Source organism: Adiantum capillus-veneris, chromosome 4, assembly GCF_014529385.1.
Source record: "Adiantum capillus-veneris isolate H3 chromosome 4, ASM1452938v2, whole genome shotgun sequence".
Lineage (NCBI taxonomy): Eukaryota > Viridiplantae > Streptophyta > Polypodiopsida > Polypodiales > Pteridaceae > Adiantum > Adiantum capillus-veneris.
In genome coordinates, this window is record NC_140934.1 from 60,552,839 (window position 1) to 60,624,927 (window position 72,089).

Genomic DNA, 72,089 nt, shown 5'->3' on the forward strand with positions numbered 1-72,089 from the left:
AGCTGAGGAAAATGAGTAAGCTAGGGGTGGAGTCTTTGCCCAGGAGGTCTGAGTTTCAGCCTATGGATTCTTTACAAGGTCGCATGCCAGCGGTTCATCATGAACCATTGGTTTCTGTTACCCCTCAAGTTATGCCAACAGTGGTCACTACAGCAGTGCAAGATGATGGGCTAAGGCAAGACATGAGACAAGTGGTAGATTTAATGAAGAATCTCAGCCTCAACCTACTAGGTAATGTGGAAAATAATCAAGGTCAAGGGAGGTTTTCAAATCAGCCAGGAGGTGAAGAAAGGCCCAAGAATGGTGTTGAACAAAGCAATGGTAGGTTCTGGAGGCAGACGCCCACATGTTATAATTGCGGAGGGTTGGGCCACATCAGCTCGCAATGTGATAAGCCACCAAGGATGGGGGGAGACATGTATCCATTGCCAAGATAGGTGCTAACTAGGTCAAATGATTATGGCATTTAAATTAAGGGAGAAGAAGGAACCAATGGATTAACCCAAGAGGCAAAGGGAAAGACAAAGTGAGAAGTGTAGTCACCTTAGAGAAGGCATCAAAGCTAGAGGATACATTAGTGATGCCTATTGGGAAGAGGACCACAGAGGACAAGGAAGGAAGAAGTGCCTCAGGTCCTAGTAAGAAGAAGGGAAAGAGCCATGAAGGCGAGGATGTCAAGGCCCAATGGAAAAGGAGCACTCGTCGCAAGTTTCATGTTTCAGATTTTCCACTAGGGGATGGGCAATTAAGCTATGACTTGAAGGATGATCTGATGAGCAAGAAAGCCGATGTTGCTTTTGGACAGCATATAGAGATGGTGCCTAAGCTAAAGCAATAGTGAAAGAGGATGGTTAACCCAATGGAGAAAGAGCCAGAGAGAGGTTTAGTATAGGTGTTGACAATGGACGAGCTACCGGACATTTGTCCAATAGTAGATGTGTGGCACAAAAGAAAAAATATGGGACAAGGTTATGTTGATGGTAGAGCCCAAATATGTGTCATAACACACTCATGTGTTGAGAAGATGGGTCTAACAGTGACAGGGGTGTCAGGCTTTCGGATCAGATTGGCAAACCATCAAAAAGTAAAATGTTTGGGTGTTGTAAAGAGCTTAGAAGTGGAGGCGTATGATGCAAAGGCAGTGGTTGATTTTCATGTGATGCTAGCGAGGTTGGGAGCATATCCTATTATACTAGGTACACCATGGTTACGTGCAGTGTGAGTTGTTCAAGATTGGAGACGTGGTAGGATTAGCCTCTATGGAAAGACAGGTGCCAAGAAGCTATATAATATGGACACAAGGAAAGTATTTGAAGAGCTTTATGAAGATGAGAATGAGTCTAGTGGTGAAGACTATTCCACAGTGACCGATGAGGACAGTGATAGTACTACCGGTAGTGATGAGGATGTTGATGTTGCATTTCTTTTGATGGACAAAGAAATCCAAGAGTCTCATTTAGTTGCATTTGCAAATGAGATTGAAGGTGAAAGTGAAGGGCCTTATGAAGTGATTGAAGGGCTGCTGCAAACCAAGGTTGAATTGTCAAAGAAGCAAAAATTGATGACACAAATGATCAGTGGAGACCTCTTGGCTATAGAGAAGGAGATATATATGCATATGATGGCAAGTTTTCCTGATTTGATCATTACTTCATATGAAGAGATTAGAGGGTTCAAAGGAGAAGAGATGCATATAGAGCTGAAAGAAGGTGTTAAGTCAGTGCGACAAAGGCTAAGAAGGATGGGTCAAGAGCATATGGAAGCCTTGCGGGAAGAGGTGGACAAGTTATTGAAGACAGGGTTCATAGTCTCAGTGGAAACCATAGAATGGGTGAGTCCAGTAGTAGTCAGTCCAAAGAAGGATGGAAAGTGGAGGATTTGTGTAGATTTTAAACCCTTAAATGCAGCCACTAAGAAGAACCCATATCCTCTTCCATTCACTGATCAAATCTTGGATCAGTGGTGGCTGGCTATGAGAGGTACAATGTGTGTGATGGTTTTTCAGGCTATTTTCAATTGAAGATTGCTCTTAAAGACCGAACAAAGACAACTTTCATTACGCCATGGGGTTGTTATTGCTACACGGTATTTCCATTTGGGTTGTCAAATGGATGATCTTTCTATCAAGAGAGAGAAAATTGGGGAATTGGAACCATTCATTGGTAGTTATGTTAAAGCTTTTATGGACGACTTCTGTGTCTGCAGCAGTAGGGCTGAACACCATGAGAAGTTGCAGATGGTATTGGCTCAATATGATGAATGTTGAGGACAACTAAATCCAAAGAAATGTCATCTAGCACAGCCAAGGGTGAAGTTATTGGGCCATATGGTGTTAGAAAATGGCATGGAGGGTGATCCATACAAGGTTAAGTCTATTATTCTTCTTCCATCACCTACGAGTACGAAGCAATTGGCAACCACTATACACAAAGTGAAGTACATGGCGCGGTTTATTCCATTGTCTTCACAACTCCTTTATCCATTATAACAAATGGCAAAGCATGATCCATTGCAATGGGATGACAAGTGTAAAGAAGTGTTTCAAGAGGTGAAAGAAGTGTTAGGGGGCCTGTCAGCCATGCAGGCTCCTGATTGGGAGCAAGTGTTTTATGTAAATCCATCAGTAGGTGATGATTCCATTGGAGCCATGCTATTGCAAAAGGGGAAGGGCAGCCATTATATGAGGCCAATGTATTGTTCAAGCCTAGTGAAGTTGGTAGCAGAGAGAAAATTCTCGGAAGTAGAGCTAGTGATGGCCAGTGTAATATTCGCTTGTCGACGATTTCGTCATTACTTGCTACCACGACCTTTTGTTTTCTTGATGAGTTATGCCTTTTTGCCACAGCTAATTAATGGCACTGACATGTCAAATGTGGTCAAGAAATGGGTAATTGAGCTGCAAGAGTTTGAGTTCTCTTTTCTAGTGGAAGATAGTACAAGAGCTACCCTAGCCGATTTGTTGACCTACAAGGAGAATCCCCTTATTATTAAGGAAGAGGCGGCGAGAAAGGTAGTTGAAGAAGTTCCACAGATCAGAAATGCACATGTTTTGTTCTTTGATGGCTCATACAGGAAGAGCCATGATGCGGCTTCAGGGGGTATAGCACTTTCTGATCCAGAGGGGAAGCTAGTATGCAAGAGAGGGTTCAAATTGGATGCTCATAGTAACAATGAGGCTAAATATGCTACTTTGGAAGTGGGATTACACATTTGTTTGAAGCATGGGATTAGAAGATTGAGCATAAAAGGTGATTCCTTGTTAGTTGTGAAGCAAGTGTTGGGTGTATGGAAGAGATAGAACACCTCATTGAAGTAAATGTGTTTCAAAATTAAAGGCCTGTTTAAAAAGTTTGAAGCATGGAGCATTAGACACATTGAACGTGCTCTAGATGGAGAGGCACATGAAGCAGTTCAAAGCATGATTGGGGAGCTATTTGTGTTGAGGACCAATTTACCTCTTTATCATGGTCGGGAATGTTTGGCTCAAGAAGAGGAGTTTTTGCTAACAGGAATCATTCCGAAGGACATTCAGAAGTCTAAGAAGTATGGTTTTGTGTGTAGAGCATCCAGGTGCAAATTGATTGGTGATGTCTTGTACATGAAAGGGGCTGATCTCGTGTTGAGACGTGTACCTTGGCGGGAGGAGCTTTATAGAGTGTTGGAAGAGAATCATGAAGGTGCATGTGGCGGATATTTTGCTCTAAAGGTCACCTTGCATAAGATCTTGCAAGAGGGGCATGTATGGCGGAGTTTGCACAAGGATGTTCACCATTGGTGTAGGTCTTGCAATAGGTGTCAAGCATTTGGGAAGAGAGTGTTGAAGCTAGAGCTACGAAAAACCATTATGACATTTGATGTGTTTGAAAAGTGGGGGATTGATGCAATAGGCCCGTTACCTATCACAAGTAGGGGCAAAAGCTATATTTTGACTGCAGTGGACTATATCTCTAGGGGGCAGAGGCTATAGCAATAAAACAAATCACTGGAAAGGATGTGGCCAAATTTGTGTATGATGAAATATGTTGCAAGTTTGGGGTGCCATTGGAGCTACTTTCGGATAAGGGGCCACGATTTAGAGCTAAACTGCTAGACTTTTTATGCTCAAAGATGAACCAGCATACCACTCCTTATTACCCACATTGTCATGGCTTGAATGAAAGATTTAATGGTGATTTGGTACAAATTCTTTCGAAAGTGACAGAGCACCAAGGAAAGAATTTGTTAAGTATGGAGCCCGATTTACCCCTTGTAATTTTTTGTGGTAAAAGCGCACATTTGTAAGGCCCCCATTATGAGGAGAAGCCATCGTGCGTGAAGGGAAATCACTCGCCGGAAACCAAAATTTTCACGGCAAAAAATCAGGGGAAACTTTAGGGGAATATTCCTCGTCGGAATATTCCTTTTCGTCGAAATATTATGGGCGGACGGCGGTCGAAAAGTGGTCGGAAAACAATCGATCGGTTGGCCGATGGCCGGTAGTCAATGGCCGGTGGCCGAATTCAAAAGCGGACTTGTCTTCTCAAGGGCGGCCACATATGGGTGGATTGAAGGGTCCGATTTGGACTTATTCACACAAGGGCGGCTACACATGGCTGCCTCTCATAAGAGAGGGCAACCCTTTTGGCCTATAAAAGGAGGCCATTTCTACACACATTTCATAGTGTGAAGTTGATACAACAAGGTGAGTGTGAGGTGGTGAGAGTGAAGCAAGGCGGGAGCTCCATTAAGGGTATAATCCCTTTGTAAACTACTTCTTTTTTTGAAGTACTAAAGCCATTGAGTGGCTGCTTTCCCGTGGACGTAGCCCACATTGGGTGAACCACGTATATCGTGTGTACTCTCTCTCTCTCTCTCTCTCTCTCTCTCTACTCTATAATCTCATGTATGTAAATCTGTCTCTCTCCATTAAGTAATCTACTCAATTATCTATTTAGCTACGTCTTATTTCCTAACAGAATTCGGATTTGGAATTGCATAGTGCATTATGGGCTTACTGTACTTCGGTGAAGACAGGCACAGGGATTACTCCATTTCATTTGGTATATGGAAAGGAAGCACTATTGCCTCTGGAAGTAGAGTTGTCTGCGGTCAAGATGTTAGAAAAGTTTCTTGGACATTCCGGTGATGCATTCAAAGAGAGGCTCTTACAATTACAAGAGGTTCAGCTGGATAGGATGAGCGCATTGGAACATTATGGGCAGATGCAGGATAAGGCTTTGGCAAAGATAAATGAAAAGGTCAAAAGTAAGGGTATCAAGAAACATGACTTGGTTTTGGGCTACAACAGTAAGCTGGACAAGACATTCCAAAAGAAGTTTCAAATTAAGTGGGAAGGCCCTTTCAAGGTAGTGGAGTGTTTTCCGAATGGTACATATCAGTTGGCTAACCTGGATGGGATTCTACATAAGTCAAGGGTAAATGGATTGCGTCTTAAATTGTATCATGCTAGATTAATGATGGTGGAGCAAGATGAGCTCTCTGTGGAGCAAGTAATGTTGGTGAGGGATGAGAACACTTGTGACGCGGCGAGTCTCGTATCTCTTTTTGCTGCTGCTGATCATGAATGATCTAGTAGGGGATGGGCAAACTATGTTAGGAGTTTTTTGGAGCAAGGGATTGCGCATATGTATATACACATGCATGGTGCATAAAATAAAGAATTGCCCATTTTCTAGAGCCAGATGGTTGCGTGGGACCCACATGTGTACATGTAGAACAACATGTACATAGTGCATCGATTTTACTTGTCACCAGTATCAGTGTGTTTTTTCTATAATAATGAGGAGTTGGTAGCGCATAAAACTTCTCAATGAATCTATCCACAGGTGGACGACATGAGGTAAGCAGGTGCGTCAGATGGCATCTAGTGGCGTCAGGAGGTCGAATGGGGTCAATACTTGCACGTGGATAAGTACGGACACGACGTAGGTGTTTTTTGTGATAATTATGCAATGCTTAAGCTTGCCATCTTCTCCATCTTCATTACTATGCTATTATGTATGCTAGCAAGAAGAGTGATGATAAGTAAGGAACTATTTCTTTCTCCTATGGAATTTTTCTTCTTCCTCTTCTTTACCCTCATTCTCCACTAGCTCTCTCCACCTTCGAAGGTGTTTGAGGCCTTGGGACTGAGGCTTGGGATAGTTAATGCTTTCTACAAAGTTTATGTTATGTTTGTGATGCATGAAGCTTTCCATCTTCATTGCATCACCTAGGTCACAAGGAATACAAATATTGTATTGTACCAAGTCTCTCTTGATGGGAGAAACTATAATACAAATGCCTATTGGAGGGGGGACCGGCTCCGTATGAATCCGGTCCTCAACTATTGTCATGTTCTCTAAACTCTCTCTCTCTCTTTCAAAAGTATTGTTCATGCCAAGTTAACTAAGTACCATTTTTATGTTTCTATCATCAATTAAGTTCACCCGCTATGCGCACAAAAGTGCTTCACCTAATTTTCTAATTCCGCTACTCTCAAAGTTCATAGGCCATTTCCATTACATTGGTATCACAGCATTTGGTTTCTGTTTTCTTGCTTAAGAAGAGAGGTCCTTAAGTAGCCTATTAATGGTTGATTTTGTTAAATATATTAGGGTAAGTGGGACTGGGATGTATGATCGGTTTTGTTGAGCCCACTATGTGGGATAGGGTGCACACCTCGGGAGCTTTGGTCTTAATAATGGAGTCTTTTAGACTTACCTACAGCTTTACCATTATTGAGCCTTAAGAAGTCCGAAAGGAGCTATCCCTTGACAACTTTGCTATGTTAGACTCACTCCACTACTCTCTATAATTAACCAATTTGATCCATGGGTGTAGATACTTAAGGCTTATTTTCAAAGGCTAAGAGGAGTAGCAACTAAGGTTTGAAGTGCCAAAGCATACACTAAGTAAACGCATAAGTTTAATTAACATGGCTGACAATAACCAAGAGAGTAGAATGAACATTGATAACTTTGATTTTGCACATGAAGGTGCTAATGATGATGCCCCCCATCTTTGTTAAGTATCTTGTTACGAAGTTGCAACAAGCTATGGGCAACCTCGCTTTGCAAGCCGAAGTCACTCAACAACTCATTAAGAAGAGCATGGGGTGTAGGAGGGCCTCTTTATTTGCCATGAGCTTATGGAGGTGATTAACATTTTGACAAATAGGTGTCTGCCATGTGTGTAAGAATGGTGGGTGTGTAAGAGATGTGTAAGAGTGGTCAAAGGATGCACTTTCCCCCCCAAAAAGGAGGTATACAATTTTATGATTTTTGGCCTTCAATAAATCCCACATATGATCTCTAATTTGAGGGAAGATCATAGGTCTGCAGTCTACACGTCGAGCTCTTTCCATAGATATGCTACATGATATGGTTTTACCCGCTAGATTTTAAATTCCATTTTGGGGGGAAACTTTGAATTCAAAAGAAACTAGCCGTTTTGCCTGTTTGAATTCGAAATCTGTCATTTGATCACTTTCTTAATGCTTAAGGTTTGACTTCCTCAAACTTCCAAATAAAGAGGCCCTCCTAAACTTCATTCTCTTCCTAACGTCGTGCTTATGGGATTTCCTTTCCTCTCCAAGAGGAGAGAGATCTTAGGAGGCCTCTTTATGAGACCCCAAAAGAAGACTCTCTCCCATATGAGAGGAGGAATCCAAAGATCAAGAAAGTAATGAATCCCTAAATTCCTCCGAAGATGTGGCTCCACGAAGAAGGCGGACAAAACAATCGCCAACTCCTCCCAAAAGGAAATGGTTAACCCATAGTCCTTCTCCTCGTCACTTCAAAAAGGAAGAGAGGAAACAAAGGAAGAAAACGGCAAGAAAGAGGTCACCCTCTTTTCCTTCTTCTTCACCTTCCTCCTCTTCCGACAAAAGCAATAGTTATTCTCCTAGAGGATACAAGAGGGAGGACATCGCAAAGCTTACTCTACATGGCGAAGGTCCCAAAAGATCAAGAAGTTCAAAGAGGGAGGAAAGAGGTATCTCTTTTCTCACCTATGATGGAACCTTTGGTGCTACTGACAAAGTATTGGCCTTCATCCAACAATTTGATGTGGCCTTTGGAGACGAGGGCTTCACGGAGTCCTCCAAGCTATGCCATGTAGCTATGCACTTTCAAAAATCGGCTCGTCAATGGTGGGCTAGCCTTCGTGGAAATGGCGAAGCCCCAAAGACATGGAGAACTCTACGAGTTTCCATAATGAATCAATTCCTTGCAAGTGATGCAAAGGACAAAGTGCTTACCAAATGGTGAAGTTTAAAGCTCCTCTCTCATGAGTCTATCCACAAATATGTGGACAAGTTTTGGGATTTACATCTCAAGGCTACTATCTTTCAAAAGATAGACTTTGCCCACCGAAGTAATCCACCACACCATGGTTGCTTCGCGTATCAATTTCCAACAAGGGGCTAGACAGAATGTCAAGCCCATGGAGAATAAAGACGAAAGTGATGCCAAGAGTAAAACCAATGCCCAAAATTCTTACCAAGGCTATTCCAAGAACAACAACAATCAGTCCAAGGAGAAGGCAGTTTACAAAGGTAAATATAAGCTCTCTCCTAAAGAGCTAGAAGCTTTCTGTAAGGAACACAAATGTTTTAAGTTTGGGGAGCAAGGCCATGGTTATCATCCTTACCCCAAGAGAATTGCCCGCAATGAGACTCCTAGAGCCTCTATGTTTGAAGCCCCAAAAGAGGATGCTCATTGCCAAGGATCTCTCCTTTCCTATGCTTGGGGAAAGATGCAAGAGCATGATGCCTTTATTTTGTTTGACCCTGGTTCAACTCACAACTTCATATCCACGGAGTTGACCACCAAGCAAGGCGTACAAGCTTACGAGATGGGAGATGCCGATGGATCTATCAAGGGACAAGACATCTTAGTTACTCCCTTAATTGGAAAATTGAGGCTTCATGTCCAAATCTATGTGGACAAAAAGGATTTCTTCATCTCCCTCTCAAACATGAGAATATTATCGTTGGGGCACCATGGTTTAACCGCATGGCTTCCAACATGAAGCTCCTTGAAAGGAGAATCTACTTCACCTACATGGAAAAGAGCATGTACATAGATGCTAATGAGTTGGGGAACACCATATCCCTACAATAAAGGGAATCAAGAGGAATTAGAGTTGTCTAATTTCCTAAATGTATTCCAAGATGTTTTCATGATGACATCCCTAGTGATCTACCTCTAAAACGAGGGATGATGACCATGCAATTGAGCTCCTACCAGAAAGCTCACCGCCTAACAAGCCTCCTTATTGAGTTTTACGAGCTCAACAAGAGGAGATCATGAGGTAGGTGCATAAATTGGCGGAAAAAGGGATGGAGAGGTCTAGCACCTCTCCATTTTGTTCACCATTACTTTTAGTGCAAAAGAAATACGACACATATCACATGTGTGTCGACTAAAGAGCACTAAATAAAATCACTATCAACAATAGATTTCTCGTAATGCAGGTACAAGATCTATTTGATAAGTTACAAGTTTTGTCTTGACACATGCTCCATACGCATTCAAACTCATGATGGACAAAAGTCTTTAGGCCATTCAAATTCTCTTGAGGAGTACAAGCGAGGTAATCTTTCAAGTTGTGAGAGAGAATAAGCTTTTCATTAATCATAAGAAAAGTGAATTTTTCCTCCAAGAGATTCAATACTTAGGTCACATTATCTCTAAAGATGGCACCAATATGGATGCAACAAAGTTAGAGGAAAGAAAAATATGACCTAATCCAAGGAACCTACAGGAGGTACAAAGCTTTGTAGGTATGTGTGCCCATTACATGACTTAACAAAAAAGGATGCTAAGTATTCATGGACTTCAAAATAGCAAGAAGCTTTTAAGAAGCTTAAGGAGAATCTTATCTCTCAATGTGTGCTCACACTACTAGATCTCTCAAAGCCATTTGAGGTCCAATGTGATGCTTGTGGTATAAATTGCCTTGGAGCTATTTTGCTTCAAGAAGGGCATGCCATAGCATATGAGAGTCAAAGACCAGAAACGTATTTCTGTGGGCTACCATGAAAAGTAAACATACAAGAGAATGTTTCAAAATGCGTGGTATACCAAAAGTTAAAATATGGTCAAGGGAAGCAACTTGGATTGTTTCATTCGGCAGGTTTAACAAGAAAACACACTCTATGCTTGTCAAAAAGACTATTAAGGCACATCAAATGGCAACCCTCTTTAGATTTCAAATTTTCAAGTATCATGGCTTTCCAACATCCATAGTGTAGGAAAAAGATCCTAGAATGACAAGTAATTTTTAGAAGGGTCTCTTTTGGAATCTAAAAAGTAGATTAAATTTTTCTTTTGGCCTATCATCCCCAAATGAATGACTAAAGTGAAATGGCTAATCTAATGATTCTTGAATCTACCAAAAGCCTATGCCATGGAAGTAGATCAATGTTCTCAATGATAAAAGTATCTACCTCTTTTAGAGTATGCATACAATGACATTGTACATACTTCTCTGGGGAAAGCACCTTTTGAGGTTAAAGAGGGAAGATCTAAAAGTCCTTTACTAGTTAAAGTACATGGGAAGATCTTTGCCTGCTGATGCATATAACCGACACTCACAACAATATTTTCCAAAGATTAAAGAGGTTATATCCATCTCAAAGCAAAGGCAAAAAGGGCTGCTGCTAATGAGCATAGAAGAGCCTTAGCCTTTAAGAAAAATGATTGGGTCTTGCTAAAGTTTCTCAAGGATCATCTAAGGCACACTACATGCAAGAATCCTTCGGGCCACCAAGAGTATTATGCTAAACTAGCAAAAAGATGTCCTTTTTAAATTATTAAGCCAATCAATGACATGGCTTATCAATTAAAGTTGTCCAGCCATTATCTCATGCACCATGTTTTCCATGAGAGCCTATGTAAGCCTTACAAAGGAGCGCGACCAAAAGAAGCAATAGTCACAAACCCTCCAAAAATCGAAGATCAAGAAGTACTTCAATTATCTGACCATATCTTATATATTAAGTTTAAGAATTATTCTTAAGATGCTAGATGGATGCAAAGAACCTATCTTAAGGATAATATGAACCTTGTCAATGCTTACAATGATACCTTAAAATACGAATATGAAAATGCATTTTAAATGAGAAATGTTTTTGTCTTTAAGACTAGTTCTCTTTTCATTATGCACAAATTTAGATTGTACGCATGCTTAGAATCATGTTTGTGGTGACGACGTCTTTGAAACACCAAATAGAACTTGTCACTCTACTTTGGGAGTATGATATGGACTAAAGAGAAGACATGCTTGCGGCAGCTACGTCTCTCAAGAACCAAATGGACTATTCCTCCATCTTGGAATGATGTTGTTGGACGGATACGCCGCGATGGACGTCAGCACAACGAGAACTCTCCTAACAAGATTTGTCAGCTAAGGATGAAGCTCGACCTGCAGGCACGTGGAAGCAAGCATAGGGTGTCAACCTACACTCGATTGACTCCTAACTAATTCCTACAGAGGTCTCTACCCAATGTCTAAGTCACAACCTTCAAGAGTGATGAGAGGAAACTTCCTACAACGCTTTCTAGAGCCGAATACCCATCAAACAATCTCGAAACGCCACAGAACTTGAAGGAGACCCTACTAACACCAATAGGTCGCTCTCCCTAAGGTCTATGAACCAAAACCCCAACCCAAAACACCTGGTACAGAATCACGTAGGATGTCTGGCCGAAATTTTCACGTCATCGTTTCCGAAATCTAAAGTGCCTAATGTGTAGCTCTACGCAATGCGAATGCGTGGATATGTTGCAATGCAAAATCGGACAACGTATGCTCACTGAATCACCAGATGAAGCTCGCAAAACCGGACCGTACGCGCGCAATGTAGGTATTGGCGCATAGCTCTTGTCAGGGGCAACACATTGCACTTCTCCACACTCGATTCTGACCACCGGTGCTCACGTAGCATCAAGATGAATCTCTCACTCTCTCTCATACACAGTACGCTCACTCACAGACTTCAAAACTTTTTAAAATGACAAAAGGTCCTTTATTAAGGTTAAAAAGTGGTAGAAATACCTTACAATTCTCAAACCCTAATGTTCCAATTTAACCATCTACTCAATCTAAATGTCAAAACTGGGATACAATTCGGAAACTTCTGTAAGCCCCAATATTTACAAGGTGAACTATCGGGTTTTTCTCAATAAATGAATAATTACAAAAAATAATAATTTGCCGAGCAGTCATTTTCTGTAGGGTGTGTCCAGCTTCTAACACTCCCCCCTTCCTTGCTCATGTCGTCCCCGACATGGCTGTTGAGCTGCTTCTTCCTCTTAGGGTTTCTCTCATCTTGAGCAGCGACTCATATCTTGCATGTAAAGCCAGTAGTGTTGGGCCGAATATGTTAGAGCTGATTGTGAAGAAGCCGGTGTAGAAAGCTTCTTCAAAGGCCTGGAGGTGATAGGATGGCAAAAACATGATCCTTTGATACAATGCATGTATCACCTCCTTGGAAGGTTGACCAGACAGATCGTATGCACATCTGTATGTATCTTGAAAGAAGAAGATACTGTCTATCGCCTAGCCCGGTTTGAACGTCTCGAAGACTGCCAAAAGGATTTTGCAAATCTTTCTCATCATAATGCAAGAGAGGTCAGGCAAGCCAGTGAACAATTTGATGGTGCCCGTTAGGGTTTTCACCATGTATTGAACACTTATTCTCTCACCTGCCTTCAAGACTGGCAGCTTCGGATAGTTTAGCCAAGTGGGTTGGCTTCTTTGTAGTAGCTCCTAAGCCTTCCACGTCCATATCCTTGGTAGAGGGCAGAAGCTTAGGTTATGTCTGATGACTTTGGGTGCCTCTACCAAATGGATTAGGTACTGTGGATATTTTGTTAGCCATGCCTTTCTCCACTTGGGCTGGGAGTCAACTATCAATTTTACCCCTTCAGGCTTGGAGATATCTACTATGTACAGTGGCACTGTTGTCTCTTCTCTGATTCTTTTGTTGATCGTGGCGGCTTCGTACTTTAGCAAAGGATATGGGAGAGAGGGTTGTAGCCATTCACGCCGAAGGTTGCTGGAGTCTATCTTCTGAATGGTCATGGATTTAAAAACCCTCTACTCCCATTCCAAAGCTTCTTTGGCAATTTCTATGATTTTTGCTTCGATGGCCATTCGCAAATTCTCTTCTTCTTCTTGTGTCAGATCTTGTGGCTCTTGAGAGGGTCCTACAAGGATTTCCTCTTGCATGGATGTGTCCATAGGATCTGCCACATTTTTTAGATCTATGCCTTCCATGGCTGCTGGCCCTATGCTTGCCTGCTCTTCTGTCGGCTGGCCTCTCAGTTCTTCTATCTGCTTTTGGAATGTCTGTTTCTCTGCTTCAGCTTGTTCTCCCATGTTCACGAGGATGTCATTCAAATCTGCATTTATTTTCTCCGCCTCCTCGAGATTTCTCTTTATATTTTCTAGCTCATCTTGCATTGCCTTCTGCTCTTCTTCCATGCAGGATTGCATGACTACTGACCCTTCTGCCATCATCAGCCTTTGCTTCTTCTCTAAAGTCAACTCCTTCTGGATCTCTTTCATTTGTTCTTCATAAATCAGACTTTCTGAAGTGGTGTGAGTCGAGCTAGTAGCTCTGACTCTAGCAGGAGATGCCGGTAGCCGCTGGATGGTTTGATCTTTCACTTTAAGCTGGTCCTTGAGCTCAATGACCTCATCTTGGCTAGCCTCCTGCTCTATTTATGCCTTCTCTTTGGCATTCCGCATGGCCTCCACTTCCTTGGACTCCTCAGCAAGTTGTGGGGTTAGGTTATCCCTTTCCCTCTCTGCATCTGTCAGTGACTTGCTGAGTTTTCTATATTCTTCTTCAGCTCCTTGCAGTCTTTGAGCTGCTACCTGATTCTCTCTTTACATCTCTTGGCATCTTTGCAATGCCTTTGCCAGACTGTCTTGTAGCTCTGCTTCTCTCTCTATCTGCCTTTGGCTTTGTTTTTGTAAAGTGTCGACTTCAAGCTTGATCTGCACTTCAGTGGCTTTGAGATTAGCCATTTCACTCTCTGTGGCCAATGATTGTGCCCTTAGCCCGGTTAATTTGGTCATCACCACATCCCAATCATTGGTGGGTGGGTGGGTGAAGGTCCAGTGTATCAATGGCCATCTCCTTTAGCTCCACTAACCACAGGCTCTGCATTTGCTCTTTGGGCCCTGTTCTTGCCAAGTCAAATGCGACTGTGGCAGCCTCTTCTTTTGAATATCTGGCAGCTAGTAGGTCTAGAAATGTGTGCAACATGCTTTCAAGTACATGGGTAGTCTTTGAACAAGTGTCCTCCTTACCCCTTAGAGAGAGAGAGAGTTTGAAAATATCTAGATATTTGTCTTTAGCCCAACCAATAGCATTCAAGCACCCCATGGGATTAAGCATATGGAGAGTCTGACATGTGTCCCATGTGTCCTTTGAGAAAAGGGGTGCCCTTTGGATGAGAGGAAAGTTAAGTCAAAGATTCCCTTAACTTTGGGACTTTCATGCATAGGAAGCTTCTCAAGCACCTTCCTCATTAAGTTTGCAGGGTCTCTTTTTGACTCAAGCACCTTACCCCCCCATGCATGGGAATTTTCTCAAGCACCTTCCTCATATAGTTTGTAGGGTCTCTTTTTGACTCAAGCACCTTCCTCCCATGCATGGGAAGCTTCTCAAGCACCTTCCTCATTGAGTATGACAAGCACCCCAAGTACCTTAGTCATCAAACATGACAAGCACCTCAAGCACCTTAATCATCAAGCATGCACCTTAGTCATCAAGCACGACAAGCACCTCAACCACCTTACCCCCCCATGCATGGGAAGCTTCTCAAGCACCTTCCTCATTATGTTTGTAGCATCTCTTTTTGACTCAAGAACCTTACCTCCCATGCATGGGAAGCTTCTCAAGCACCTTCCTCATTGAGTATGACAAGCACCCCAAGTACCTTAGTCATCAAGCATGAGAAGCACCTCAAGCACCTTAGTCATCAAGCATGCACCTTAGTCATCAAGCACGACAAGCACCTCAAGAACCTTAGTCATCAGGCACGCACCTTACTCATCAAGCACGACAAGCACCTCAAGCTTTGGTCGGGTTCCCACCTCAAGCTTAACCCTAGTTTGCATTAGGTCAAAGGAATTTTAACACTAACCATTGGAGGTCTTTAATGAAGCTAACCCTAAGGTCTTTTAAGCTCCATTAGATGCACATTGATCTTTGATAGACTACCTCCTTTTGGACCCCTATTGAGATGTAACCGTCTCTTCTCTTGGTCCCCTACTGAGGTAAGTCTAGAAGCGCTTATTGCACACTGTTCTTGGATAGACCATCTCCTTTTGGACCCATATTGAGATGCAACCATCTCTCCTTTTGGTCCTGTGTTGAGAAAGGTCTAAAAGCACATGTCTCTATTCTAACTCTTGTTCCCGTTTATTCTCCCACATTAAATGATCAATTTAATATGAGAACATCATTTGGTAAAGTGAGATATTATATTTTATGACATTACCTCTCTCTTGAAATCATAGTCGTCCTCGACTATGAGGTAGAGAAGATAAAGCCTAGTCATTAGTCCATGTTTCTTAGTGGGTAGAGGATCCCTTTTTACCCTACAACATCTGTTAGAAGCTAGACACACCCTACGGAAAATGACTGCTCAGCAAATTAATTTTTTTTGTAATTATTCATTTATTGAGAAAAACCCCGATAGTTCACCTTGTAAATATTGGGGCTTACATAAGTTTCCGGATTGTATCCCAGTTTTGACATTTAGATTGAGTAGATGGTTAAATTGGAACATTAGGGTTTGAAAATTGTAAGGTATTTATACCACTTTTTAACCTTAATGAAGGACCTTTTGTCATTTTAAAAAGTTTTGAAGTCTTTGAGTGAGCATATTGTGTAAAAGAGAGAGTGAGAGCTTCATCTTGATGCTACACAAGCACTGGTGCTCGGAATTGAGTGCGGAGAAGTGCAGCGTGTTGCCCCTGACGAGAGCTACGTGCCAATACCTACATTGCGCGCGTACGGTTTGGTTTTGTGAGCTCCATCTACGAGCTTCATATGGAGATTCGGTGAGCATACGTTGTCCAATTTTGCATTGCAGCATATCCACATGTTCGCATTGAGTAGAGCTATACATTAGGCACTTTAGATTTTGAAAACGATGACCTCCAAATTTTGGCCAGACATCCTACGTGATTCTGCACCATGTGTTTTGGGTTGGGGTTTTGGTTCATAGGGAGAGCGACCTATTGGTGTTAGTAGGGTCTCCTTCAAGTTCTGTGGCGTTTGGAGATTGTTTGATGGGTATTCGGCTCTAGAAAGCGTTGTAGGAAGTTTCCTCTCATGCACTCTTGAAGGTTGTGACTTAGACATTGGGTAGAGACCTCTGTAGGAATTAGTTAGGAGTCGGTCGAGTGTAGGTTGACACCCTATGCTTGCTTCCACGCGCCTACGGGTCGAGCTTCATCCTTAGCTGACAAATCTTGTTAGGAGAGTTCTCGCTGTGCTGACGTCTGTCGTGGCGTATCCGTCCAACATTGGCGCTGCTGTCGGGGATGAAAACCGTAGGTAGGTGACCGAGACTAGTCCTTGAGGATAGGGATTCTTTGGCTTGCCAAGAGTCTCGTTTTACATTTAGATGGGATCAGAGGGTGGAGGACTCTCTAGGTCTTAGAGGGAGTCTAGGGAGCGTGTGTCTGGCCTAGATCCTTCGACTTAGGTAAATTTACGTAGACTGAGATAGTTTTAGGTATTAGAAGAGTAGGAGTTGGAGTGGTAGAAGCGGTGAGAGGAGAGCTTGAGAGTTCGGAGAGGCCAGAAAGCAACCAAAACACCATTATCACCATTTCACATGAGGAGTAGGAGTAGAGTAAGTAGGACATCATGATTCAGGATCTAGAGCATTTCATGCATATATACTTGCTTGTTAGAGTCATCACAAGGTTGTAAAAGACGGAAAAGTGTGCTTGAAAGCTGAAGTGAAGTCCAAAATTTTCTGTGAGTGTTTCTGATAGAGCTATAGAGCATCAGGAGCATTTTTGTCAGGAAAAAAATTAATTTTAAGCCAGGAGACATCCTACGCATAGGATGTCTACAGGCTAATCTGGTGGGAATTTTGGAATTTTGAGTTGACCAGTGTGTTCAGAAGGTGGGGTTTACCCTATTTTCACCTGGAAAGTGGAAGTTTGACCATATCTTGACATGATAAAGCCAGATAGACTGAAATTGCCAGACATCCTACCCAAATTGGGCCAAGGCATTATTTTAAGATCAAAACCATGGGATGATTGCATGAGCATGATCTGCATGATATATTGAGTGACTGAGAGAGGTTTCATCTCATTTGGGTGAGAAAATTGGGTTCTAAGCAAACTTTAGCACTTTTGACTGAAAAAAGGTAAGAATAGCTAAAATTGGGACTTTTGAAATCCAAACCAAAATCTAAGCATACCGCTGGGTTGCTGACATCAAGGAGAAGCTGTGCGTGAAGTCTGGGGTCAAACAGACCAAAAAGACATCCTACGCGTAGGATGTCATCTGTGTGATTTGGCACTCCAAACTTAATTTTGAGCATACCAAAGTGATCAGCACCTCAAGTAGAGTCTATGATTTTCATTTGAAGCTATTCTGAGCAAAAAAACATGCTACACGTAGGATGTCTAAAGCAAGAAATTGAAGCCAGATACTGACCGTGGGAATAACAAGGTGATGTATAGCCTGAGGCAAGTCTCCTAGTCAATTTTGGTCCAAATTGGGGTTGATTTGACCGATCAAGACCAGCACAGATTTCTGATCCATTGACCAGCTTATAGGTGTCCAAATCAAAAAGTAAAAACAGTTGTGGACTCAGCACATCAAGGGGAATCCATAGTGCAAGAATCCAGGCAAAACAGAGCAGGAGACATCCTACGTGTAGGATGTCTACTGGGGCTTAGTAAGGAGAAAATTTGACTAAGCTTATACAGTGAGGTTCCATTTGGCTTAACGTTTCCAGAACTTCTATCAGAAGTGAATTTGGACCTTGTTTTGATGGAGCAAAGACTGAATTCAGACTTTTCACGTAAATTAACCAACATCCGAGGGAAGTACAGTTCCAGATTAGCAGACCTAATCCAAAACACCAGTAGTGTATAAAATACAGTAGTGGTTGAGGTTAACTCTACAGTTATACCAATCATTACTAAGATAACCTCTAGCGGTTAAATGCTTTGATTCGATTGCCGAAATTAAATGCTTGTGTACAGGTACATTCAGTAGCAAAGCAAGAAGTTGTGCAAAGACTGATCCTTTGCCAGGTGAGTGGTTGGATTTGTGATAAATTGCATTGATAAGTTTGATGAATTTAAGATCAGGAAGATACATTTTTAGAGACCAAAAGTGGCAGGTGACCAAGGTAGCTTAGTGTCCACCGAGGAGAGTGTAACTCAGGCAAGGCTAGATCCACTAGCACCGATTATTGAGGAGGGTAGTGATACTGACACTTCATCAGAAAAATCCTTCTTCATGATGGGTAGTCAACAGCCAAGAGGTTTCACCTATGACGGACAAATGCCAGGAGGAAGCACCTCCCTTAATCCTTTGAATGATTCCAAGTTCACTGTGATCTTCTTAGAAGGAACAAACTCGAGGGGAGCCCTAGTTTATTCTGACTATCGAGGACGTAAGTGTATTTGTATTGAAGAAAGACCGGCTCAGAGACTGGAGATAGTTTGAGTCTATGATGATGGAGATAGATTCTGAGACGAAAAGGGGAACCACTATCTAATAGTTAGTAACCCTGAGGATTACAACAGATATGGAGACAATGTGGCGAAGGGGAAAATCGTTTCAGAAACTCAAGAACCTCCACCAAAGATTGATCGACCTGGAGCAATTTTTATGTATGATAAGAAAACAACCAGGGTTTCAACTTATAATGAGAATGTGGGAATTTACAAGCATGAGAGCAAGGGAATAGTCTCTTACTTTCGCTACAAAGAACCATACCCAAACGAGTTAAGCAAAGACAAGGTTCTTTACTTTTTCTCTCATGAAATTGCAATGGGGAAGGATAAAGTATTTGTTGATAGGTACGGGCGAAAATACCAACGTATTCTCCCGGAGGAGGTAGAATGGGCAACAATTCCAGGAGCATCAACATATGCCCCCGATGAAGTGCCAAGAGACACCTACACCCCTAGCAAGTCGACAAATCCCTTTTCAGAGGAGTATGACGCAACCTGACATTCCACACGACCGCAGACACTCAACAACCAAACCCAACTAGCAACTCAGCCATCATTGCAGGCATGGCTTCAATAGAGTGCAACATTGGAACAGGACCGAAACCGAGATGGTTCTCAAGCCGCACGAGGGCTAAGGAATTTACAAGAACGACCACTCTGTAACATTTAATGGCCTAATAACTTATGTGTAGCGGAAATTAGCATGAACATAGTGGGCATTTCATTAGAATAGATTCCTAATGAGAATTACAAGAGTGCTTGGGTGGAGAGAGCAACAAAAAGCATAACACCTAGTTAGATAGCATCAACAATACTTTCAAAAGAGAGAGAAATTAAGCTATTGACAACAGTTGAGGACCGGATTGGCATGGAGCCAGTCCCCCCTCCAAAAGGCTTTGTATTATGGTTTCTCCCATCAAGAGAGACATTGTACAATACAATTCTTTGTGTTCCTTCAAGACTAGCTAGTTGGAAGCTTCATGCACTAAGCAAAACACTTAATCAAACACAACTTGAATTATCCCTGTTCTCAGACCCAAGACCTCACACACCTTCGAAGATGGTGAGAGCTAGCAGGGTATGAGAGTAGATTGAGAGGAAGAAGGAGTATCTTACGAGAAAGATGTACATCTCCTCACATAATCACTCATATTAGCATAGCTTAGCTTAGTAATTAACTTGGTAGAGAAGATGAGCATGCATTGAAGTTTGGCTCTTGGTTGGATTTGCATCCACATGCCAAGAGAGTGTTGATGTAGGCTTCTATCTCACAAGCTTGGAGTAGGTGATGAGCTCTCCATTAAAGCTTGGGAGGAGATAGAGTATTCTTTCTTCACACATGGTCAAGTGTGAGTGTGTGTGTGTGTGTCAATATCAAGCAAAAATCAGCCCCCCCTCTCTCTTGGGCGAGCCCTTCCTGCTAAATTGGTCTGGCTTTTGCCTCATTGGACCTCCCCAAGTCAAGCCAATGGGTGTTAAGCAGCATAAGTGATAGCCTTCCGACATGTGTCCCCCTTTCCCCTTTTGTGAGAGCTTTAGGTAATTAAATAATTAAACTAAACTCTCATTGGACCCCTTTGCCTCCTAGCCAATAGGAATCAGGCAAGCCATTGGGCTCCTGAATGCTCATTGGTCCCCTTGGGAGACTGCCCAATAGTCTTCTAGGAGACTTAATTCTCATTGGTTTCTTTAATTAAATGTTTTTAAATTAATTAAACTAGATTTACTCTAGCTTAATTCTCATTGGTCCATTTCAAGGGTCTTCCAATAGGAATTGGGCACCCCTTGTGGGCATCTGGCCTAGGGAGCTGACATGTGTCCCTCATTCCCTTTGTGTAAAGGGAGCCTGTGTGTGTGTGTGTGTGTGGCTTTCTCTCTCATCCCCTACTAAATGGGCTCGCCCCCTCCTTTGTAGGCTTTGAAGAAGACTTTTGTACACACACTAAGCATCCAATTTTCCCTAGGGTTGACCTTTTGGACACAACCTTTGAATTTTGGAACCTTAGCATTTTGGAAGTCTTAATGGGCTGAACCTTAGGGTCTTTTTAGCCCATTGTTGCACATGGCTCTTTTGCAGATGGCCCCCCCTTTGGATCCCTATTTTCCCTCCTTTGGATCCCTACTGTGGCCGGTCTGCTAGCTTAACCAATATTCTAGATTTTTCTCCCCTGGCCTTCCCCACATTAAATGATCAGTTTAATATGAGAAAATCATTTAGGAGAATTAGATATTGATTATTATGACATTACCTCTCTCTTGAAATCATAGTCGTCCTCGACTATGGTGTAGAGAAGATAAAGCATGTTCATGAATCCTTTTCTTAGCAGGTAGAGGATCCCTATGTTACCCTACGACATCATTCCATAATGGATGACTAATCCATTTGGCGCTTGAGAGCCTGAGGCTACCGCAAGCATGTCTGCACATCAGTCCTATCAGTCTTGCATAGTAGAGTGACAAGCTCTATTTGGTGTTTGGGAGACGTCGTCTCCACAAACTTGATCTAAGCATGCATACTACTTCATTTTCGTATATGCCTAGAGCTTGCTCAACAAGGTCGAGCCTTCGACTCTCATAGCCTATGGTGTGCCCTTCTTGGAGCAAAACAGCTCCAAGGCAATCACCACAAGCATCACATTGGACCTCAAATGGTTTTGAGAGATCCGATAGTGTAAGCACAGGTTGAGAGATAAGCTTTTCTTTAAGCTTTTCAAAAGCATTGTTCTCCTTAGCAGACCATGTATACCTAACGCTTTTCTTTGTTAGGTCATGTAATGGTCCCGCAATTTGTGAGAAATTTTCTATGAAGCGTCTATAGTATGCGCACATACCTATAAAGCTTCTTAGTTCATGAAGATTCCTTGGTTTAGGCCATCCTTTTATTACCTCTAACTTGGATGGATCCATTTGGATGCCATCTTGAGAGATAATGTGACATAAATACTGAATCTCTTGCAAGAAAAATTCACTTTTCTTTCGATTAACATAAAGTTTATTCTCTCTTAAAACTTGAAATATTACGTGGAGGTGTTGCTTGTGTTCCTCCAATGAATTAGAGTAGATGATAATATCATCAAAGAACACTCCAGTGAAGGTTCGATGAGGCCTGAACAGCTTCTTCATCAAGCGGTTGAATCTGGCTAGTGCATTGGTCAAGCCAAAAGGCATGACAATGTATTCGTAAAGACCAAATGTAGTGCGAAACGTGGTCTTTACAATGTCTTGATCAACTATCCTTATTTGATGATAGCCACTCTTTAGGTCAACCCTACTGAAGTAGGTCGATCCTTGTAGCTTATCAAATAGGTCTTCTACCCGTGGAACGGGAAACCTATTCTTGATAGTGATCCTATTTAGTGCTCTATAGTCGACACACATACGATATGTGCCGTCTTTCTTTTGCACTAATAGCACAGGTGAGCAAAATGGAGATGAGCTAGGCCTAACCATGCCCTTCTCAACTAACTCATGCACTTGCCGCATAATCTCCTCTTGTTGAGCTTGAGAAACTCTATAAGGAGGTTTATTAGGCGGTGAACTTCCTGGACGAAGTTCAATTGCATGGTCATCATTACCTCGTTTAGGAGGTAGCTCACAAGGGATGTCATCAATAAAAACATCTTGAAACCCCTTGAGAAAATTGGATAACTCTAATTCCTTTTGGTTGTTTTTATTTTCATTTGTTAAAGCATTAGGTTCATTTTGAGAATCTTTAACAAAAATCATGTATGTCATAATAATCAATATCTAATTCTCCTAAATGATTTTCTCATATTAAACTGATCATTTAATGTGGGGAAGGCCATGGGAGAAAAAGCTAGAATATTGGTTCAGCTAGCAGACCGGCCACAGTAGGGATCCAAAGGAGGGAAAATAGGGATCCAAAGGGGGCGGGGGGGGGGGGGGGCATCTGCAAAAGAGCCATGTGCAACAATGGGCTAAAAAGACCCTAAGGTTCAGCCCATTAAGACTTCCAAAATGCTAAGGTTCCAAAATTCAAAGGTTGTGTACAAAGGTCAACCCTAGGGAAAATTGGATGCTTTGTGTGTGCCCTAAAAGTCTTTGCACATCCCTACATGGGAGGGGGCGAGCCCTAAAGGTAGGGGATGAGAGAGAAATCCACACACACACACAGGCTCCCTTTACAAAAAGGGAATGCGGGACACATGTCAGCTCCCTAGGCCAGATGCCCACAAGGTGTGTCCAATTCCTATTGGAAGACCCTTGAAGTGGACCAATAAGAATTAAGCTAGAGTAAATCTAGTTTAATTAATTTAAAAACATTTAATAAAAGAAACCAATGAGAATTAAGTCTCCTAGAAGACTATTGGGCAGTCTCCCAAGGGGACCAATGAGCATTCAGGAGCCCAATGGCTTGCCTGATTCCTATTGGCCAGGAGGCAAAGGGGTCAAATGAGAGTTTAGTTTAATTATTTAATTACCTAAAGCTCTCACAAAAGGGGAAAGGGGGACACATGTCAGAAGGCTATCACTTATGCTGCTTAACACCCATTGCCTTGACTTGGGGAGGTCCAATGAGGCAAAAGCCAGACCAATTTAGCAGGAAGGGCTCTCCCAAGAGAGAGAGGGGGCTGATTTTTACTTGGCATTGACACACACACACTCACACTTGAACATGTGTGAAGAAAGATTACTCTATCTCCTCCCAAGCTTTAATGGAGAGCTCATCACCTACTCCAAGCTTGTGAGATAGAAGTCTACATCAACACTCTCTTGGCATGTGGATGCAAATCCAACCAAGAGCCAAGCTTCCATGCATGCTCATCTTCTCTACCAAGCTAATTACTAAGCTAAGCTATGATAATATGAGTGATTATGTGAGGAGATGTACATCTTTCTCGTAAGATACTCCTTCTTCCTCTCAATCTACTCTCATACCCTGCTAGCTCTCACCATCTTCGAAGGTGTGTGAGGTCTTAGGTCTGAGAACGGGGATAATTCAAGTTGTGTTTGATTAAGTGTTTTGCTTAGTGCATGAAGCTTCCATCTTCATTGCACTAGCTAGTCTTGAAGGAACACAAAGAATTGTATTGTACAATGTCTCTCTTGATGGGAGAAACCATAATACAAAGCCTTTTGGAGGGGGGACCGGCTCCATGCAAATCCGGTCCTCAACTGTTGTCAATAGCTTAATTTCTCTCTCTTTTGAAAGTATTGTCGATGCTATCTAACTAGGTGTTATGCTTTTTGTTGCTCTCTCCACCCAAGCACTCTTGTAATTCTCATTAGGAATCTATTCTAATGAAATGCCCACTATGTTCATGCTAATTTCCGCTACACATAAGTTATTAGGCCATTAAATGTTACATTGGTATCAGAGCTCAAGGTTTCTCTTTTCTTGCTCAAGAAGGGAGGTCCTCAAGCTAGCTACAAATGGTTGGTATTATTAATTGCCTGTGAGTAAGTAGAGTAGGGATTTTTCAGCTTTGCAGTGCGCCTGCCTTCGTGCAGTTAACGGGGCATCATCGTCGAGAGCTATGGTCTTAATAGTGGAGTCCTATGGGGCTTGCCTACGGCTTAACCACTATTGAGCTATTAGAAGCTTGACAGGAGCCGGTGCTGTTTTGGTGTCGAAAGACCCTCTCTTCTATTCCTTGCAATTAATGGTATTCGAGCCGCGGGTACAGTAGCTTGAGTGCTTTTTCTAAAGGGGTAAAGAGGAGTAGCAACTAGGGCTTGAAGTGCCAAAGTACACCTAAAAAGTTTACACCTAAAAGTTGTTAGAATGGCTGACAATAGTAAAGAGAGTGAAATTAATGTTGATAAATTTGATTTTGCTCATGAGCAAGCTACTAATGATGCTTCAATGCTTGTTAACTATCTTGTTTCTAGGCTTCAACAAGCCATGGGCAATCCATCTCTCCAAAATGAAGTGCAACGGCAGCCTCGTGCTCACGGGATTCTCCAAGCTCATCATCATGACGAGAGAACACCTAGGAAGCCTCCTTGTGAGACCACCAAAATAGGTCTCTCTCCGATTCGGGAAGAAGAAGAGAATCCATATGAAGGGCTCAAGAATTTACTGCTTGATGATGCATCTCCTTCCCAAAGGAGAACTCAAGAACCTCCACCGAAGGAACGAGAAAGAAGCGAGTCTCCCGCCACCTCGGCGGAGATGGCTCCACGAAGAAGGCGGGCTAAACGCTCTCCATCACCACCAAAGCGGAGAAGACCATCACACTCTTCTCCACGCCATAATTCAAAGAGGGATGATAAAAAGCAAGAGAAGAAAAAGGCGAGAAAGAGGACAACCTCTTCTCCATCTTCTTCATCCTCTTCCTCTTATGAAAACTATGGTGAAGATGACAAAGATCAAGACAAGAAAAAGGCGAGAAAGAGGTCACCCTCTTCTCCACCTTCTTCAAATTCTTCACCCTCTGAAGAAAGTGATGGTGCAACCTTTGAACCATCAAAAAGAAGAGGCCATAGGAAATCCTATGCCGCATGGAAGAGGTCGTCCAAGTTGAAGAAATTCAAAGAGGGATGGAAAAGCATCTCTTTCCTTACCTATGATGGTACCTTTGGTGCTACGGACAAAGTCTTGGCCTTTATCCAGCAATTCGATGCGGCGTTTGGAGATGAGGGCTTCACGGAGTCCTCTAAGCTACTCCATGTAGCTATGCACTTTCAAAAGTCCGCCAGACAATGGTGGTCTAGCCTACGAGCCAATGGTGAAGCTCCACGAACATGGAAGGCTTTAAGAGCTTCCATTATGAAGCAATTTTTGGCCACCGATGCCAAAGACAAAGTACTCACCGAATGGCAAAGCTTAAATCTCTCTCCCAATGAATCCATCCACAAATATGTAGACAAGTTTTGGGACCTACAACTCAAAGCCACTGTCTTCAAAAGGTTGGATTTTGGAGAGCAAAAGCAACAATTTTGTGCGGGCTTAACCGAAGAAATGGCGGAGTATGTCAACTCCCAAAGACCACGTACCATATCGGGGGTAATACACCACACTATGGTCGCCTCTTGAATCAATTTCCAAACGGGGGCAAAAAGAAATAATAAGCCCCCGGAAAACAAGGGTTCCAATGAGCCTAAGGGGAAGGACAATGTCCAAAAGTCTCCTAAGGGCAACTCCAACAAAGCTAAAGAGAAGGGAGTTTACAAAGGTAAGAATAAACTCTCTCCTGAAGAGCTTGAGCGTTATCGTAAGGATAACCGGTGTTTCAAGTGCGGCGAACAAGGGCATGCGTACCGCGCTTGTCCCCAAAAGAACAACCGCCAAGATCCTCCTAGAGCTTCCTTGGTTGAAATCCAAGAGGAGGAGACTCACCAAACTCACCACAAAGGATCTCCTCTATGCCATGCTTGGGGAAAGGTAAGAGAACATGATGCTTTTATTCTCTTTGACCCTGGTTCTACTTACAATTTTATATCTATAGAGTTGGCCACCAAGCTAGGAATACAATCTTACGAGATGGGAGATGTATTACCCGCAGACAGTGCCTTCAAGGGGCAAGAAGCTTCAGTCACTCCCTTAATTGGGAAATTGAGGCTTCATGTCCAAGGCTATGTGGACAAAGAGGACTTCTTTATCTCTCCTCTCAAGCATGAGGATGTAATCCTAGGGGCACCATGGTTTGACCGCCTGCCTGTCGATGTTAAATTTCCTGAAAGGAGAATCTCCTTTAAGTTCAGGGAAAAAGACATGTATATAGATGCTAAGGAAATGGGTAACACCATCCCCATTGTACATACACCAGCTTTCAATAAGTCAATAAAGAGCTCTATTTCCGTGTACATGATTTTTGTTAAAGATTCTCAAAATGAACCTAATGCTTTAACAAAAGAAAATAAAAGCAACCAAAAGGAATTAGAGTTATCCAATTTTCTCAAGGGGTTTCAAGATGTTTTTATTGACGACATGCCTTGTGAGCTACCTCCTAAACGAGGTAATGATGACCATGCAATTGAACTTCTTCCAGGAAGTTCACCGCCTAATAAACCTCCTTATAGAGTTTCTCAAGCTCAACAAGAGGAGATTATGCGGCAAGTGCATGAGTTAGTTGAGAAGGGTATGGTTAGGCCAAGCTCATCCTCATTTTGCTCACCTGTGCTATTAGTGCAAAAGAAAGACGGCACATATCATATGTGTGTCGACTATAGAGCACTAAATAGGATCACTATCAAAACTAGGTTTCCCGTTCCACGGGTAGAAGACCTATTTGATAAGCTACAAGGATCGACCTAGTTCAGTAGGATTGACCTAAAAAGTGGCTATCATCAAATAAGGATAGTTGATCAAGACATTGTAAAGACCGCATTTCGTACTACATTTGGTATTTACGAATACATTGTCATGCCTTTTGGCTTGACCAATGCACCAGCCACATTCAACCGCTTGATGGAGAAGCTGTTCAGGCCTCATCGAACCTTCACTGGAGTGTTCTTTGATGATATTATCATCTACTCTAATTCATTGGAGGAACACAAGAAACACCTCTAGGTAATATTTCAAGTGTTAAGAGAGAATAAACTTTACGTTAATCGAAAGAAAAGTGAATTTTTCTTACAAGAGATTCAGTATTTAGGTCACATTATCTCTCAAGATTGCATCCAAATGGATCCATCCAAGTTAGAGGTAATAAAAGGATGGCCTAAACCAAGGAATCTTCATGAACTAAGAAGCTTCATAGGTATGTGTGCATACTATAGACGCTTCATAGAAAAGTTCTCACAAATTGCGGGACCATTACATGACCTAACAAAGAAAAGCGTTAGGTATACATGGTCTGCTAACGAGAACAATGCTTTCGAAAAGCTTATCTCTCAACCTGTGCTTACACTACCGGATCTCTCAAAACCATTTGAGGTCCAATGTGATGCCTGTGGTGATTGCCTTGGAGCTGTTTTGCTCCAAGAAGGGCACGCCATAGGCTATGAGAGTCGAAGGCTCGACCCTGTTGAGCAAGCTCTAAGCATATACGAAAAGGAACTCCTTGCAGTTCTTCATGCCTTAGACTCGTGGAAGCACTATTTATTGGGGACTCCTTTCATTCTGCGAACGGATCACCAAAGTCTTAAGTACTTCATGACGCAGACTAAGCTCTCCGACAAAAAAATGAGGTGGGCAAATTTCCTTTCGCAATTTCATTTTCATATTGCTCACATTGCTGGCAAGCATAATCAAGTAGCTGATGCACTCTCAAGACGGCCGAGAGTGAATGCGGTTTCCATAGCAACTCACAATGATCTATCTTCAATGATAGATGAGTATGCTATTGATCCCGATTTTAGAGATGTGATTTCAGCCCTTGCATTAGGGAAGAAAGAAGAACCATTTACTTTACAAGATGGTTATCTTCTCTATGGCAATAGACTATGCGTTACTAACTCCCTGCGTGAGAAAGTAATGTATGAATCTCATGCTCCCCCGTATGTGGGGCATAGAGGGATTGAGTCTACCTTAAAGGGAATTGAAACATATTTCTATTGGCCTACCATGAAAGTGAACATACAAGAGTATGTTTCCAAATGTGTGGTATGCCAAAAGACAAAATTTGATCGAGGGAATCAACCTGGATTGCTTCAACCCTTGCCAATCCCTTATTCACCATGGGAGAGCATATCCATGGATTTTATCTTTGGATTACCTAGGTCTATCCATGGGAATACGGGATGGACGATAGTAGACATGTTCAGTAAACAAGCTCATTTTATACCTGTCAAAAAGACTATCAAAGCCCATCAAATGGCAACCCTCTTCATTTCACAAATTTTCAAATACCATGGCTTGCCAATGTCCATAGTGTCGGATAGAGATCCTAGAATGACCAGTAATTTCTGGAAGGGTCTCTTTTAGAATTTATGAACAAGGCTAAACTTCTCTTCGGCCTATCATCCACAAACTGATGGCCAAAGTGAAATAGCTAACCTAACCATTCTCGATCTACTAAAAGCCTATGTAACGGAAGTAGATCAAAGATCCCAATGGGAGAAGTACTTACCCTTAGTGGAGTATTCTTACAATAACACTGTACATACTTCCACGGGAAAAGCACCTTTCGAGGTAATTGAGGGAAGATCAAAAAGTTCCTTGCTACTTAAGGTACATGGGAAGATCTTCGTTGCAGATGAGTATAGCCGAGACCTATAAGAATCTTTCCAAAAGATTAAGGATGCTATCTCTATCTCACAGCAAAGGCAAAAGGCTGCTGCTGACAAGCACAGAAGAGCCCAAGCCTTTAAAGAAAACGATTGGGTCTTGTTAAAGTTTCCCAAGGCTCGATTGAGGCACACGACGGGCAGGAATCCTACAGGTCACCAAAAGTACTATGCTAAACTAGCAAAAAGGTACTATGGTCCCTTTCAGATTCTTAGGCCAATCAATGAGATGGCCTATCAACTCAAGTTGCCCAATCATTGGCTCATACACAATGCTTTTCATGTGAGCCTATTAAAGCCTTACAAAGGAGAGCCACCTCAAGAACCAACTATTGAAGACCCACCGGAGATCGAGGACCAAGAAGAGGTGCTGCAGCCCGAGTCCATTCTCCGACATGAAGACAAGGTACTAAGCGACGGTAAGACTATCCGGCGATATCTTATTAAGTTTAAGAATTATCCTTTTGAAGATGCTAGATGGATACAAGGCATACAATTAAAGGATAACCTAAACCTTGTCAATGCTTACAATGCTTCCCAAGAGTAAGCAACTGTACAAAATGTTAAAAATGAACAAAATTTTTGTCTTATAAGACTCCCTTTTTCTTTATTTGTGCACAAAAATGAAGTAGTATGCATGCTTAGATCAAGTTTGCGGAGACGACGTCTCCCAAACACCAAGTAGAGCTTGTCACTCTACTATGGAAGATTGATAGGACTAATGTGCAAACATGCTTGCGGCAGCCTCAGGCTCTCAAGCGCCAAATGGACTAGTCATCCATTGTGGAATGATGTCGTAGGGTAACATAGGGATCCTCTACCCGCTAAGAAAAGGACTCATGAACATGCTTTATCTTCTCTACACCATAGTCGAGGATGACTATGATTTCAAGAGAGAGGTAATGTCATAATAATCAATATCTAATTCTCCTAAATGATTTTCTCATATTAAACTGATCATTTAATGTGGGGAAGGCCATGGGAGAAAAAGCTAGAATATTGGTTAAGCTAGCAGACCGGCCAGAGTAGGGATCCAAAGGAGGGAAAATAGGGATCCAAAGGGGGGGGGGGCATCTGCAAAAGAGCCATGTGCAACAATGGGCTAAAAAGACCCTAAGGTTCAGCCCATTAAGACTTCCAAAATGCTAAGGTTCCAAAATTCAAAGGTTGTGTCCAAAGGTCAACCCTAGGGAAAATTCGATGCTTTGTGTGTGCCCTAAAAGTCTTTCCACATCCCTACATGGGAGGGGGCGAGCCCTAAAGGTAGGGGATGAGAGAGAAAGCCACACACACACACACAGGCTCCCTTTACACAAAGGGAATGAGGGACACATGTCAGCTCCCTAGGCCAGATTCCCACAAGGTGTGCCCAATTCCTATTGGAAGACCCTTGAAGTGGACCAATGAGAATTAAGCTAGAGTAAATCTAGTTTAATTAATTTAAAAACATTTAATAAAAGAAACCAATGAGAATTAAGTCTCCTAGAAGAATATTGGGCAGTCTCCCAAGGGGACCAATGAGCATTCAGGAGCCCAATGGCTTGCCTGATTCCTATTGGCTAGGAGGCAAAGGGGTCCAATGAGAGTTTAGTTTAATTATTTAAATTACCTAAAGCTCTCACAAAAAGGGAAAGGGGGACACATGTCAGAAGGCTATCTCTTATGCTGCTTAACACCCATTGCCTTGACTTGGGGAGGTCCAATGAGGCAAAAGCCAGACCAATTGAGCAGGAAGGGCTCGCCCAAGAGAGAGAGGGGGCTGATTTTTTCTTGGCATTGACACACACACACTCACACTTGAACATGTGTGAAGAAAGATTACTCTATCTCCTCCCAAGCTTTAATGGAGAGCTCATCACCTACTCCAAGCTTGTGAGATAGAAGCCTACATCAACACTCTCTTGGCATGTGGATGCAAATCCAACCAAGAGCCAAGCCTCCATGCATGCTCATCTTCTCTACCAAGCTAATTACTAAGCTAAGCTATGCTAATATGAGTGATTATGTGAGGAGATGTACATCTTTCTCGTAAGATACTCCTTCTTCCTCTCAATCTACTCTCATACCCTGCTAGCTCTCACCATCTTCGAAGGTGTGTGAGGTCTTGGGTCTGAGAACGGGGATAATTCAAGTTGTGTTTGATTAAGTGTTTTGCTTAGTGCATGAAGCTTCCATCTTCATTGCACTAGCTAGTCTTGAAGGAACACAAAGAATTGTATTGTACAATGTCTCTCTTGATGGGAGAAACCATAATACAAAGCCTTTTGGAGGGGGGACCGGCTCCATGCAAATCCGGTCCTCAACTGTTGTCACTAGCTTAATTTCTCTCTCTTTTGAAAGTATTGTCGATGCTATCTAACTAGGTGTTATGCTTTTTGTTGCTCTCTCCACCCAAGCACTCTTGTAATTCTCATTATGAATCTATTCTAATGAAATGCCCACTATGTTCATGCTAATTTCCGCTACACATAAGTTATTAGGCCATTAAATGTTACAATGTACACGGAAATAGAGCTCTTTATTGACTTGTTGAAAGCTGGTGTATGTACAATGGGGATGGTGTTACCCATTTCCTTAGCATCTATATACATGTCTTTTTCCCTGAACTTAAAGGAGATTCTCCTTTCAGGAAATTTAACATCGGCAGCCAAGCGGTCAAACCATGGTGCCCCTAGGATTACATCCTCATGCTTGAGAGGAGAGATAAAGAAGTCCTCTTTGTCCACATAGCCTTGGACATGAAGCCTCAATTTCCCAATTAAGGGAGTGACTGAAGCTTCTTGCCCCTTGAAGGCACTGTCTGCAGGTAAGACATCTCCCATCTCGTAGGATTGTATGCCTAGCTTGGTGGCTAACTCCATAGATATAAAATTGTGAGTAGAACTAGGGTCAAAGAGAATAAAAGAATCATGTTCTCTTACCTTTCCCCAAGCATGGCATAGAGGAGATCCTTTGTGGTGAGTTTGGTGAGTCTCCTCCTCTTGGATTTCAACCAAGGAAGATCTAGGAGGATCTTGGTGGTTGTTCTTTTGGGGACAAGCGCGGTACGCATGCCCTTGTTCGCCGCACTTGAAACACCGGTTATCCTTACGATAACACTCAAGCTCTTCAGGAGAGAGTTTATTCTTACCTTTGTAAACTCCCTTCTCTTTAGCTTTGTTGGAGTTGCCCTTAGGAGACTTTTGGACATTGTCCTTCCCCTTAGGCTCATTGGAACCCTTGTTTTCCGGGGGCTTATTATTTCTTTTTGCCCCCGTTTGGAAATTGATTCGAGAGGCGACCATAGTGTGGTGTATTACCCCCGATATGGTACATGGTCTTTGGGAGTTGACATACTCCGCCATTTCTTCGGTTAAGCCCGCACAAAATTGTTGCTTTTGCTCTCCAAAATCCAACCTTTTGAAGACAGTGGCTTTGAGTTGTAGGTCCCAAAACTTGTCTACATATTTGTGGATGGATTCATTGGGAGGGAGCTTTAAGCTTTGCCATTCGGTGAGTACTTTGTCTTTGGCATCGGTGGCCAAAAATTGCTTCATAATGGAAGCTCTTAAAGCCTTCCATGTTCGTGGAGCTTCACCATTGGCTCGTAGGCTAGACCACCATTGTCTGGTGGACTTTTGAAAGTGCATAGCTACATGGCGTAGCTTAGAGGACTCCGTGAAGCCCTCATCTCCAAACGCCACATCGAATTGCTGGATAAAGGCCAAGACTTTGTCCGTAGCACCAAAGGTACCATCATAGGTAAGGAAAGAGATGCTTTTCCCTCCCTCTTTGAATTTCTTCAACTTGGACGACCTCTTCCATGCGGCATAGGATTTCCTATGGACTCTTCTTTTTGATGGTTCAAAGGTTGCACCATCACTTTCTTCAGAGTGTGAAGAATTTGAAGAAGGTGGAGAAGAGGGTGACCTCTTTCTCGCCTTTTTCTTGTCTTGATCTTTGTCATCTTCACCATAGTTTTCATAAGAGGAAGAGGATGAAGAAGATGGAGAAGACGGTGTCCTCTTTCTCTCCTTTTTCTTCTCTTGCTTTTTATCATCCCTCTTTGAATTGTGGTGGGGAGAAGAATATGATGGTCTTCTCCGCTTTGGTGGTGATGGAGAGCGTTTAGCCGGCCGTCTTCGTGGAGCCATCTCTGCCGAGGTGGCGGGAGATTCACTTCTTTCTTGTTCCTTCAGTGGATGCTCTTGAGTTCTCCTTTGGGAAGGAGATACATCATCACGAATCGGAGAGAGACCTCTTTTGGTAGTCTCACAAGGAGGCTTCCTAGGTGTTCTCTCGTCATGGTGATTAGCTTGGAGAATCCCGTGAGCACGGAGCTACCGTTGCACTTCACTTTGGAGAGATGGATTGCCCATGGCTTGTTGAAGCCTAGAAACAAGATAGTTAACAAGCGTTGAAGCATCATTAGTAGCTTGCTCATGAGCAAAATCAAAGTTATCAACATTAATTTCACTCTCTTTACTATTGTCAGCCATTCTAACAACTTTTAGGTGTAAACTTTTTAGGGGTACTTTGGCACTTCAAGCCCTAGTTGCTACTCCTCTTTACCCTTTTAGAAAAAGCACTCAAGCTACTATACCCGCGGCTCGAATACCATTAATTGCAAGGAATAGAAGAGAGGGTCTTTCGACACAAAAACAACACCGGCTCCTGTCAAGCTTCTAATAGCTCAATAGTGGTTAAGCCGTAGGCAAGCCCCGTAGGACTCCACTATTAAGACCATAGCTCTCGACGGTGATGCCCCGTTAACTGCACGAAGGCAGGCGCACTGCAAGGCTGAAAAATCCCTATTCTATTTACTCACAGGCAATTAATAATACCAACCATTTGTAGCTAGCTTGAGGACCTCCCTTCTTGAGCAAGAAAAGAGAAACCTTGAGCTCTGATACCAATGTAACATTTAATGGCCTAATAACTTATGTGTAGCGGAAATTAACATGAACATAGTGGGCATTTCATTAGAATAGATTCCTAATGAGAATTACAAGAGTGCTTGGGTGGAGAGAGCAACAAAAAGCATAACACCTAGTTAGATAGCATCGACAATACTTTCAAAAGAGAGAGAAATTAAGCTATTGACAATAGTTGAGGACCGGATTTGCATGGAGCCGGTCCCCCCTCCAAAAGGCTTTGTATTATGGTTTCTCCCATCAAGAGAGACATTGTACAATACAATTCTTTGTGTTCCTTCAAGACTAGCTAGTGCAATGAAGATGGAAGCTTCATGCACTAAGCAAAACACTTAATCAAACACAACTTGAATTATCCCCGTTCTCAGACCCAAGACCTCACACACCTTCGAAGATGGTGAGAGCTAGCAGGGTATGAGAGTAGATTGAGAGGAAGAAGGAGTATCTTACGAGAAAGATGTACATCTCCTCACATAATCACTCATATTAGCATAGCTTAGCTTAGTAATTAGCTTGGTAGAGAAGATGAGCATGCATTGAAGCTTGGCTCTTGGTTGGATTTGCATCCACATGCCAAGAGAGTGTTGATGTAGGCTTCTATCTCACAAGCTGGAGTAGGTGATGAGCTCTCCATTAAAGCTTGGGAGGAGATAGAGTATTCTTTCTTCACACATGGTCAAGTGTGAGTGTGTGTGTGTGTGTCAATATCAAGCAAAAATCAGCCCCCCCTCTCTCTTGGGTGAGCCCTTCCTGCTAAATTGGTCTGGCTTTTGCCTCATTGGACCTCCCCAAGTCAAGCCAATGGGTGTTAAGCAGCATAAGTGATAGCCTTCTGACATGTGTCCCCCTTTCCCCTTTTGTGAGAGCTTTAGGTAATTAAATAATTAAACTAAACTCTCATTGGACCCCTTTGCCTCCTGGCCAATAGGAATCAGGCAAGCCATTGGGCTCCTGAATGCTCATTGGACCCCTTGGGAGACTGCCCAATAGTCTTCTAGGAGACTTAATTCTCATTGGTTTCTTTTATTAAATGTTTTTAAATTAATCAAACTAGATTTACTCTAGCTTAATTCTCATTGGTCCATTTCAAGGGTCTTCCAATAGGAATTGGACACCCCTTGTGGGCATCTGGCCTAGGGAGCTGACATGTGTCCCTAATTCCCTTTGTGTAAAGGGAGCCTGTGTGTGTGTGTGTGTGTGGCTTTCTCTCTCATCCCCTACTAAATGGGCTCGCCCCCTCCTTTGTAGGTTTTGAAGAAGACTTTTGTACACACACTAAGCATTCAATTTTCCCTAGGGTTGACCTTTTGGACACAACCTTTGAATTTTGGAAGTCTTAATGGGCTGAACCTTAGGGTCTTTTTAGCCCATTGTTGCACATGGCTCTTTTGCAGATGGCCCCCCCTTTGGATCCCTATTTTCCCTCCTTTGGATCCCTACTGTGGCCGGTCTGCTAGCTTAACCAATATTCTAGCTTTTTCTCCCCTGGCCTTCCCCACATTAAATGACCAGTTTAATATGAGAAAATCATTTAGGAGAATTAGATATTGATTATTATGAAAACTCTATTCACGGTATCAGGGAGAGAGTAAACCAAAAACTCAAGGGTCAACAAAGCCTGTAAGACCACCCATAGAACGAGTTCGAAGAGATGAACCATCTCTTGCAAGAAATGTTAGAAATTATGGCTTAGGAGCACCACTGGGAGAGGAACCAACCTACTCCATAAGACCAGAGGAGGTATATAGAGTGGGACGAGGGGATCCAATGATGGGATTTGTAGACCATCGTAGAATTAGACCTTCTCAAGTGCAAAGATGGGTAAACAAGAAATACACGGGAAACAGGGATCGTAGAGATCATGTAACAGCCTTTGTGCGTGTAATTAGAGCGGAAGAGGTGCTAGACTTTCCTACCCAATTTGCACGGTTTGGACTAACCCTAGAGGATGACGCTGCTACTTGGTTCGACTCTGTGGAGCGTAGAGACTTTGAGTCTATGAAGGAGGTGAGTTTATCGAGGAATTCTCACAAAGAGGGATAGCTCATAATACCGTTGGAGAGGGGGAACGGGGAACATGCCCAGCGCGCCAACACGGAATGCCTCCTATAGCCCAGGGCACACACTGCACCCCAATCCACTTTGCGAGCACCTTCGACTCGCTCTTTTCACCAGACCACACACGCACACGCGCTCACACAGACGTACACAAACTCACACAACCCGTGCACCTCAATGCACCAGCTTTGCGATCTCCCACACGCTCAAAACACACCTCTCTCTCTCTCTCTCTCTCTCTCTCTCTCTCTCTCTCTCTCTCTCTCTCTCTCTCTCTCTCTCTCTCTCTGTGCAACACTCCGTCGAGGCGGCACACACCTGCCATACGCCCGTACGCACACACATGAGAGCAGAAGAGAAGTGGGGAAGGGGGGCTAGACGACGCACAAAACTCACTGCAATGGGGGCCTTCTTTCATTCATTGACACCAAACACTGTACAACCATCATCGCTGCAACCGGGGCACACTAAAGATCAAAGGGGCGAGCCCCGCTCAAGCCCGGCCTGAAGGTTTCCATGGCCACTGCTCTTCGTGAGCTCTCCATGGCTCCAAACGAACAAGCAACACACCTCTCAAAAGAACCGTCGAGGAAGTTCTCTTCTCCCTTCCTCCTTCTCCCCAAGCCCAAGGAAAAAAGAAAACCCTCCAGCCCCCGAAAAAAAAATGTCGCCCCTCTCTTTATCCCTCTTTCTCTTCTTTTTCTCCAAGGCCAAGAAAAAACATGCCTTTTTTGGCAGTGAAGCCCGAGCACCACTGCCCTCACTTACTTAAGCCTTCCTTTTGTTGGCACTGCCTTAAGGCAGGGTCTATAGGGAGGAAATTTGCTAGCATGGCCATAGGGGATTAGGCCAATGGGAAGTGGTAGAGTGTATGTGTGTTTTTTGGGTGGAGGGCATGCATGAGATTTCTATTTTTGTTAGGCGGATTGCGTGCATTTTGGGTATGATCTCTTTTTTCTGCAAATGACGTGGCCTGAAATATCGCGTGAGGTACGACTTCGCGTAGCACATGTCGCAGAAAGGCTGGACGCGTTTTCCTATACGAGCTATTGCTAATTGCGTTGCCGGCTTCTATGCTTCCTTCTGCGCGCAGCCTACTGATGAAAGGGTATGAATTCATTTTGTTCATGGCCTGCTAAATGCCAGTGAAGTTTCTGCCGTTTCTTCTCTATAAGCACGCCGTTAAAGTAACGCATTTTGTATTGTCTTCTGTTGATGCTTGTATGCTGTTGCTTTGCTGATAAGGGCTTTCTTCCTGCTTCTTGTATTTATGTATAGCAGAAAAGCTTCTCACCAAGGATGAGCTTAAGATAATGGCAGCTCACAAGGCAGCTCTATAATGCGTCGTTTCTTTTATGGTTAACTGGGTGTAAGTTGTTCCTTTCATTCTTTTAAGTGGTATGTTGGTTAATGATGCATCCCCGGGTGTTTCTCAACGTACCTACCACAATCTCTGCTATGAAATGTTACCTTTTATCAAATCATTTGATTAGGATGATTGCAGTTGTTGGAAAGTGGGAGTTGATGTCAGGTCCCTCGATTTGCTGCTGCCCAGGGCAAGTGTTATGTGGTGCTCATTTGTTGTTATGTGATTCTCTCCAAGTGTTCAGCAAGAAGACACTTGTCATTTTTGCCAGCAGTCACGTCCACCTTTGACTAGTTCTCCTGGTAAAATCAGTATTCGTATTCTTGTCAATTTTTTTGCAGGGCATCTTTAATCTTCTTGTAGAAGTTTCCTGTTGAGAATGGTCTTCCTCGACATATCCATCACTCTGTAGGGACTTCTGTGACCAAAAAGCTCACCAGGCTTCCTTGTTCCTTCACCCTCAAGTTGTGTGCGAGTTGGAACAATCGGTAGTTGCCTTGGCCAATACAATTCAGATGGATGCACGTCGGCATTGCTGATCTTGGAGGATCGGGCCTTCCATCTCATCATGCTTACTTGTTACCTGAGTTCAGTAATGATGGAGTGCTTTCCTATAGCTCCGCCACACCCATGCAAATACAATGGGCAACTCATGGACTGTTGGCACAATGAAGATTTAAGGCTTCCAAGAGCTCACAGTTTGGATGTTTCCCTGTTTGAACATGCGCCTGTAGGTAGTGCATTCTGGCATGATATTACAACAGACACCAGCTTTTCTTAGAGCCATCTATGGGCTCTTGACAATGCACAAGATATGTGATGTTCTTTGGACTTTCATTGTTTCTGGTTATATCTAATGTTGGTCTCTGTGCGTGTTGCAGCACTTGGGATGCCAAATGGGGGTTTCCTTTAACGATTAATTCAGTTTCTACTTGGAGTTGTTTCCTAATGGGGCCATGGTTTCTTTATGGCAAAGTTAGCCCTTACCAGCAAAGTGTCGCAATCAAGTGGATGGTCAAACACTCCCAGTCAATTCTAATTATAACTCCATGGGTCGGGGAGTGGCAACCCTTTGCTGGATATACAGAAAATCTTCGTTTTATCAAGATCTTTGTGGGGGGCCTGTCACCTTCTGTAGGGTCAGGTAGACATTTTCAAATTTGAGCTGTGGTTAATTGCGTCCATTTTCTAGTCGCTTTTAATTTGGAAGGAAAACACCGCAATATTGCAGATGATTTGAAGGATTGTTTTGAAGCTGAATTTGGACCAGTCGAGGAAGCTATATTCATGAGTACTCAGACTGGTGGCCACATCCAATCTAGAGGATTTGGATTTGTTACATTTGTTAAAGAAGCATCATGCATTGCTGCAGTCAGACAACATTATCTGATCATCTATGGCAAAAGAGTATGTTCTGAGTCTATTCTGAGTTCATTAAGAGGAAATTTATCTCTTTTGAATTGCAGAAGAGTATGTTCTGAGTATAGTGAGCCCATCAAGAGGAAATTTGTCTCTTTTGAACATTCAAAGTCTGTTTTTCTTATAACTTTTTTGTTGGTTTCTGACAAATTAACCGCTGCCATTCTACAGGTAGAAATCAAGGCTGCCTTACAGCCCCCCAAAAGAGCAAATGAGGACATGCTAGACATCCACTCCTAGACTGCTCTCACATGTGCAGGATACAACCAAGGCTGCATCAGTTGTAGTATCATGTTAAAGGGTGAAACATTTATTGTACTTAAAGGTGAAGTTGATGCCTCCACAAATGACACTGAATATACTTCTTTGAGCCATCCAAGTCCATGCCACCAACCATGGCTACCTGTGCTCTAAAAGTAGCTACCTACATTTTTATCTACAGCTTCTACTCGGAAACATGGGGGACCCATACTGTCATCAATGAAGGCTGACTTTAGAGCTACATGTGGTATGGAGCTTGATCACGCAGCTGAGCGATGCAGTTTTCAAAGCTGAGTGATTTTTTGCACAGAGTGTCAGAATTATGTAGAATGCATGAGGGCTCCACGTATGCTGCTGCTGCTTCCCAAAATATTACTACTTTGGCAGGGGATGATACTAGCGTGCAGAAGACCTCTGAAAATTCTGTGCCTATGACAACCCAACCAGTAATAAACAACAGGGGGGCCAACCATAGCGCTGAGTATAACACTTGTAATTTCTCCACAGGTCCTCGATCTGCATATAATGGCCAGCAAACCTGTACGGTTTCAAGCGATTCTTGTTTGCCGTTGGATGCCAGACAGAAAAGAGCCCCATGACCCTTAGAGAGAAGGTGCCAACAGTGGAAGTCTGCAAGACATGGGAGCAAGAAATTTCAGGAAATAACCCAGCACTGCGATATTTACAACCAAAACTTGCAAATGCTCTCATGACACATGATACCTCACATCTTGACACTCCTGCAACTCAGCCTCCCCAGCAGCAGAATTTACTCTCTTTTGTTGATGTTTATCATAAGCCATGCATGCAATCCCAAGTTCTCTTTTCAGCGTGTTTGAAGGATGCAGAAACCTTATTCAGCGAATGAATTTAGCTGCTACAGGAGAGGTAAGTGATTGATTAGCGCTCTAGATAAATGTGTTGCAGTCCTGATACAATTTTCCCATTTTGTCAGGAATCACCAGCGTCACATCGGCGGATGACTCTCTGGACTCTCCGTTTAGATTTACAGAAACTCCTCCAACGCCATGTGTTATTTGTGGTGATAAGGCTGCTGTGTGGGTTGCACTTTTCTGTTGTGCTCACAAAGCTGTATGCTCACCGTGCAACCATCAGTTACATAAGAATCAGAGCCTTCAGCAATGTGTTGTTTGTCAAGGCAGAACCCGTGATTGGATGGCACAGTACTGTACTGAAAAGATCTTTATTGAATGCTTATGTGATAACTCATATCGTCATCATTATTGATCTCTGTTTTCTAACTGTAGAAGTTGAACTGTTGCCTGAAGATGGTTTCCTATTTACAGGTTGCCAAAGCTGACACTGGCCAGGGAATGGAGATCAGAATTGTCTTACAGTTTGACAGTGCTTGGCTTTCATTAAAAACTAGCCAGGCAACAGCCAAAAGCAGTGTAACAGAAAGGCAGAGCAATGTTGTTAACAGCTTTGTAGCCAAAGCATGTAAGCTTGTTATAGGCAAGATGTAACAGGCATGGTTAGGCCAGGTAATCAAAACCAAACATAAGAAAAACTTATATACGGAAAACGTGACTGCTCCTCACCACTCTTCCCAATATTTTATGGATTGAAAAACCCCTTCTGGCTTACAAATCATTTGATCTGAGGTCTGGGGTTGCTGGCAAGACAGAAAAGCAGGGCCAACCTAAGAGGGCTCAAGGCCCCCATTGCTAAAGCTTTTGCTATCATGGTAACTCACCTGGCACGCAGGCAACAGCTTGCAGTGTTTAGCAGACAACAAAAGGAAAGACAAGAGAGCTAGTTCATGTGGAGTCGTGGCTCGCAACTGGTTGCCAACCCGCAACCAGCAACGTTTTCACTCCACATGCAGCGCTAAAAATTTGAAAACAATATTAAAAATGGCATTTTTTCCCTCTGCAAACTTGAAAAGCGAGGGGTTGTTTTCTTTTTGCGTGGTTTCCAGCGTGCTCCACCTCGAGCAGCAATGCAACCGACTCGCAGCCAGTTGCAAGAAACTTCTTGGCAACTCCTCATGGGAACCAAATTGGTTCGCAACTGGTTGGCAACCAATTGCAAACCATGCGTCCATGTGAATTGACCCGGAGTATGCAAGCTTGTAATGGATTGCCAACCAACTGCAAACCATGCGTCCATGTGAACTGGCCCAGAGTATGTAAGCTTGTAATGTACAAGGTGTTGCAGGCAAGGGTACGTTAGGTAATCAAAGCCGCACATGAAACCATGAAACCTCAAACATACAGACCATGTGATTGCTCACGCTCACCATGAAACCGCTCACGCTCACCATTCACTTTTGGCTTTCAAATTTTTATCATCCGATTCTTTGAGGTTTGTGAGTCGTGAAAAGCAAGGCCGACTTCAGAGGGCTCCCCATCCCCTCCCCATTGCGCAGTCTGGTAATGCCTAGATTCCAATAATTACTTTCTAGCTTATGGCACTTCTCATTGGATTAAGCCTTTTTCAACCAGTGAATCAAACTTACGTAATTGCAATTGGAGAAGGATCTTCCCTTCGCATTTGCTCAAATCAGCCTAGTGTTTCCTTGGTGCAAGCATAGGTGAATGCATTTGGAGAAGGGATTTCCCTTTGCATGCTAAAATTTACTTGCTACATCCATGTTTGGCAGTGATATATTCCAAAGAAAATGACCATTGAGAATTCTCTGTGCTTCTAATGGGGCCACGTTCGGCATACATGACTAAAGGAGTGCCATGGAAAACCTCGTTCTTGAAGTTTCAACATGTCCAAGAGTACAATCTGGTGATGATGCCCGTTCAGAGCTTCTTGTGCTCCCATGAGGGTGCTCTGCAATGTCATTGTGAATTCTCTCACTTATGTCTAACATCTTGCAAAAGCTTACAGGCTTTCAATGTGTAAGTATAAGTGGTTGAAAAAGATTGTTTGAAATAGCCAAGAGCTTCCTTGTCACAACCATGTTGATCATACTTGCACTCGGTACACTCCACAAGACATTGGGAATATTTTGAAAAATTACTTTATGCAATATAAACTAACGCAAGTATGCGGTAAAATGACACGACCTTCATAGATATATTGAATAGAACCAGAATTAATCAACAAATAGAAACCGATATTACAATTTTGAACACAATGTGCTTTAAAAAAATTCAGCATAAGATTTATGTACCTTACTTATTTTATAAACAACAAGAAACTCACAAAATTTAATCATGATGCTCTTCAATTGACAGAAGCGCCAACCTTTACTTTTGTCGTAGTAAAAATGTCTCCTAACTAACCCTGCAATTTTAACCAACGCAAGTAAGATTGCAGGACTACATACCATCATAAAAATAAAACCATCAATGCTATTGAATTATGTGCAGAAAATTATGATATTTTTGACTATCTCGTAAATTGGGACAAATCTATATTTTAAAACTATTACAACGTACAATGAAAAAAAATTAGGTGTATTCAATTTTTAAATTAAAAAATGGGACAAAAAATACGTACAAAGTAGAAATTCCTCTATAATTCTACCATGGCTCCTACATGGACATGCATATTTCCAACAATAAAAGAATTTCAGTTATGATCAAACACCAATAAACGAATATACAGAACATCGTTTCCAGTTCAGTAAGCTTCTGCTTGAACGATGCACCGTTCCCAAGGACTTTCATTGCAAACAATGGTATTTTCTCCTAAGAAATGTAACAAACATGATTAACTTACACAGCTTTGTTGCGTGTACGAACACTTCAATACTTATATTTATTGGATCCTTTGCATGGAAAAAACTTCATTTTAGACAAGGACGTCGAAAATGAAACCTACAAACTTTCTACAAAAGCGAAAAGGAATACAATAATTTCAAAATTAAACTCTCCAAACAAAGATGGCATCATGATAACAACGTTAAGCAGTAAATATTTTTTTAAATATTATAATGATATATAATTACATCCTCAACTACAATCAAGTGATATAATTTTTCTTCAAGATGTCAACACAATGAATTTTACTTTACTATTTTGTAGCGAAAATTTAACTCGATCTCAACTCAAACTTTGCACAATACAACAGAAATTCATCTATCACACTTATTTCAAAAACTATATACATATCTATCTTTTATGACATTATCAAAGCAACATTTAGAGCTAATGAAGTAAGACACTTACAAATAATAAGAATTTATCGTTTTTCAAATACAAATAAAAAGCCATTTCTTGATGTTCTTGAGACAATTTTACTTACATTCTTTCACGATGTGTAATCACTTATTCTCGGTGATTTCAAAATTGACATGCTTAGACCATCTCATCAACGACTAAGCTTACAACTAATGAATAAGAATAAGTTGTCGATTGTAAACAAACTACCAACAATTACATATGTAAGTTTTCTTGATCACATATAGACTAAAAGAACACAAACAACACTCAAAACAAATAACTATCTTGTATATTGGTCGGATCATGATGCTGTGTATGTATTAATACAAAACAAATCACTTTCTTATACTAATTAAAACAATACAATATAAAAAATTATTCTTCGTATTCGAACAACACAACATTCTTAGAAACAAAAGTCTTAATACATATCAGAATCACAAACATTTAACAATATGTATTCTGTCATATTATTAAAAAAAAAGCAAGAACATAGACTATCTTACTGATAGCCAAACTTACAACTTGTAATAAAAAACAAATTACAAATCATAAATAAACTACCAATAATTACATACATGAATTCACTTAATCACATATAGATCAATTTTTTTTTAAAGACAACTGAAACAGATGAGTACGAATTAGAGTACTGTATATTATCAATACAAAAAACGATCGTTTTTTAATACTATTTAAAACAATACATAATTAAAAAATGATCCTTCTTTGTTCTAAGAGACATTGTATTCTTGGATTTTTTAAAGTCTTTGATTAATCTGTGAAGACAACTTACTTCCTCGAAATACATATCAATATTATGAATTTACAATATTGAAGACTGCAATATAGCATTTAAGAAAAAAATAGACTATTGCTGAAGACAAAGAAAATTTGTTTTCACGATCATTGAAAGTAATAATTTTTACTATATATCTCATTTTTTTGTCCGATCGTGTCATAATCACTAATCTATTGTGTTCAACTTCCTCTAAAATATATCGCACCAATACAAATTCATTTGATACTGAACATATACAAAGGTTTTTGAAAAACAATGAGCAAGTCTTTTGTAGACTAAAACAAATAACAACAATACTCTTTTGAGCTACTACATATTAAACTTCTTGAAATAAATACACCATCACTATTTTTTTAAAAAAAACTATGGAATGAACTAAAAGAAAAAACCAAACAACTTCAAACAAAGTGCAATGGAACAACGAGTAATGCTACATTTCTCTAACTGTATCGATAAGCAACCTTTCCATGACCAAAAAACTCATAAAACATACATATTGCCTCATTCATTGATACAATATGTACAAATACTACTCGTATCCCATCCTTACTTATTTTACTGTTTCTATCTCAATGTAAAATTACTTGCTGTTCTATACTTTATTTCTTCATTTGGATTTCAGGTGTCGCAATGTTATGATACTCACTAGCATGTCTCAATGTCTAAAATTACTTATTGCTCTATATTTTATTTCTTCATTTGGATTTCAGATGTCTCAATGCTATGATACTCACTAGCATGCTTTCGCTATTTTAAAAATCTTGCAGATGGATTCTTCTCAACAAAAAGACATCTGCCATTTGAGATTGCATAGCGCAAACAACCAAATATGGAGTAACAGAGCTGCCACGACCAAAGAGTCTCCCTCAAGAGATACTTGATCTTGCCATTGGACTCATCTATAGAATCAAACTATCATCTGAAGATACGAAGCCTTGGAGATTGGTGTCCCAAAAAAAACTCAGCCACTATAGCTTACTTTTTGCTGTACAGAAACATAGAAATGATTAGATTCATGAGTTTCAATAATGTATATGTAGAAAAGCTCTCGGACATGAAAGATGTATCACTTTTAGTCTTTCTTACCCACTAAAGAGAACAAGTCACAAATTGATTATGTATACATGTCTAGTTTCCAAGTTTCCTGTTGTTCTATTGAAACTCGATTTTAAATACGCTATTTTTATCAATCGATTTGCTACAATGCTTTTTGGTAATGTCTTTTTGTTCATATCATTTGAGAAATAATTATTGGCAAGGTATAGTAATTGATTATATAATTTGTATTTTCAACTCATTTCATGGAAACTTTATGTAACTAGTAAGACAGTCCGATGTTACAATTTGACTATGTCGGAGGCTGTGCACGCCTAATTTCCCACACTATTGGAGGTACACATATCTTACGCCACATATTCTACGAAGTACAAACTTCATAATGACCACTCCCAGATACACCAACCGATCCCGTGCTTATAATATACTCAAGCCTATAAATGTCCTTCTCTATTATCTCCTTTGCATTCACAATATTGGTTCAGATTTTTGAATACCTTCTCTCTTGCACCACACTTTTCAATAAGTTACTATTGTAAACCACATATTATGTTCAAGAATACCCATCAAACCTTTGTTCTATACCATGCATGCTTTTGGTTATCACATCCTGATGATATCTCAAAACCAATATATCCATCATGCTATGATCGAAGCTCACAAACTTGCATTACTTCTCAAAGTTCACAAAATACAATGATAATATTGGTATGTAATGACAAGCATTTAATGATATGAATAGCACTTGCCCAATGTTGTATGCTATCTCAGAGGTCCTTTTTAATAAATATTAAGCTACCAATTCAAGAGAAACCTATTCTTAGAATATATACCTGTCAATATTTGTGATCTGTTCACTTTCACAAAGCAAAATTTAGTATTTTTCGAGACCTATTCTTACTTACAATATATATGTGCCATTATTCTTGACCTAATATCTTTCATAAACAAGAATTTAGTATTTTCTTAGATGTCAATTTATATCATTTGCTACTATGAGCCTCCGAGCATAGTTCAATAACATTTTGAACTAGCAATTTCAATTTTTAATGTAAGGCAGTGCCCTCGTCTACTCTAGACGACCTTGTTTTTTTTAACCTCCTCCTTATGAGTTAACTTTCCTTCCCGTTTTCCAAGTCCAACCAAGCTTTTCTTTTACTTTTACAAAACAAGGAAACCTCAAGTATTTGGATTCATGTGCCATTGGTGCTCCGTGTGCCCGAGCTCGCCGAATAAATTTTCCGAGTATGCCACCTGGGAGATCCACCGGCCGGCTCTGCACCATGATGCCTCGACAGCCTCAAACGGCATGTCCCAAACCTAGGAAAAAGCATCCGATCATCCACGTTCGCTACAAACTGCCGACCTCGACCAAGCATATCTTCATGCTCCGAACTTCGATTCAGGTGCCGTCGACTTCGACTAGCATCATATGGTGCATGCTACCCACCAGACACCTGGCGAGCTCTAAAAACATGCCTATCGACGAGCCTACCAATGTGGCCCGATGAGCACGTACCCGACCCCCGGCAAATATTCCACAGGCCATAACTTTCTATCCATAGCTCTGATTCGCAATCCGAGAAGACATGCATGCTCCGTAACTCGAGCTTTATACATGTATGCACTGACATCAGCTCGGGCCACCTATCCCCAGTTGCCCTGTCCGTCGGGGATCTGCGGCACACTCGAGCTTTAAACCGCAATATCTTGCACATCGGGGCTCCGTTTGACGACCCGTCTGGACCAGCTTCTAGAGCACATCAAGCATCACATTTCGGCACACAAAACCATCACCTCGGACACATGAGGCCACCGTCCAATTTAGCGCCTGGCAGCACACCCTTGGCTAAAAAATCCATCATGTGCATACATTTCTCGATCCACCTAACCACAGTGGCACTTCACAACTGTATTATCACCTGGACCCGCATCTGCTCGACCACATAGCCTCGCTTGTGCCCATTTCTATCATCGACAGCATTTGACTGCACCATCATTGCCCACCCCCTTGTTGAACATTTATGTTCAACCACAAACATGCTTATTGTACTAAAAAACTACCACACCAAAACAAACTCTCTGCACACCACAAAACCACCTAACATATGTACAAAACCTGGCATCTGCTACCCGCTTCCTTTGTTCATGTGGGTTGCCCAACCCCTTGTTTTACCTGTATTCACCCCTCCTGGATCAAACACCTGGCATTGATCATTTCCGTCCACCTGTAACACCCTTGCATAATGCCATACCAAGGCACATACCCAACGGCATAGCCAAACTGCCATCAACATGCTTGTACCACTCCAAGCACTCATTCACAAACTGCCCATTCGCAGCAAAGCACCTCCAAGAACACCAAATAGAGCAGCATCGTGCTCACCATCCAAAGGCATACCTGCACCATCACTCGCACCAAACAAACCTGACATACTTGACCCACCCTCCCATCCATGTAAAGCTAGATCCTCATCTAGCAGATCTTGCACCTGCTCAACAGCACACTACACAGCCGCTTTTATCAGCATCCCTTTCAACCACCATTCACAAAGCTCCTTGGAAAGCTCGGACACAATCTGGGAATCCGTATTCTCTACCACCATAGAATGCACTTGCTGCATAGGAAGCACCTCCATCCTTGGCTCCATGCTTGCCTTCTCATCTGCATTGCACTCAATCCCAACATCATCAAGATCCCCCTCATCAATCGGCCCTTCAAGGTCTACCAACACCACCTGCCTGTCGGCTTCCATTACCTGCTCTTCAAGCATCTCTTCTACTGCTGCATCATGCTCCATCAAGGAAGAGAGAAACTCACTCTCTATCGCATTATCCTCGTTCTCTCCCATAGGCAAGGTTCCTCCATCCTTCTTGGCAAAACTCTGCACGTATTGCACTAACATGGCATACTCCACTGCCACTTTCATCAGCATGGCCATTAACAAGGCACCACACATCACCTTCACCTGCATATCATCTCCTGTAGGCTCGGGCTCCTCCACTTGGTCTCCATCAAGCATAACGGTATGCACTGATCCTTGCTCTTCACATGCATTCACCACATCTCCACTCACTTGCAAGAGATCAAACTCATCATATCTGGGCTGAGACGACTCGGTCTCCCAACTTGTGTCAACATCCAAAGAGCTACTTTCACTTGGCTCAACCTCGTCCTCTGTCTCAAGCTAGGGAATCTCCCCTAGCTTCATTGTTTCGATCTCATCTAAAAACCGAACCCTTTGACCTTTACCACCCTCTGATGGAGCTTCTACAGTCACACTTGAGCTTGGTAGCACATCCTTTGCCTGATCGAGAACCACATGTGCATCCTCCACAATTGGAGCCGCCCTAATTGGCATTCTCGGCATTGGAACTATCTTGTCTTTTTGTAGCCACATAACCCTTGGTTCCTCTTGCACATGCACTTCCCTTTGCACTATCCTTGGCTCGACTACCACTGCATCAACCTGCTTTGGGATCACAACACCTGGCAAACCCTGCCTAGCTTCACGCTTCTTGAGAATCTTCTTGGTTCGCCCTTTCGCTAGAGCTATAGCCTCTTCGTATGACACCGGGCCATCTATCTCCACCTTGTCTCTTACTTCTTCATGCAGGCAATCCAAAAACTTGCTCAATTTTAAAAACCCAACATTCTCAGCAGTAGTTACCTTTATCAGCTTTCCCCAAAGGACTTCAAACTCCCATAGGAACGCTTGAAAATCCGTTTCCAAGCCTTGCTTCAAATTGTCAAGCCTTCTCTTTACTTCATCTAGCTGCGCATCTACTACATATTTGCTTCGAAAAGCCGCTTCAAGTGCTTCATGATCCACCTTTTCCTCATTAGGCAGGCCATCAAACCAAAGCCTCGCTTTACCACGAACCAGGAGAGGAAACACCTGTACCGCACCTTCTTCCCTCGATAAACCGCTTTCCAGCACGAACAACCCATAGTCTTGGAGCCAGGTTCCTGCATCTTCGACCCCAGTGAAAATGGGAAATCCCGTCCAAGCCATTACTTCTCTAGCAGCACCTGCTCTTCAGAGGCCGCACCTTTGGCATCAGCAAAATCATCGCTTTGTCTTCAAACAGGAGCATCAGTGTGCTCCTCCATGGGGGCACCAGAAGATGGAGAGGGGGAACGGGAAACACACCCAGTGCGCCAACACGGAATGCCTCTTATAGCCCAGGGCACACACTGCACCCCAATCCACTTTGCGAGCACCTTCGACTCACTCTTTTCACCAGACCACGCACGCGCTCACACAGACGCACATGAACTCACACAACCCGCACACCTCAATGCACCAGCTTTGCGATCTCCCACACGCTCAAAACACACCACTCTCTCTCTCTCTCTCTCTCTCTCTCTCTCTCTCTCTCTCTCTCTCTCTCTCTCTCTGCAACACACCGTCGGGGCGGCACACACCTGCCATATGCCCGCACGCACACACACGAGAGCAGAAGAGAAGGAGGGAAGGGGGGCGAGACGACGCACAAAACTCACTGCAATGGGGGCTTTCTTTCATTCATTGACACCAAACACTGTACAACCATCATCGCTGCAACCGGGGCACACTAAAGATCAAAGGGGCGAGCCCTGCTCAAGCCCGGCCTGAAGGTTTCCATGGCCACTGCTCTTCGTGAGCTCTCCATGGCTCCAAACGAACAAGCAGCACACCTCTCAAAAGAACCGTCGAGGAAGTTCTCTTCTCCCTCGCCACTGCCCTCACTTACTTAAGCCTTCCTTTTTTTTTTAACCTCCTCCTTATGAGTTAACTTTCCTTCCCTTTTTCCAAGTCCAGCCAAGCTTTTCTTTTACTTTTACAAAACAAGGAAACCTCAAGTATTTGGATTCATGTGCCGTCGGTGCTCCGTGTGCCCGGGCTCGCCGAATAAATTTTTCGAGCATGCCACCTGGGAGATCCACCGGCCGGCTCCGCACCATGACGCCTCGACAGCCTCAAACGGCGTGTCCCAAACCTAGGAAAAAGCATCCGATCATCCACGTTCGCTACGAACTGCCGACGTCGACCAAGCATATCTCCATGCTCCGGACTCCGATTCAGGTGCCGTCGACTTCGACTAGCATCATATGCTGCATGCTACCCACCAGACACCTGGCGAGCTCTAAAAACATGCCTATCGACGAGCCTACCAATGTGGCCAGATGAGTACATACCCGACCCCCGGCAAATATTCCACAGGCCATAACTTTCTATCCATAGCTCCGATTCGCAATCCGAGAAGACATGCATGCTCCGTAACTCGAGATTTACACATGTATGCACTGACATCAGTCCGGGCCACTTGTCCCCAGTTGCCCTGTCCGTCGAGGATCTGCTGCACACTCCAGCTTTAAACCGCAATATCTTGCACACCGGGGCTCCGTTTGACGAGCCGTCTGAACCAACTGCTAGAGCACATCAAGCATCACATTTTGGCACACAAAACCATCACCTCGGACACATGAGGCCACCGTCCAATTTAGCGCCTGGCAGCACACCCTTGGCTAAAAAGTCCATCATGTGCATATATTTCTCGATCCACCTAACCATAGTGGCACTTCACAACTGTATTATCACCTGGACCCGCATCTGCTCGACCACATAGCCCTGCTTGTGCCCATTTCTATTGTGGATAGCATTTGGCTGCACCACCGTCTGACAAATCCATAAATTCAAACAGAAAGGCGGGGAATCTGTGCGTAAGGCAACTCTACGACTAAAAAGATATGTTAAGTTCTGCCCTGTGGAAGAATTGCCAACTCAGTCCAGACTTATGCTTATATTTATCCAAGGACTAAGGAATGCAGATCTCCAGAAGGACTTACATATGAAGAGGAGCACGACGTTGAATGAGTTAACTAAGGAGGCTCTTTACCTTGTAGACAACTGTGCGGTCTACAAAGAAGGTGAGTTCAAGGATCTTGACAACGATTCATCCTCACAACAAAGCGGAAGCAAGTCTTCTAAGACAGCACCAAAGGGAGAAGTAGTTGTAAACCAAGAGCAGCTTGTTATGGAATTGATATGTTATTATTGATTGCAGCTAACAGGTGGAAAACGCTTGACAGAGCTAAGCTATTGCAAAGGATATCATGTTTTATGTATATTTTATTATTCAAGTGCTCTTTATGAGCTTTGGCCATTTATGACCGGCCGGCCAGTTTGTAACCAATTTGACCATTCAAGAAATCTATATAACAAATACGTGCAAGAGGGACATGGTCACTCTTGCACGGGGGGAGATTGCACCCAGTGTTTGCGTTGCTCTTCTCATCTCTCCTCTCTTCTCTCTTGCCGTGCCGGCGTAGCACTCCGCTCTAGGAGGTGCGCTTGCGCGTTCTCGCTCGCTCTATCTCACTCTCTATCTCTCTCTGTTTGCATACGTCGTGGTTATGTGCTATGCGAGTCGGCAGGTACGTATATTTAGTCGTTTATGTCTTGTTATGTGCTATTTTCTAGTATGTTGCAGGGCCGCCATGCTTCTGGCTATATCAATGGTATCAGAGCGTAGGCTACGCTCCAAGACTAAAGATTTTTTACAAGTAGCAGCTAAGTGTTTTGTTTCCTTATGCTTGTAGATTTCGTTAATTGCTTCAATTTATAATAATTAGTGATGATTGTATGAGATAGATAGTGATCTTTAGAAATTGAAGAGAATCCTTTTGTTATTGTCATAATATAGTACTTATTATTATAGCTATGTTAATTAAACATATTAGTAGAATATATTAAATATAATCTACTATGATACTCGGAAACGAGAAAGGATCACGAGTATTTTGCGGATGCTTTTAAGGTGTATGAAAAGAGGGTTCTTTTTTTTTTTTTTTTTTAATACACCAAGTTTGAACCTTCAACGCGGCTGTGTTAGCAACTCCCATTTTCTTCCCATGTGCACAACATGTGGCTAATAGAGCAATCAGGAGCACATACAATAGTAGATTTCCTTCCCCTTCATAGATAATTGAAGCGATCATGCACCAACAACAAGAAGCACAATCACAGTAGGGGTAGACCACAGGCCGTTAACATGAGTCAGCAAGCACTGGCAAGAATTAGGGGACTGTACGGATGACCACGTCATGGAGGTCAAGGCCTTGTCGCCATCTTAACAAAACAACAACAGCATTAGCGGAAACAGAGGCAAACGACCAAGGGACACCATCTTCACCAAACCTTTCTCCACCTAATCATTTCACTGCTGCATGTGACTCACCATTCACCTGTAGCCCTATCATTCTCTCTCAGTTATCACTCACCATTCAACGGCGCCCAGTTTATCTATAAGCCTGTCTCTCTCTCAGTTCTTGCCCGCTAGTAGCCATCCACTCACTCTTTTTCTCTCTACCCCTCGTGTGTTAGACGGGTGCGCATACACACCCACTCCAACCACCCTCATGCTCCCAACTCTCCCTCTCCCTCTTTAGCCATCTCCCACCGCGGCCAGAATCTCTCTCTCTCTCTACTGCCTATATGCAGTGGCTCGAGTTTTTCCTACCCCAACCACCCAATCTTTCTCTATCCCCCTCTAGCCACCACGCACAATCAGTCTCTCTCTATCTCTCTTTTGCTGACAACCCCTCTCTTGTTCACCAACTCTGAGGGCATGTAGACTTTCTCTCTCTCTCTCTCTTACTTGACGTGCGATTGTTTTCTAACTCCTGGTTGATGCCCACCAGCTACAGCCCGACCTCCCTCCCCATTGGCCATTATCACTCTCTCCTAGCTGAACTGGCTCTGGCAGCCTCTCGGCTCTCACACTCTCTCTCCTAGGCTAGTACCTGCATAACAAGATTGTGGCTCAACCAGAAATGAAATTTTTAGCAATTCTTGTTGGCATCAATCTCGAGTAGATAAAATCAACAATAATTTTGCTTCATCATGATTACCTATTACTCAATCTCTCGTACACACAAATTGGAGTTCTCCACCCTTGTGCTCTCACTCAATTGCCCGCAACCACCAGAAGCAGTTCACCATGCACACGAAGACAAGATCTATTGGTGGCAGCTTCGGACACAGGTGAAGCAGTCTCGCAAGTAGGAATAGACGCAGCTAAGTCTACACTCCACTGTTTAAGAAAAAGTATGCTAAGATCAACATCTTGATTATTCTGTTCGTATGTGTGATCTCCTCACACATATGCATGTATTCTATGTTGAAAACGATCAATTTAGGGCCTTGAATTGTAAGAAAAATTGAAATCAATTGTAAAGGAACCATCCCATGAGTTGAGATGTACAGTATCAGAAACATGATAAGAGGAGATGAGTGAAGGCCAACTACCTTCTCCTTGATCATCCAGCATGAGAATGATGAAACCAAATTTTATATGGGAGATAAGGGTGAAGGTCCAAAAGACAATGGTGAAGATGGAGTAATAGTCCTCCTAGATGGGCTCGTGTAATGTGAAGGCTGAAAACACATAAAGTGGACATGTACCAATGCCCGCATACACCACATCCATTGTCTGATACGCCAACAACAGCATCAGCCAATGCTTGCCACTAAACCATCCTCTGAAATTAGCCAGCCACAAGAAACCCAACAATTTTGACATTAGAGTGGTGAAAGCCTTGTGCTCAAAGGTGTTGAAAAGCTTAAATGCAAGCTAGTAACCAAGTTTTAGTTGTTCACTTTCTGATGCATATAATACAACACTCTAGTCTGAAGTCTATCTGAAGTCCAATGCAACACAAGAAGATTAATTCACATTAATCAATTACCTTTGAGGCAAGGAGAAACTTTTCTCCTTGCGGTCCTGAAGTTGGCAGTCATAGTTATTCTCAAGATCCTCGAGGATGCCATCACTCTGCAGGCGCAACAACTCGAGGGAGTAGTTACTCTCGCCACGATAGATATTGCGCCTATCGTTGCCTCTGTTGTCGACATCTACTACTGTTGAATTTTCTTCATGATCTGCCTTGTGGGTATGTTTTGTTTGGCCTCATGCGTTCTCCAAATCAGAAGGATGTTGCTTGTCTTGATCTGCACTAGCATCGTCCATATTGCAAGATGCAGAGGGAAGCTCTTGTCTTTTGCTCATCTGCTTTGGCAGTAGCATGAGACAAATTAATACTCTCACTGTGCACAAATCTCAAGGGCTAATTACTACACATATCTCTTCAATTGACATGCGTTTTCATAGATTAGCAGCAGCTATATTTGTTGCCTACACGCCTGCAGCAGCTGGTCGATCATTCATGTGTTGGTCAAGCCCTACATAATAATAGCGAGTCACGAGCAGAGTAGTGCAGAGAAGCTCAGAAAGAAGGCTACACACTTACAGCCCTTGGGGTCAAGGAAGGAGGAAGCTCAGAAAGAAGGACACCCTTTCACCTCCTCCCTTCTAGAATGACAACCTACAGAGGCGGACATTCCCGAAGCTCTATAGAGATTTTTGCATTACTTTCTTAGATGCCGCCCAATGCAGCACATACACGGGCATTGACAAAGCTCTTCCGTGACTGCTGCAATACTCTTTGCGACGACGCTCACTATAGTGCATCCTCGCATATCCACAATGATGATGGCGATCAAGTCTGATGTTTTTTGAACTTTAGCTTTAATGTTTTTACAATTTAGTATTTTTTAATTATTCAAGTACCCAAACATTGGATTAGATTCACCCTGATTGTAACAGTTTTGGACTCTAAATGTCATTTTGGCCTTCGAAGGCGTTTAATGTAACATTTTCTTTCATTTCATTTCGCGCTTTTCTGCTGCATCTGACACCTCTACAACAGTGCCCCCCACCCTTTATTACATTGCCAATACACCCCATCAACAACTACAATCTGGCTAGATAATAATATATCCACAAATATAACTAAAGCATAGTGAGGAACATTAATGAATGATACAAATTTGCGATGGGTAACAACACAAATTTACGTAGCCAGTGTTTCAAACACAATGGATTATATCACACTATTTGCAGAGACTTTATGGTATTCTGTCGGTACGTAGCACAATATTTTAAACACCTTTGCGATTCCTAGAAATGCTATTAGCATTTTATATTCAATTGGTTAATGCTAGCACATGTTAGTACAAAATGTTCTATGCTCATACTCCTACTGCCAGCTTGCTCGGTAACCACTTTTTGCAACTTCATTACGACCCGACTCTATTGCATGCTCTTTCTCAGATTCCTTGTATCCATCAACATTGTCAAATATCCCGCATTCTTAATTAGGGACTTAAAATTTGTTAGACTTCTCAAACTATGAAGATTTTCTGGGTTTTCTCCTTTCGAATAGCTCATTGTTACATTTTACTAGTTGTTGTACATTAGCGATGCTCCGCACCATTATGTTTAGTTCCTTACCACAATTTTAAGGAAATAAACGTATCTGTCTTGCTTGACCGTAATCAAATGATTTTTATCATGATCTTCACTTGTTACATTTCTCTAACTCATTTAAGGATTCACAAAAACCTATGCAGGCCATAATGCGAGGACGTCAGATAAGTAATCTCTTTACTTTATTTTGCAAACTCATTTTTACAGCTTTTGTACTAATATCCTAACCATATTTTATCCAATTTTATGATACCCTCTTGCACTGCTAAGGTCATGCCCTCTAATTGTATTGAAAGAAATTTTTGTTGGGATGATTTGTAAGTAAGCTATGCAGCTACTCAGGCGAGCTACTGTGCTCTGGGATAGTGAACAAAGCAATTTGTAAGTGCTTTGATATACTGCATTGTGATGTCAACAACGTAGTAAATATACTTTTTCTCATTTATGTCTTGTCTAGTCCATTGGTCACATGCACACAGATTCACCGATTTAGGCAGTGTGTCAATGCTCATCTAGTGCAGATTCGCCGATTTAGGCAGCATTAGTGCAGATTTGCCAGTTTAGGCAGCACGTCTTATTGGTGTAGATTCGCAGATTTAGGCAACACCAATCACAAAATCATGCTGCAGTGGCTGGCCACCACTGCAAAACTGGTATGATTTTGTTACCCGGGTACATAATGAAAGTGATTTGGATTTGGACTTATATTGTGGAATTGGAATTGGATTGGGATTTGATATCTGGTGATTATTACGGTAGTGTTTATGAGCTAGGCTATTGCAAAGGATATCATGGTTTATGCATATTTTATTATTCAAGTGCAGCGGTCCTGGAAAAAAATAAACAAAAAAAGAGAGGAACACTTCCAGTAACTGTCTCGATTGATCCTCTCTCTCCCTTCTCTCTTGGCCGAGACCCACGGATGATGATGGCTCTGTATATATTCTTTTTTTTCGTGGGGTATACTTTACTTTTACTCCCGACTACCTTCAAAAAAAAAAAAAGAGGGATTACCACAGGGAAGCTTGGTAAGCTATCTCCCAGAGAGGCTTTTCAACATCTCTAAGCAAGAATACACACACACACACACACACACCCATACACATCGTCATCCTCTTTGACATGTCGATGGTACGAACCGCATCTCCCTACCCAAGCAGATACACTCAGGACATGTCGATCTCTTTTGCAAAATAAGCCGCAACGATAGCCATCATCGTTCTTCGCATAGACCAAGCTTGCCGAACCTATCAAATAGTGGTACTCTCGTTGCTCTTCTCCAATCATATACCTCCTCTGCTATGTTGCATTCACAACCAGCAACACGTTGATTGCGCATCGCTACATCATCAGCAACCCACTCGTCTGCATCGCTTCTACGTCAAAAACCTCGCAACCGCTCTGCACCATCGTGAGCTTCGCACTACTTGGCGTTGGGCTTATGAACTCTTTTACTCTATTCAACAGCATGGAATCAGGTTAGTCGAATTTATTCACCGTACCCAAAAAAGTGTATTTTTATGGTTAGGCGGGGCCGCATCTTAGGACACATTATCTCCAGAAATGGCATAACCACTGACCTAGACCAAATCAAGGTCATTATATATGTATGCAGTCATTGCACAACCTCTGTATCGTTTGTTAGTCAGTTTTGACTGGACTGAGGAGTGTGAAACTTCATTCCAAAAGCTGAAGGAAAACCTTGTATCAGCACCAGTACTTAAAGCACCAGATTGGGAAAAGATATTCCATGTTCACATTGATGCATCTGCTTATGCAATTGGGAGTATTCTGGCTCAATCTCGAAACGGAACAATGTATTTTCCAGTTTGTTATGCAAGCCGACAGTTAAATAGTGCGGAAAAGAACTACACAACCACCGAAAGAGAGGGGTTAGGAATGATTTATGATGTAAAGAAATTTCGGCATTATTTGCTCGCAAACAAATTTGTGTTCTTTACAGATCATCAAGCTCTTTTGTATCTGGTGAATAAGCCATGCAATACCGGGAGAATTGTACGATTGTTTATTATATTGCTAGAGTTTGATTTCACAGTGGTAGTCAAAAAGGGTAAAACTCATCTACGGGCTGATCATCTTTCAAGGATACACAACGGGGAAGCTCCTGGAGGAGTAGATGATGACATACCAGATGCTTATCTTTTCAATATTGAAATGATACCCAAATGGTCTCAGGAAATTGTTAGCATTCTTTCCTTTGGAGGCAGGTTTGATAACACAGAAGACAGATCCAAACAACAAACAATTCGACAAACCAAAAACTTCCAGTTGATTGCAGGACGGCTGTATCATCAAGGATCGGACCAAATTCTACGACTATGTATAAATTGGGAGGAATTCGAGTGTTACCTAGAAGAAGCGCATGTCCAGAATTGTGCATTTCATTGTTCAACAGTGGAAACACACTAGAGACTGAAACAGCTAGGGGTTTATTGGCCAGCTATGTATGCAGACACACATGCTTATGTTACCGATTGTACTAGATGTAGTGCCAAACGACCAGTGGATCACGCGACATTGTTTCAGGTAAACATTGCACCTGCATGGAGTCAATATATCATTGATTTCTTAACCACAAGGACATTTCCTGAAAACATAACAAAAGCACGGAAAAGGGCTATAGAGTTGGAGGCTCGTGACTTTCAGTTAATTGGGAACCAACTCTATAAGCGAGGAAAGGAAAATCAACTTAGAATCTGTGCAAGTGAAAGTGAATACCTGCTCATTCTAGAACACGCACATGGTGGAATAAGTGGAGGCCATTATTCGGGTGATAAGGGCAAAAATTGTCTTAACCGCAGGAATATGGTGGCCTATATTGCATATGGATGCTGATGAGTTTGTAAAGCGTTGTGACGCTTGTCAACGCACCAAGGTGCCGATAAAAAGAGATGAGATGCCACTACGGCCAATGATGGGAGCAAGGGCATTTGCAAAATGGGGTATTGATTTTGTGGGGCCTATTTCACCCCCTGCATATCGCACCCATACCCAATATATCATTGTGGCTACGGACTATCTCACGAAATGGACGGAAGCCAAGGCAACACAAAAAGCAGATGCACGAACCACTGCACAATTTTTGTATGAGAATGTCTTTGTATGATTCGGGTTACCAATAGAAATTGTCACTGATCGAGGAACACATTTTCTTAATGAAGTCATTGAATATCTGTTAGAGGAATTCATGGTCATACATAAAAAAATTTGCTCCATATCATCCATAGGCAAATGGACAAGCTGAGGCCACAAATAAAACACTATGCACGGTTCTCACTAAAATTGTATCAGCGTCAAGAACAGATTGGGATCAGCAGCTATACTCAACACTATGGGCATACATCGTAGCTTACAAAACATCGATAAGAACGACACCGTATAACATGGTGTTTGGCCTAAATGCTATATTACCCATAGAGTTTTTAATTCCAACTCTACGAGTAGAGAAACGCTTAGAGTGGACAGGGCATGAGCTCTCTTCAAGAATAGATGACCTTGAAAAGCTAGATGAACTTCGCTTGAGAGCTGTAGCTTCGATCTATGCTAAAAAGAGAAGACAAAAATTGTTTTTTGACAAGCATGTGCGCACGAAAGAGTTCAAAACTGGGGAGTATGTACTTGTTTATACCTTGAAGCAACATGCCAAGAAACTTAAAAAGCGAGGGATAGGACCCTTTGTGATTAGTGATCGATCACAAAGCGGAGCTGTCAAGCTTGCTACATTAGCAGGTGAAGAAATGCCAAATTGGATTAGTGGGTGTCGATTGAAGAAATATCATTTACCACTAACACAGGATATGCTTCAACAAATCCATCAAGAAAAACAACGAATGAAGGAGAAACAGAGGGTACGAGAAGAAGCTCAAGCAGAAGCAAAAGAACGCATTGCAAAAAGAAGGCTTCTACGACAACAACAACAATATGGATCACCATTGCGAATCAATGCCATTCGACTAATGGATTCTGAAGAAGACACAGTGGAGCCAATAATGGCAGTCAAAGTGGGCAGCAATCAAGTTGAATCGACGGCATTACTTGATTCGGGAGCTCAAGCAAATTTTATCTCTTACAGATTATACAAACAACTCAAACCCACAGGTCAACTTCATCCTACTCCACAAGTGCTGGAAAGTAGTACATCACATTCGCTAAAAACATTGGGATGGATTATATTGCATGTACAAGTACATCAATATATTTACCCACACAAGTTTTATGTGGTTGAGGATGAAAGCACACAACACCCCATGTTGTTGGGACAACCCTGGCAAAAAGAGTACAATGTGCAGATAGATTGGAATGCGAATGCAGTCAAAATTCAACACGCACAAGAACAACATGTGGTAGCCTTTGCTCAGCAACCCCGGAAGAAGCAGCTGCTAGCAATGCAATCACTGGATAAAAAGCCAACAGGGAGGGTGCCATTCAATAACAAACAGGGGACTGCCAACAAAGTTCACTACAAGCATAAGAAGTCACCAACCGCAGTGAAAACATCAAAGTTACTAGCACACGAAAAACAAGTATGGGTGCGGAAGGATAGAAATGACATGGCAAACAAAACACAATACAACGGAAGAATTCAACCAAAGCAGATAGTTCAACCAAAAACCAAGGGAACAAAAAAAAAAAAGGATCCCAAAGAAAATAATCAGCAACAGCTCGAATACGACTCGCATTTGGATACCGAAACCGAGGCAAAAGGAACTCCCTTCAGTACAAGCAACGTCGGCAGGCAGACATCTGCATATGAAACCAACAAACCGACTTATGTGGATGCCCATCAACAAAACAAAACAATAGCAACCACGCTGGTAGCAATAAATCTACAAAGACCGGCCACACAAAGCTACAAATGGAAAGCAAAAGAGATAAGGTCTACGACCATTCCGGCCAAGCCAATTCTCTCCAAGAAGACAACTACGGCCATATCAACAGTAGCGGCAAAGCAAGCGACTTTTGCAAGCAAAACAATCAAACAAAGATCAGTAGAGTTACAACTTTTACTTGCAAAGAAAACAAGAAACCTCGACGGCGAATGCCAATAAGCATCTTGCTTATACCCTTCTCTTGCACAACATTAATTTTTCCATGCATTGACCGAATATGCACAATATAGGGCCACATTAAAAGGTCAAGCATTAGCACAATTTTGTCAACCCATGCACGGCACATACTCCGAGGAGATACCTTGTCGTCCAGGAGGACTCCAGCTAGGAGGGGCGGAGGCATTCTCAAATGCGGACCCAATGGCATAAAGAGCAAAAAAGGGCATGTTTTTCGACTATTTTTAAGGGTTGTTGTTTGATTGCAAAATTTTTTGGACTAACCCAAGTACATATGCCCTTATACAGCATGAATCTACAGGTATATGGCGCCTAACGCTAAATCAAGCCCCTAGATGTGTGTATATAAGTAGAAATAGCCATTTTTCGGGCATAGTATTGGCAAAACGGAGAAATCCGGCCATAAAAATTTCATGTGAGTGTATATAATGTTTTGTGGTGATGTTTTTTATTTATTATAATTTTTAGGGATTTTTTGGGTTTGATTTGCTATTTTCCTTTTAATTTTGCTAATTTTCGGTAAAAAAAACTTCAAAAATACAAAAAGCAGGTGAAAAACGGTCGTAATGAAAAACAAAAAATATGGGGATGATCAGTGACTATCGGACAACCTATGGTACAGTGGGGGTGCAATTATGAGACTGGAGCGGAAAGCGTGATTTAGCCAGATTTTGACCGAAACGTCAAATTTCTTGTAAACTGGGAAAATGGAGTCTAAATCAACAAATTTTTGAGCCTAAACCGCATCTCGCAAGAAGTTGGGAGCACATGTCAAATTTCATGAAAAGTGGTTCGGGGACCTCCATTATAAGAAATTTTCACTTCATTTTTAGCTCATTTCCACTATTGACCTTTGAGAGAGAGCTTCTGCCACCTAGAGAGAACGGAACTTCCAGCAGCTTCTCCGACGCGCACGACTACCCGACGGGCTTCAGACATGAGAGGTAGGCTCACCACCTTGAGCTTTTCGTGCATGTTTGTCGTTTTGTCGCGAAAACTAGCGTAGGGTTCACACAGAAAGCGGGCAGTAGAGACCAACAAGTAGAAGTGGCCACCTAACGGCTAACCCAAAAGCAATGAGACTTCATCGGCAGCTTACTCTAGCATAGGAGACCAGTCTTGGATGTCCAAAGGTAGCAGAAAACCATCGGGAAAAAATCTAATTCCTAGAACCACACAAGAGCCCACCAAATGGAAAATTGGCGGAGAGACGCCCAAATGCTACCAAAATTCATGGGTAGGAGCATCTCGACATGCTCGACAAGTCTATGTAGCCCACATGGCCAAAAGGTGACCCGAAGCAGCACTAAACTTCAAAAACGGCATTTGACACACAAAGCGTCAAATAGCTCTCGCGGCCAAACCGCATGTCTGTTTGCCACCAAACTTCAGGAGCGGCTTTCGTAGACCATCAACAACCAAGTCCTATGGTGGTAGACCACCACAAGTCATCGAAAACATGTAAACGCAACCACGGGTGCTTCTAGAGCGACAAATTGCCAAATGAAGCTCCGGTGAAGCCAAAGTCGACAAAAACCATACGGCAAGGATCCCAAGGGATCGGGAAGCTATGGAGACCAACATCAAGAAATTTCATCGCCGAAAAGAACTCCAAAAGTCAGAAAACGGCTCGGAGGCTGTGAAATCCACACAAGGAGTTACTTTCTATCCATTTGACTTTTTTGTATAAATTAGACTTAAAAGGGACTCAGGGGGACTAAAGGCAAGCACCATTAGCAGTTTCCATTAAAAAATCATCAGGAGACATCCTACGAGTAGGATATCTCAAGGCCATTTCTTGGCACAGAACCCAACAACTCTCATCACACACATTTTCTGAATAGCCTTTACATGCTAGCCACCAAGTTTCATTCACATTTGGGCCAAAATTGACCTCATATGCAGGAAAAAAACGCAAAGTCAAAGCATAGAGGCAATAATGGGCCATAGACTTACCAAAACTTGTCCAAACCACATGAAACTTGCACAATATATTCATGAGCACATTGCCAACAAATCTGTGTGGTCACTTGCAAAAATTGATGATCTAGACATCCTACGCGTAGGATGTCTATTTGACATTTTTGGCCTACAGAGGATGTTTTTCCATTCCAGATCTTTTTATATCACCTTCAAGAGCTCATATATCAAGTTTGAAGCCATTCTAATCATTTTTGACCCCCAACACCTCCAAGATACACTTTTTGAGCCCAAAAACACTACACATGGTCTTACCAACACCAAATCTTGTCCAAATCAAAATCCAAGAGCATGGCCATGTTCCACATACTAGGGACTACCCACAGAACAAATCTCAAGCTATTTTGATGAAATAGACATCCTATGCGTAGGATGTCTCCAGCATGTTTTTGAACTTCTGTGCAAACAATGACATCATGGGAGCCATTACCATGGTGCAAGGAGCCCATATATCAATTTTCAACCCATTTGGATATCATTTGCTACATGTTGTGGACTTTCTATCCAATTTGTGACCTAAAGCCTGAATCTGCCCAAAAATCCATATTTTGATGCCCAAACCCAATTCTAAGCACATAGCCATGTTGCACAGGCCAAGGACCACCAGCATGTCAAGTATCACCAAAATCTGAAGAAAAAGACATCCTACGCATAGAATGTCTAAATGAAAATTTTTGGCCAGAATTGCACTGTGAGCACATGCACAGTTTCCCAAGTTCCTTTTAAGTTTTATTTTCAATTTTCAAGTCATTTGGATAGTTAAAACTCAGTTTCTTAGATGATATGGAAAAAATGCTAACTTCGGACTACTGAGTGCAAAAGGATCTATGGCAGCCGCAAAGTCACTGGCAAAGAAGAAAAGGATGACCATAAAGGATTATTTGGAAGAAGTAGAGCCCTTCGTCATACCAGAAGGAACTCTAAAGCCAACCAGCACATGGATCCAAGAGGACCTGCTAGAGTCAAATGATCTAAAGATCTACCAAGACGTGTTCAAAGACACCGAAGGAAATGTAATAGAGCTACCCATGCTACCGCAGGAGCTCAATGAGTTCGTCAGAAGCAAGATGGCAGAGTATCTGGAGAAAATAGATCTCCATAATTATTTTGAAGCTATGCCGGCAGGAATCTACATAAAAAGAGTATGGGAATTTGTGACGACAATCAAAGAAGATGGAGTGGCCCGAGTTACGGATATGTAGGGCAAGCTAGACACGGAGATTGTAATCACAAAGAGAGTAATGGCAGTTGCACTAGACCTCTCCAACAAAGGGGATAGTGTAACCAAAAGAAGAGAAGAAGTAAAGGTGTACACAGAAAAGAAAGGCAACTACACCTTTGAAGACATTGCCAACCCTAAAGTGGCAATCATGAGTCAGCTGTACAACCAGTATTTCCATGTGTACAAAGCGGCCACAAAAGTACAGAATGACGCCTGGAGCAATTTCCACAACCTTCACCTGGGCAATGCAGAAAAGCAAGCCGAAGGTAATCAATTATGTAGCTTATATACATGACAATCTGGTGAAAATGGGCAACAAGAACCCCACATACGTTGTGCCGGGTGAGCTAATCACTAAAGTGATTTATGGGGCCTTGCACGCCAAGGGAAGATGGCCGGACCCTCCGTCACAAAATGACTAGCTACGACTCAAGGAAGATAAGGAAGAGGAACAGCCCAAAGCACCAAGGGTTTCCACTAGGTTTAAACGACGGTTAGAGACCGTACAAGAAGAGCAGCCAGAGCTGAAGAAAGGGAAGAAAGAGAGCCTCCAAGTGCCGGTCAAAGAGACAAAGTCACAAAGAGCGGCACAGCTAGAGCGGCTAATGGAAAGTTTCAGAGTCGAAAGAGCCCTCAAGGGAGATTTGAATGAGCTATGGAAGCCGTCTCTAGAAGCAATGTCGGGATCATCCCGAAGGGTGCACAGAGACAGATTTGACGACTATATTAAGAATTTTGAGATTCTGGATACCACGGCAGAAAATATCCCACATGTACCATTTACAGAAGCAGAAGTGGAGAAAGTCCAACGGCAACTGCTAGAGGAGCAGGAAGGCCAAGAGAGAGAGAGAGAGAGGAAGACAAAGGCGGACAGGTATTTCAAGAAAAAGCCGACAACTCCACCGTCCAGCCCTCAGTCCAGCCCACCGCCCTCACCACCTCCTCGTAGCCCTCCACAAACTCAACAGAAAGAGGAGCAAGACAAACCTAAAGATCAAGAGGAGTCAAGGCAAGAACAGAGCCAAGAACAAGAGTAGAAAGAAGAAGCTAAGCCCAAAAGTGAGCAGCCATAGCCAAATGAAGCAAGGTATAATGTGATTGGCTAGGGGGAGAGGGGTCAAATGAGCTTCACACATGTGTAAAAGCGACAACTCGCCCCAAGCAATCAAGGGGGGTGCTAGGGGGATATACACCACACACACACACTTATTTTGTGGATTCAATATTATCACTTGGTGAAAGTTGGGGAACTCCACCTCCTTCTCCAAGCTTGTGAGAAGTGAGAGCCTACACCAACACTCTTGGCTATGGAATGAAAATCCAACCAGTTGCCATGCTTCAATGCTTAAGCTTACCATCTTCTCCATCTTCATTACTATGCTATTATGTATGCTAGTAAGAAGAGTGATGATAAGTGAGGAACTATTTCTTTCTCCTCTAAAATGTTTCTTCTTCCTCTTCCCTAACCTAATTTCCCGCTAGCTCTCTCCACCTTCGAAGGTGTTTGAGGCCTTGGGACTGAGGCTTGGGATATTTAATGCTTCCTACAAATTTTATGTTATGTTTGTGATGCATGAAGATTTCCATTTTCATTGCATCACTTAGGTCACAAGGAACACAAAGATTGTATTGTACCAAGTCTCTCTTGATGGGAGAAACTATAATACAAATGCCTATTGGAGGGGGGACCGGCTTCGTATGATTTCGGTCCTCAACTATTGTCATGTTCTCTAAGCTCTCTCTCTTGCAAAAGTATTGTTCATGCCAAGCTAACTAAGTACCATGTTATGTTGACCATCAACTAAGTTCACCCGCTATGCTCACAAAAGTGCTTCACCTAATTTTCTAATTCCGCTACTCTCAAAGTTCATAGGTCATTTCCATTACATTGGTATCAGAGCATTTGGTTTCTCTTTTCTTGCTTAAGAAGAGAGGTCCTTAAGTAGCCTATTAATGTTTGATTTTGTTAATTATATTAGGGTAAGTGGTACTGGGATCTATTATCGGTTTTGTTGAGCCCACTATGTGGGATATGGTGCACACCTTGGGAGATTTGGTCTTAATAATGGAATCTTTTTAGAGTTGCCTACGGCTTTACCATAATTGAGCCATAAAAATTTTGAAAGGAGCTATCCCTTGACAACTTTGCTATGTTAGACTCACTCCACTACTCTCTAAAATTAACCAATTCAAGCCGTGGGTGTAGATACTTAAGGCCTATTTTCAAAGGCTAAGAGGAGTAGCAACTAAGGTTTGAAGTTCCAAAGCATGCACTAAGTAAACTCATGAGTTTAATTAACGTGGCTGACAATAACCAAGAGAGTAGAATGAACATTGATAACTTTGCTTTTGCACATGAAGGTGCTAATGATGATGCCCCCATGTTTGTTAAGTATCTTGTTACTAGGTTGAAACAAGCCATGGGCAACCTCGCTTTGCAAGCCGAAGTTACTCAACAACTCCATGCTTATGGGATTTCCTTTCCTCTCCAAGAGCAGAGAGATCTTAGGAGGCCTTTTGATGAGACCCCAAAAGAAGACTCTCTCCCATACGAGAGGAGGAATCCAAAGATCAAGAAAGTAATGAATCCCTAAATTCCTCCAAAGATGTGGCTCTACGAAGAAGGCGGATTAAACGATCGCCAACTCCTCCCAAGAGGAAACGTTTAACCCATAGTCCTTCTCCTCGTCGCTTCAAAAAGGAAGAGAAGAAACAAAGGAAGAAAAGGGCAAGAAAGAGGTCACCCTCTTCTCCTTCTTCTTCACCTTCCTCCTCTTCCAACAAGAGCAATAGATATTCTCCTAGAGAATACAAGAGGGAGGACATTGCAAAGCTTACTCTGCATGGTGAAGGTCCAAAAAGCTCAAGAAGTTCAAAGAGGGAGGAAAGAGTATCTCTTTTCTCACCTATGATGGCACCTTTGGTGCTACTCACAAAGTATTGGCCTTCATCCAACAAATTGATGCGGCTTTTGGAGACGAGGGCTTGACGGAGTCCTCCAAGCTATTCCATGTAGCTATGCACTTCCAAAAATCGGCTCGTCAATGGTGGGCTAGCCTTCGTGGCAAGGGCGAATCCCCAAAGACATGGAAACGTCTACGAGTTTCCATATGAAGCAATTCCTTGCAAGTGATACAAAGGAAAAAGTACTTACCAAATGGTGAAGTTTAAAGCTTCTCTCTCATGAAACTATCCACAAATATGTGGACAAGATTTGGGATCTACATCTCAAGGGTACTATCTTTCAAAAGAAAGACTTTGCCGAGCAAAAGCAACAATTCTGTGCAAGATTACCCAAAGAGATGGCCGAGTATGTTAACTCTCAACGTTCTAGTTCTATCACCGAAGTAATCCACCACACCATGGTTGCTTTGTGCATCAATTTCCAGCAAGGGGCTAGACGGAATATCAAACCCATGGAAAATAAAGACAAAAGTGATGCCAAGAGGAGAACCAATGCCCAAATTTCTTACCAAGGCTATTCCAACAACAACAACAATCGGTCCAAGGAGAAGAGATTTTACAAAGGTACATATAAACTCTCTCCTAAAGAATTAGAATCTTTTTGTAAGCACCACAAGTGTTTTAAGTTTGGGGAGCAAGGCCATGGTTATTGTCCTTGTCCCAAGAGAATTGCATGCAATTAGACTCCTAGAGCCTCTATGTTTGAAGCCCCAAAAGAGGATGCTCATTTCCAAGGATCTCTCCCTTCCTATGCTTGGGGAAAGATGCAAGAGCATGATGCCTTTATTTTCTTTGACCCTGCTTCAACTCACAAATTCATATGCACGGAGTTGACCACCAAGCTAGGACTACAAGCTTACGAGTATGTTTCAGAATGCGCGGTATACCAAAAGTTAAACTTTGATCAAGGGAAGCAACTTGGATTGTTTCATTTGACAGGCTTAACAAGAAAACACACTCTATGCTTGTCAAAAAGACTATTAAGGCACATCAAATGGCAACCCTCTTTAGATTTCAAATTTTCAAGTATCATGGCCTTCCAACATCCATAGTGTCGAAAAAAGATCCTAGAATGATAAGTAATTTTTAGAAGGGTCTCTTTTGGAATCTAAGAAGTAGATTAAATTTTTCTTTTGGTCTATCATCCCCAAACGGTTGACCAAAGTGAAATACCTAATCTAATGATTCTTGAATCTAGTAAAAGCCTATGTCATGTAAGTAGATCAATGTTCTCAATGATAGAAGTATCTACCTCTTTTAAAGTATGCGTCCAATGACATTGTACATACTTCGATGGGGAAAGCACCTTTCGAGGTTAAAGAGGGAAGATCCAAAATTCCTTTACTACTTAAAGTACATGGGAAGATCTTCGCCTGCTCTGCTGATGCATATAGCCGAGACTCACAAGAATCTTTTCCAAAGATTGAAGAGGTTATATCCATCTCAAAGCAAAGGCAAACAGGGATGTTGCTAATAAGCATAGAAGAGCCTTAGCCTTTAAGAAAAATGATTGGGTCTTGCTAAAGTTTCTCAAGGCTCATCTAAGGCATACTACAGGCAAGAATCCTTCAGGCCACCAAGAGTATTATGCTAAACTAGCAAAAAGATACTATGGTCCTTTTTAAATTCTTAAGCCAATCAATGAGATGGCTTATCAATTAAAGTTGTACATCCATTCTCTCATGCGCCATGTTTTCCATGAGAGCCTACGTAAGTCTTACAAAGGAGCTCCACCAAAAGAAGCAATAGTCACAGACCCTCCAAAAATCGAAGATCAAGAAGTACTTCAATCTAAGTCTATCCTACGACATGAAGACAAGGTATTAAGAAACGGTTAGATTATCTAACGATTCTTATTACGTTTAAGAATTATTCTTTTAAATATGCTATATGGATGCAAAGAACCTAGCATAAGGATAATATGAACCTTGTTAAAGCTTACAATGATGCCTTAAAATACACATATGAAAATGCATTTTAACTGAAAAATTTTTGTCTTATAAGACTAGTTCTCTTTTTATTATACACAAATTTAAATAGTATGCATGCTTAGATTCATGTTTGTGGTGACGACGTCTTCCAAACACCAAGTAGAACTTGTCACTCTACTTTGGAAGTATGATATGGACTAAAGAGCAGACATGCTTGTGGTAGCTACATCTCCCAAGCACCAAATGGACTAGTCCTCCATCTTTGAATGATTTCATAGGGTAAAAAGGGATCCTCTACCCGCTAAGAAACATGGACTAATGACTAGGCTTTATCTTCTCTACCTCATAGTCGAGGACAACTATGATTTCAAGAGAGAGGTAATGTCATAAAATATAATATCTACTTCTCATATTAAACTGATCATTTAGTGTGGGAGAATAAATGGGAACAAGAGTTAGAATAGAGACATGTGCTTTTAGACCTATCTCAACACAGGACCAAAAGGAGAGATGGTTGCATCTCAATAGGGGTCCAAAAGGAGATGGTCTATCAAAGAACAGTGTGCAATAAGGGCTTCTGGACATACCTCAGTAGAGGACCAAGAGGAGAGATGGTTACATTTCAATAGGGTCCAAAAGGAGGTAGTTTATCAAAGAGAAATGTGCATCTAGTGGAGCTTAAAAGACCTTAGGGTTAGCTTCATTAAAGACCTCCAATGGTTAGTGTTAAAAGTCCTTTGACCTTAGGCAAGCTAGGACTGAGCTTGAGGTGGGAACCCAACGTAAGCTTGAGCTGCTTGTTGTGCTTATTGAGGACTAAGGTGCGTGCTTGATGACTAAGGTTCTTGAGGTGCTTGTCGTGCTTGACGACTAAGGTGTGTGCTTGATGACTAAGGTGCTTGAGGTGCTTGTCATGTTTGATGATTGAGGTACTTGGGGTGCTTGTCATACTTAATGAGGAAGGTGCTTGAGAAGCTTCCCATGCATGGGAGGTAAGGTGCTTGAGTCAAAAAGAGACCCTACAAACTTAATGAGGAAGGTGCTTGAGAAGCTTCCCATGCATGGGGGGTAAGGTGCTTGAGTCAAAAAGAGACCCTACAAACTTAATGAGGAAGGTACTTGAGAAGCTTTCTATGCATGAAAGTCCCAAAGTTAGGGGAATCTTTGACTTAACTTTGCACTCACCCAAAGGGCACCCCTTTTCTCAAAGGACACATGCGACACATGTCAGACTCTCACTATGCTTAACCACATGGGGTGCTTTAATGCTATTGGTTGGGCTTGAAGGGGTCCAATGAGCTTCTAGTTCCACTCAACAAATATATAGATATTATCAAACTCTCTCTCTCTAAGGGATAAGGAGGACACTTGTCCAAAGACTACCCATGTACTTGAATGCATGCTGCATGTGATTGGCTAGGGAGAGAGGGGTCCAATGAGCTTGAAACATGTGTAAAAGCTACAACTCGCCCCAAGCAAGCAAGTGGGGTGTTGGGGGTATATACACCACACACAGACACACTCATTTTGTGGATTCATTCTCACCTTGTGAAAGTCAGGGATTTCATTAACATAATCACGATCGGGTGATTACGTGAATAACTATAGTATTTACACAAAAAAATCAGGTGATCACGTTAATTGTTAACGTGACTTTGATTCTCACTTGCAAAAGCCTATAGAGCCGGTTAGCCCTCCGGGCTTTTTTCATTTTCTCGGCGGGGGTAATCATATATATTAAATAGTGTGCTAACCCCAGTCTTTTAGCTAGGAAAATCTTTGGGGAGTGTATCCGACTCCCGGGTATTGTCATCTCCTTGTGAATTGACCTAAGGTTATAGAGTCATAGGTCCTTTTTTTTGGGTCAAACGTGATTCTTAATTCGGTAACCACTTCTAAAAAAATTAATTCGTTTACCGACATAAAGGTACGAAACCAAAATAACTGAAAAGTTGGAGAATCATGCTCATTGCGAAGAAGCCATTGGTCCAAATGAGGGCTGTAATTGGTTTTAGAAGATTAGCATATGTAAATGACGAGTCGATAGTCAAGGGTCAAGGGTCAGATATCCTCTACTAGTGTATCGGGCATATAAAGATCCTTGAAGTATTGCATTTGAGTTGATTTATAATATAAGAGCTATAATCCTTGATTGGGTTAAAATAGCTATTATATATTGAATTGGTTGCATGGGTGGGCTACAATCCTTCACTGGGTACAAACAGTCCCCAATTGGGTGATTATATTGAAGATTTATTTACGTTAGTTCATGCATTGGTTTATACAGAGAGTGCATTATGTATTACAATAGATTATTAGTGCATGAAATGACCAATTATATATTTTATTGCTTTCATTTGTTTTTTTGTAGCAAATGAAATTAGATGTGTCTTATTGTTTGCAAATCAAAGTGGACATATAAATAATCATTATAATAATAATTGCATAGAGAGATTCATAGCATTGTTATAGTTATTACGTCATGTATAGACTACATTGCAATGTGTATGATTGCTCACAATATATGTGATCGATATGTGGATTGACTAGCGTGCATTGAAAATCTCATATTGTGCATCATGGTTACTTTCATATTGAATGGTTTTTAAATTATAATATATATTAAAAATAAAAGAAAATGTTTTCAAAACGAAACATCTTGTTCTTTTCTCTTCAGTTTTAATTTAAAAGCAATGGAGCAAAATGTGGGCACAAGTGGTACGAAGAAGCCAAAGAATAAAAAAGCTCCTGGCAAAGAGTGGGATTATGCTCACAACATATGTGGCCGATATATGGAGTGGCAATGTAAATTTTATCACACAACAAAATTTGGTGGTGCACCACGTATTAGAGATCATTTTTTGGGTAGCGCTAAAAACAGTTTAAGAAATGTGAACATTCTTAGGCACCTGCAGCTGCAAAGCGTTTGAGAGAAGAGCTTGCCAAAAAGGGTGGCAAGAGACGATAGATATATAGCTCTGTGCCTTCAAGTCAAGAGTTCCCAGAGTCAAATATTAACTCTGCGGGTCCTGTAGTGATGCCAACTAACCTTGGAGAACAACCTGTGCAAGGAGAGGAAATTCCGGACAGTGTTCCTTTTAAACGTCACAATGAAGGTGGACTTTGTCAAATGCGTCAAAAATCATTACATCAAAGCATTCGAGTGCAGTCTCTAGAAGAAGCACAAACAACACTCGCCAAAACAATATTCTTTACTGGAAGTGCTTTGGTCATGGTAGATAGCAATCATTGGAAGGTTGCTTGGAAGAAAATCGGTGAGTTTGGTCCAGGATTTTCAGCTCCTTCTTATCACACGATAAGAAATGTTTTCTTGGATAAATGTTACATTGAACTCAAAGAGCGTGTTGGCAAAATAATACTTGGAAATATTTTGCTTTCAGGATGTACGATTGTGAGTGATGGCTGGTCAAATGTTCGGAGAAGACCGCTGATCAATGTAATGCTGGTTTGTCCAAGGGGAGAAACGTTTATAAAGGCGATTGATAGTTCTGGTGCAATTAAAAGTGGCAAATATATTTCAGAGGTCTTGATTAATGTAATTAAAGAAATTGGTGTTGAACATGTCGTTTAAGTTGTCATGGACAACGCAAAGAATTGTAAAAACGCTAGTAAAGTAATAAAGAAGTGCTTTCCATTGGCCAAAGAGTCTATGAGCTGACAACAACCATCAAGAAAGATGGCACGACAACTCTCACC

At 42.1% G+C, this 72,089-nt stretch overlaps 2 protein-coding genes across 10 annotated transcripts; both read left to right on the forward strand.

Annotated features, from left to right (window-relative positions):
- Positions 1-36,783: 36,783 nt before the first annotated feature.
- LOC147459266 (uncharacterized) lies at positions 36,784-39,147 on the forward strand. 8 transcript variants are annotated; one of them, XM_086510567.1, is made up of 6 exons: positions 36,785-36,936; positions 37,110-37,197; positions 37,333-37,384; positions 37,536-38,338; positions 38,426-38,601; positions 38,785-39,147. In XM_086510567.1, exons 4-6 carry the CDS (start codon positions 38,014-38,016, stop codon positions 38,851-38,853), a joined length of 570 nt encoding a protein of 189 aa, XP_086366693.1. In that variant the 5' UTR covers positions 36,785-36,936; positions 37,110-37,197; positions 37,333-37,384; positions 37,536-38,013; the 3' UTR covers positions 38,854-39,147. The 8 variants fall into 8 exon arrangements, with proteins under 8 accessions (XP_086366694.1, XP_086366693.1, XP_086366695.1 ...); XM_086510568.1 differs by having other exon boundaries at positions 36,784-36,936; positions 37,110-37,924; positions 38,076-38,338; XM_086510569.1 differs by having other exon boundaries at positions 37,110-37,928; positions 38,076-38,338.
- A 25-nt stretch (positions 39,148-39,172) lies between these two features.
- Positions 39,173-41,543, forward strand: LOC147459267 (uncharacterized). Of its 2 annotated transcripts, none has more exons than XM_086510570.1 (3): positions 39,173-39,762; positions 39,830-40,093; positions 40,182-41,543. In XM_086510570.1, the coding sequence occupies exons 1-3, from the start codon at positions 39,676-39,678 to the stop codon at positions 40,359-40,361; spliced, it is 531 nt and encodes a 176-aa protein (XP_086366696.1). In that variant the 5' UTR covers positions 39,173-39,675; the 3' UTR covers positions 40,362-41,543. The 2 variants fall into 2 exon arrangements, with proteins under 2 accessions (XP_086366696.1, XP_086366697.1); XM_086510571.1 differs by having other exon boundaries at positions 39,830-40,058.
- The last annotated feature ends 30,546 nt before the right edge of the window (positions 41,544-72,089 follow it).

What these genes read in the sequence shown, in the direction of transcription:
- LOC147459267 (XM_086510570.1), top strand. Translation starts at nt 39,676, where the DNA reads ATGCATGCAATCCCAAGTTCTCTTTTCAGCGTGTTTGAAGGATGCAGA. An exon ending in ATTTAGCTGCTACAGGAGAG is followed by an intron (nt 39,763 to 39,829) that starts GTAAGTGATTGA and finishes CCATTTTGTCAG; the next exon opens with GAATCACCAGCGTCACATCG. An exon ending in GATCTTTATTGAATGCTTAT is followed by an intron (nt 40,094 to 40,181) that starts GTGATAACTCAT and finishes TCCTATTTACAG; the next exon opens with GTTGCCAAAGCTGACACTGG.
- LOC147459266 (XM_086510562.1), top strand. Translation starts at nt 38,014, where the DNA reads ATGTTCTTTGGACTTTCATTGTTTCTGGTTATATCTAATGTTGGTCTC. An exon ending in GTCACCTTCTGTAGGGTCAG is followed by an intron (nt 38,339 to 38,425) that starts GTAGACATTTTC and finishes GCAATATTGCAG; the next exon opens with ATGATTTGAAGGATTGTTTT. An exon ending in TGATCATCTATGGCAAAAGA is followed by an intron (nt 38,602 to 38,784) that starts GTATGTTCTGAG and finishes GCCATTCTACAG; the next exon opens with GTAGAAATCAAGGCTGCCTT.